The following is a 72089-nucleotide window of genomic DNA, read 5'->3' on the forward strand; positions in this document are numbered from 1 at the left end:
ATCAAGAGTCTTTCAACATAACAAGATGCACCATTTATAATTCTTGTATATTACTTTCAATTGTTTAAACACAATATTTCATCAAAAGATAACCAAGAACTAGTCATTATTTTAACATAAAATTATCATATATTAATTCCAACCATCAAAAGTTGTCAAGTTTCATCATGAGTTAAGGTGATATAAAGAGTTTTAGCTCATGATAATTATAAAAGATACACCAAAATGGAAGAATATAGCATTCATGTTTATTATTAAAGATAATCTAACCAAGAAACCAAGCTAGATAATTATGATGATGCTAAGACTTTTTCTTGATGTTGTATGAGGGTTCAAGAGCTTCTCTGTCTTTAACTCTATGGAATGTTGAAGTGAAAATGTAAGTGTTTTTGCTTCAAAATCGGGCACACCAAATGAGCAACATGCGTGGTCTTTATATAGGCTAATTGTGCACAAAGCATGACCCATGCTTGGAAGGAGCATGACCCATGCTGGTCCCCATGTAGTACACCACGTGTGTCATACCCCGCCTCGACGGAATCGCGAGAGTGCGACGAATCATGGATAATCACAGCTATTGATTAAAGCAAACATCACATTTATAGATCACCAAATAGTTTAATTATTTTACAAAATAAAAGGTTTGAAAGCATTTCAAAACATGACTTAATTATAGGATTTCCAAATCTATGACTCAAAATAATTTAAGTTATAGACAAAAATCCTCCAAAATAGGTGATCCGACATGCAATGCTTGGCAACCATAATACTTCTTACTTGTTTAGCGACCTGAAAAACATACTTGAAAACGTCAACATAATGTTGGTGAGATCACAAGTTTAATGACACAATATAAATCATTTGTTTCGAAAAGTTAAAACGTTGATGTTAAATAAGGAATTTAAAACGTGTAAAGTAAAAGTAATGTAATGCATAATCCTTCGTTAACTTGCAAGGAATACGAATTAATATATAACACATGAGCCTATAATCAAACCTAAATCTGTTATGTATGCCCGATAACCGTGCCATCACGGTATGAATTATAGAATATATGTTCCCATTAACACGTCGGTTAGAGCGACTAACCATGAGCGGGGGATCAATCCCGATAGTACTACCCACATATTCCTCAGCTAAACCCATAGTTGATGATTATAGAACGCATTGATCCGGAGATCTAAGGGCCTCGAGTTACTCATGATTATATAAAGATTATTTATTATGCATTAAAAGATTAAGTATGTTTCCACCCCAAAAATAGTAAAACAGTAAAGAGGGGTTGTGAAACTCACCTTAGTGTTGGTGAGTGGTGATGATAAGAATCTTGACGTTATCCGACCTAAGTATGTCCTATGACAAGTACGGGCTATTGTTAGGGTCGGCATGACATATTAGTTATGTCGGTTTATGCTATGTGTTCATCTAACAACCTAGACCTAGGCATAGTAGGACTCGTTGGTGATACGTTAAGTTTAATATATTATGTTTCGTAAATATATATTCATCTACTTATCTTATAAGTAATAGTAAACAAAATATATATTACACTATATCTTTATTTTAAAGGAAATTGTATTTGTATATATTCAAGTTAATAAATATATTACTTGTATAAACATATTTTAAGAAACTATAAGTATTTATTCAACCAAAAATACATATTATTGTAAAAATAATTTTAGATAAATCATCATACCTTGTACTTTTATGGACTTTAAGAAATTAATAAGTAAATAGCTACTAGATACTTATATATGTGTTATTATAAGTACAACTATGTCTACGTTGTTACACGAAACATCTAACTAGTTTAAAAGAATATATAATATTGAATATATTTATTCTTCTATATGATTAAAATAAGTTCATAAAAACTAAATTACTTTATTAAATAAACTTATATTTTGTAAAGTAACACTCAAGTGTCTCTTTTTAAATAATTTTCTTCATAGCTAGTTTTGATATAAAAAATGTATATATATATATATATATAATATCTTCAAGACACAAAAGTAATAAATTTATAATATTTTATTCTATTCAAGTAACTTATTAGTTTAAGTTTAACCACCATTTTATTTAGTGTGTTCAAAAATGATTCTTTGTTCAAACCCAACTCATTTTATGTGTTTTTAGTCCACTAAGTCTATGTTAAGTTTAGTTTTTGGCCATCATAAGTTCTATGTCTTATGTTTACTAGGTACATCTTACAAGATTTGTGAGTTATAAATGTACTTTAAGTGACAACATTTTAGATTCCATAGTTTTATGTTGTGTTCATATTTATTAAAATGCTAGTTAGACAAGTTTAGACACTTTGTTATATTATTAGTTTTGTTTTATTATTTTTACTTGGATGGACTAAACATAGCCTAAACTATATTTACAGTGTAAGGAGAGGGTTAGAATGGTGTTCATACCACTAGACAAGCTAGGTGAAGATTTCTAGTGAAGAAATAAAATAATCTTGAGCACTCTAAACAACTTCTAGCACTTGTAAGTCTTTCCTACTCCTTGGTTCTCCCTTGAACTTACACACCCTTCTTTGGACTTGATTATGCCATGGCGTTTGATTAGGAAGTCTTTATTTGTAGAAACTAGTGTATGTATGTTGGTGAAAAATCAAACAAAAAGGGTAATGGTTTGGTAATTGGTCGAGAGTAATGTAAGTGGAAAAAGAAAGAGTTGTAGGTTTGTGATGTTTGTTTGGTGTGATGTGTGTTACTTTTAACCCAAGATTTTATTTTATAGCCATTACCTTATACATATAGTATACATGTATCTAATGAGGGTGTGTGTGTTAAGAATGGGATAGAGAGATGCAAAGGAATTGGACAGTTGGGGTTGGGTGAGAACTAAAGTTAGAATGGGTTCCATCTTGCTTTCCATGTACAAGACTTTTCTCCTATTATTTTTGAGTAAGGATATTAGTAGTAAAGTCTCTTGGTCAAAGTTTTATTAAGTCTTTTGATTTATTGTATTTTCATATATAATGTGAGTGTGTGATATTTCACGGGTGGGATTTTGGGTAGTAAAAGGGAGTAAGTTTAATTGTTGCTTTCCATTTCTTGAAATATTCAACTCCCACTCTTGTTTAATAGTTAAATGGGGTATTACTTTTGGTCAATACTAAATAAGATTCTTTACTTTTATTACCATCTAATGAAATTTTTGAGGTTTGTAGTAGCATCTATCAGCTATGGCATGTATCACATGGGAAAATAACAAATTTTGTTTTGTTATTATTATGAAATTATGTTAACTAGTTTAGTTGCTACACTCCAAATTATAAACTAGCATTGTTTATCTAAATTTTGTGTTTACGCACGTATAGTTAAAGTAAAAAAATTTATTAAATGACTATTAAAATTTGAGTTTAGGCTCTCACTCTAATTTAGTTGTTGGACGGTTTGTTTACGTAAGTTTGTTTACCGAATTATAAGATACCATTGCGCTTTGGACACGATTCAAAGTCACTATTCATTTTATAAAGAATATATGATTATTATTTGTACTCCAAAATATAGTATCACCAACTTTCGTGTTGGACGAGAATTTGTACGTGTGACACGGTGATTCCTATAATCACCTAGTGTATGTAATAAACATGTTTGGAATTTATAACCTCTAGGTAGTGAATGATCATGCATGCGTGTTAAAATGCTTATGTAAAGATAATAACGATTATTTTTATTAATGAATTGTACGGATTTTGTCTTGAATTTTTGTCGGTTGTCACAACGTGCTCCTGTTGTACTCTTTGGGATATTGCTAGGCACGGGGCATGTCTGGGTTAGGCTTGGCATGTGCTGTTCCCTCATGCATTAAATGTGCATGCACTGATTTGTACTTTCTTGGCAGGCTTGATTGGCATGGGGCATGTCTGGGTGAGACATGTCCCCGTGTGTCTGCAAAAAGGGGGACAATGTACTTTTTTTGTCATCTTCTGAGGAGGCGTGGGACATGTCTGGCTTAGGATTGGCCCATGCTTAGCTGAATAAAGTTTTGTCTTCTTCTAAGCAAGCATGACGCATGTCTGAGTTATATTGGCCCATGCTTAGCTGATGTGTCTTCAGATGGATATGGGGCATGCCTGGATGAGGCACAACTCCATGCTTAGGGCCAGACTTTCATTTTTCTTGATTCTTTTTTTGTTTTTCATCATGTTGGGTTTCATAAGCTCATTTTTCCTATAAAAACAAATAAAGGCTTATTAGAACCGATTCTCAATAATATTATCACAAAAATAACATGAATCGGGTATAAAATGATGCAATAAAGATGTATAAATAATTATACAATAAATAGTAACTAACCGAACTGTTTTGGCTGGTAAAGTTGACCCAACCAACCCAATTGCTTTAGTACGTGTTTGTCAAAACCTTAGCGATTTTTCCTACAATTATATACTATAGATAAATATCCAAATGTTGGTGCCACAATTGAGTCTTTTACTTTCTAGAACCAAGTGTTTGATCATTTATAAAGTTAATTTCAGTGAATAAACCAAGTTGGTGGTTTGGCTTGATGGCTTGACCTCACTTTGTTAACTCTTGTGGTGCCTGAGTTCGACACCCCTTTGTATCAACTTCAATTTTTTCTAAGACCATGTGTAGTCATAAAGCTCATTATGCGTCACGTGGCGCCCAGTCAGTGTTATGGTTCTTTTACAAAAACAGGGTGTAGTCATAAAGCCCCACCCCCATGCATTATGCACCACGTGGCGCCCAGACACTATTAATTGTTTTTGTTTTTTTAAATAAAAATTCTTTTTTATAATTAGATATAAAATTAAAAAACTACATTTAAATTAAAAAATACATTAAACTCACAAATAAAAACTAAATTAAAATATAAAAAAATACATTAAATTAAAAAATACAACATAAATAATAATAAGACTACATGTGTTTTTCAAAACTTTTCGCTTGCCGAATTGCTTTTAGAGATTGGACTCTCGGGTCGTATTCGGATAACTCATTTGCTAAAACCTCGATGTCGTTGTCCAATTCATTCCTTTTAAGTACTTAGACGGTCCAAATTTACTTGAAGACGTTTAGCTCCAAGTTCTTGTATATCTTTGAGTCGAATGTTCATTTTTTTGAAATGGCTGGCATTCGAACCCGTTGCAGACGACGACCCGACCCCTTTCCCTTGCTTCTTCTACCCCCCGGTCGAGGCATCTCAGTAATATCTGCATAAGGATTCCCGGCTTCATTATCGCTTAGTTTGAAGTTTTGAGCGTCGGAACGGGACGTTTCTGGATCAACCGAAGACGATGTTTTAGACCTTTTTTAGGCGGACCACCTTCGGTGTTGGCCTCCATAACCGGGCTCCATTTTGGGTAAAACCTCAGGTATTGTTTCCAAATGCCAAAGTAATTGAAGGTCCCCGAGACCTTATGTTGATACTCTGCCAACGCCATTTCCATGATTTCCGCGTCAGAGACACCGCTACTCCACGTTTGGTGTTTATGTTGTTCCATTTCGAGACTAACGAATCTTTTTCTCGAAGCAAGTCCCCGTCAAGTTCGTGAAACAACTCTTTATTTTTGTTCCAAAATGCGCCCGATGCTTGATAGTTCGCTAAAAAATAAAAACATTACAAGTTCAATATTTGTTCTAAGAAATTTAAAAAATATATATTCATTTTTTAAAAACTTACCGCACAGGGGATCTTCCGATATATCACACCAAGCACGAGCACATAGTTCACACTCGTCGATACTCCACGATATAGTGTTCTTTTTAGCCTGAGCTTCGCCGGCAGGTTTCTTTATGTGTTTTCTCGGACGTCCACGTTGGCTCGAACCGTCGCGAGTCTCCAGGACGGGTTGTGGCTCCGGCACCGTCTCGTCGTCGGGTTGCGAACCCGAACCGGCCATCATGTTTGTTGGGCCGCCGGAACTTAGATATTGCGTGTACGCGGCCATTTGCGCTTCGAACGGGTACGGGGATTGAGGGACATGGAATGTTGGCATCGGGACGGTAGATGGGTTGGGTTGTGGATTATTCGGGTCGGGATTGTTCGCGTTGCCTAGTCGGGCGAATTGACCGAAACCGAGAACATTTTGGTTATACGGAAACATTTTGGTAGTAGTAGAATTGTGTAAAAAATATGTGATAGAGAAGTAGTAGAATAGTGTAAAAAAATGAGGTTTGGGTTTGTTTTTTTAGTATTATTTGTGTTAATATTTAAAATAGTTTTTCTTCTAATGGCTATACATCCAACCAACGAATATATTTTTTGAAAGGTGTGTCATGTCTCGCGTTATTATCAAAACGCTACAAAAAGAATTGGCCAAAATGGGTGGGGGGGGGGCTTTATACCACAAAACACCTGAAAAAAAGCCCCATTACAGGGTCTAATTCTTAGTGAGTTATCTTTAATAACTTTAGTTGTTATAATAATGTTTTTTTCTTTTTTTCCTTTTCCTTAATCAAGTCCATTGGCTACAAGGTTTTTTTAGTTATTCTTTGTATATGTTTTTTGATTGTGTGTTATCCTTTAAGTGGTGTTTAATTGTTAAATTAATGCTTCTTTCTCTTAATCGAGTCAGAGTCCTTTAACTATAAGTTTTTTTTAAGTTATTCTTTGTATGTGTTGTTCGATTATCTATTTATGTATATAAGTATGTTTTTATTTTGTTTAAAATATGATAATTATGTTTAGGCTTAGTTCCATATTTGTAATGAACCTGATTGATACCGAACGAATTCATGCCAACTCGCCAACTCAACGCCCGTATTTTTTCTAAATATGTTAGCTTGGCAAAATTAGTTTTTCGGTTACCACTGCAATGCCCATCTTTTATCGACCGAATAAACGTCGCTTTAAATATGTTATTTTTTGTAAAATGTTATACGAGTTTTAATACTATTTCGGGCGTCTATTAGTTTTATTTTTAGGACATAATGCATATACCGGCACGAACCTAATCGATGTCAATCAAATTCGTGTCACTTTGATTATACATTGTATGTGTCTGTATACTCTTTTGGGCGTTTAGAAACTTAATTTTTAGTTGGTCTTAATGTTATAAGGAACTTAACCGATACCAACTGAATATGTGTCCCGCCACTGCAACGCGGCGGGTTTATTACCTAGTTTCTATCAAAACCATGTACTCCGACAACACTACCACCAATGTTGCCGCCACCTACTTGACCAGGGTCTTCATCGCCACTGTGCTCACCGCTATAAAAACAATTATAACATGTGGACCCATTTTTAATATATATTTTCCCCTAAAACGACTTGTTTCAACCAAAGCAAATTGTAGTTTACATACGTTTTGACTAAACCAAAGTGATGATACCTCTTTTAAAATGACACATTTTGGCCCAACACCCAACCTGACCCCCTGTTTGTCAAGCTTAATTGTAACCCTCACGTATATTAGGATTTAGGAACGATTTTATACACAACAAATAGCAAACAAATGATATGAGCGAAAATCACTGTTCATTATCAGTGATTCTATACAAATCCTAAAGCAACAATTACAACCCTTTACTGCTGGCACAAGTGATTTACATATCCATGAAGCGCTATTGTACAACCTTAAAAATTTACAACTCATGAAGCACTATTGTACAGGCTTTCAAAGCATTAATTTGTAAAAGTACATTACCACTTACCAGTGAGATTTCACCAATATATGAAATTGATGTAATTTTATATCCAGTTGAAATGTATTCATTCGAAGATTTTACCCTTCAAATTTCACCCGATAATAACACGTGCTCAGGCGTGTTTTAGTCTTTAGACATTTCAAGGGTAAAAAGGTAGTTTCACGTTGACTGACCTGCAAACTTCATCCTGCAAGCTCACTTATTGGTGGTCGGTCCATCACGCTAGATGCAGCTATCGCGTTTCTTTGTAATTGAGGGTCAATATCAGGCAATTTAGGAATCTAAATTCACAAAAAAAAAAAAACAAATTGTTAAAAAATTGTTACTTTTTAGAATAAAAACATAACCTTAAACCTATACCTGTGCCAACACATCGATTGTCCGACGTAACAATCGCGCTAAATCTCCTTCGTCCATCGCACAATCCATCATCATTTCCCGCCACGTCAGACCAGATGCCCATGCTTCTACCATACCCGAAAATTGGCTATCTAAACAGCAAGGTATCTGTATTCATATGCATAAAAATTTAAAACCTCATAAATCGTTTTTCATATTATTTCTTTTAGTAATAATATAAGTTTGTATAATCATATGTTTTGGCCCGTTTAGGCTTGTAAACGACCAAAACAAACGTGAATTAGGCATTTTAACTTGCACAAACAGGGTTTTCTTTTCATGTTCATTCGTTAATAAAATGAATGTTTTTATGTTCGTTCGTTAGTAGTATAATGAACGACTCATGAATGTAAATGAACATAACCAATCAAACAACTATCATAAGTAAACATATAAGTCTTAAAGAACGAACTTAAACAAGCGTAAACTAACAAACATAAACAAATTTTATCAAACGAACGGTCACGAACATAAATGAACGAATGAAACGGTTTCACGTCCGTTCTACTTACTAAATGAACAAAAATCTTTGTTCATGTTCGTTCGTTTGTTAGATAAACGAACTTAAACAATCGTAAACTAGCAAACATAAAACAAACATAAATGAATTTCAATTAACGAATATTCATGAACATAAATGAACGAACAAGAACTGTGTTCACGTTCCTTCATTTAACTAAATGAACAAAAAGTTTTGTTCATGTTCATTAGTTTACTAAATGAACGAACTTCACGTTTGGTTCATTTACAATCCCAGGCCCATTAATTAACCCGATGAACTAACCTTTACGTCATGCTTTTCTTGAAGTTGCAAGAGTGATCTTCTGTGGTCATCTAGAAAATTAATAACTTCTAAAACAGTACTAGAAGGTTCATAAATATAACTGCAAGAAGAAATTTAAATGTTAAACAGTTAAAACCAATTAAACCACTAAACATTATAATAAGATAAATATATAACACACCTGTTATTTTTTGAAGGTCTAACTTTAATTCCTTCAGAAACAATACTTCCGCACACAGCAGCTAATTGTGGTGGTTGAAGATTAAATTATACTTTATTTCTAAGAACCATTGCAATCCAAAGCTCGTTTTCACCTCGAAGAGCCGCAGCGGTTTCACCGAGAGGAAATATTACATGTGTATTAATATCTAAAGCGCGTATTTCATGTATCACGTTGCTCACCTGTTGAAAGTATTTACCATTATTACTATAGTAATTACTATATATTAACTTCAAATGTCGGCATGAACAGTGTTTTTTAAAGTTTCATTTTCACCCCTTACACTATAATAATATACGCCTTTAGTTCATTTATTTATCATTCAATTTGATATTTCTCTAACATGAGTTAGTTAATTTTTTTAAAAACAGAGATTGTTTGGTATGATAAGCTATACGAGTGCCTCCATACCGTGACGAACTGAACTGATTCCGACCAAATATTTTCAATCGACGAATTTCGGTCAAGTTTAAAGCACGTGTCGATATCCTTTTGAGCATATCACGACTTTTTTTTTTGGGTTTTCGCTTTTGATTGCTATAGCGAGTGTTGGTACCGTAACGAACTGAACCAATACAGACCAGATTCCCACCGCATCGCACAGGGGAATTATATGAAGGTATTGCTATATATCAGATTACCTGCAGAAACTCCTTCCATCCAGATGGTTCAATCTGTTGTAAACGAGTTATTAAACGACTTGATCTTTTCCTCAGTGAATCTAGCAACCACCACAATTAGAGAAAATTATATCTCTTTTGCCTTCACAGCAAGTATCATGATATTTAAAAAATATAAACGAAACAAGAAACAATGATTTTTAGTTATTACCTCATTATCCTCAGGAAGACTACTTAAAACAGGCACGTTTAAACTCCAAGACCACGTCTCTAACGACCCTTCCATACACCAAATACCTCCAAGTTCAGATTGACTAAGCTTCTGCCACTGCATCTCCATTTTTTCAAGATGAACGGTCATGATTTCACGAGGCAAAGCATCACCGTTATTCAAAGCAACATTAGGAAATCCCGCTCGATAAACCGTCTTAATACACCTTTCTGTGAAAAGATACCATGTGTTATCTGAACCAAGAGCCACATAATAACACGGTTTTGTTGTAAGTTGACTTTCCAGGTCACCATCATCTCCCGCTATCATTTTAAGAGCAAAAGAATCATTCTCAACAACCTGTATGCAGCAAAGTAATATGATGTTTATAATTTACTTTTTAGTAATAAGTTTTAACGCATTGAAAACACATACCATATTTTTAAGTTTTGAACCATGCATGGAATCAACATCACCTAAATAAACAGCAGGGACCAAATGTTTAGTCCCGGCATTATCATGATACTGCAAACACAAAAATGGCAAATGCCCATTTTCCAATGTCTGCAGCAACGGTCTCAAAGAAGACATTCGTTCCATTTCCATCTTTCTACGCAACTCTGTTCGAACACGATTTTCTGCCTACAAAATATAAATATCATTGTGACATTGTTTACTATTATTATTAAAAAAAGGCACTTTTTTCTTATGATAATACATACTCTAAGTTCCTCCTGCAAATCTGCCATTTCTTTGTATGCTGATTTTGATAAAATAGTCTTGCTCTTCCTGTCAATAGCTTCATCACTAATTTCAGAAGTCAAATTCTGAATCTCGTTTTGTATGTTATTAAGTTCATCTTGAGCAGCAACCATAACATTACTCCCAACATAATTTCCAAAACTCTGTTCAACCAACTTTCTTGCTTCTTCTAGAGTCCGTCCTGTTCTAGAAACTTCTGTACTGTCTCCTTCATTTGGTATCTGGGTAACTTTTGCACCCTACCAAGACATATCATTAGTTATGCCATGTCACTACAGGCGGCAGGGCAAAGGGATCAGGTAAAAGGTCAAAACATGTTTGGGTTGAAACACGTCACTTTTTAATATGAACTGAAACGGAATGGAATCGGTCCATCGATTCTACCTGTACCCAATTAACCCGACCCAAGCAAACACTTTACCCAAAAACCGATTGTTAGGGTCGGGTATCAGTTATACCTTTAACACCAAAAACCCGAATAACCCAAACTGATTAACCTGAGACCCAATTAACCGAACTACACGGTCGAACATTTAGTCTTTTATCAAGAATTCGCAAATACACGTTAACTTTCCAAATAGTTTGATTATGTGATTGTCTTAAATTATATTAACTTTCCAAATAGCATGAGGGCTTGAATCTTTTAGAACACAAATGTAGTGTGTAAACCATTTTTTTTAAATTAACAAATATGTCCAAACGCGAACTACCCAACCCGATAACCAACAACCAGAACCCGACAAACCCGATTGTCATACGGAATTACGGATTGGTTGTCGGATACATTATTATGCATAAACACCAGAAAACCCCGACCCAGACTACCTGAAACCCAAATAACATACCCAATCAACTATTTAACACCCCTACAATGGGATGCGTCAGATTTTTTGTAAACTCTTTTTTAATAAACAAACAATGTGTTAACTATGATTAAAGAAACTATTATTAATTTATTATTATAAAAAAAATATTGATCGCTTAAAACAATTTATTAGATTTGTATGAACTGAAAATGCACTTTGAGCTACCTTCGACCCATTCGACCAGATCCATATTAGTTAACTTCTTTCTTTGACCCGTTTGAAATAAAACACAACCCAATATTAGACATAGGTTAATATATATTATATTAGAGGGATTAGAGTGTAACATTGAGTTATATATATATATATATATATAATTTGAAAGTCACACATTAAACAACCTCTCTAGCTAGCTCTTTTTCTGTTTATTTGTGTCCACTTTTGTTCGGCAAATAGGACACGATTTTAAAGTGCATATCATTGATCTTTTTGGGGAAAGTCTAAAAGTTATAGCTTTAAACTGATACTTTTTGATTAAGTATGTTTCCCAAGTCCAAATCTTACTTTTCATAGAAACACATGTTCCTGTCTTCACATGAAAATTTACACGTAACCATCTCCTTTCAGCTATATATATATATAATTGATTTCTTTTGAGAACCACTTTGAGTTTTAAGAACTCGAAAGAACTCAACGTAACAACTTTTTTTTTTGAGTTTTTTTTTTACACATGTGTAATACGTAAGTGTAAGTAATGTACACAAAATTACAGTATTTTTTTACACACCGAACCAACTTATTACACATGTGTAACTAACACTTAAACTTGTGTAATTATCAAAAATATGTATTCTCACTCCTGATTCATTTTTTAATCAAATTTAATCTCAGCCACATATTCTAACTCATTTAATTAAATGTGTGGTCCAAAATTGAGTTCTTAAGTTCTTACAACTCATCAAGTTCTCAAAATATCCCTCCCCTATATATATATATATATATATATCTTTGTAATATGTACCATATAATTACAATACACAATATACGATCTTTTACAAGATGATAGTATGCATATTACCGCAAGAAGATTGAGAACCATTCCATACGAAGCAGTAAACTGTGAAACAAGTGGTTGCAACCCAGCCATAAGAAGTTTACAACATTCTTCAGCACCTCCATAAGGAGTCTGAACAACAACCGCATGGCCCGTTTTATCAATCCCTCTTCGTCCTGCCCGGCCCGCCATTTGAAGCAGCTCATTGGTGGTTAACTGGATCCGTCCACTTTCACTCCGCTTACTGAGTGATGAAATCACAGCCGTTCGTGCAGGCATGTTGATCCCAGCAGCAAGTGTTTCGGTAGCAAAAACGACTTTAACAAGTCCTTGTTGAAACAATTCTTCTATAAAAGATTTCCAAAGAGGTAAACAACCTGCATGGTGAGCTGCAACACCTCTAAGTATCCCTTTCACAGCTGATTCTCTAACCGCATCGGGATATTTGAGTCGGAACCGTTTTAACGCAAGATCAACTTCACTTGTTTCGCACTCGTCTAAAAGTCTGTAGTCTTCTAGATACTGAACTGCCACGTCACACCCTTTTCGACTAAAGATAAACCAAACTGCAGGTAGCATATCCCTTGTTTCAAGGTGCCATATTGTATCTACAACTTGAGGAACCTAAAAGATATCATAAAGGAATTGAAGATTATGTTAAAAACTGTAAAAGAACAGAACATTTGTGTTTGTTTGTTTGACTTTAACTGAACAAACGGTCGAACACGAACAATTAAACAAAAGTGGTTTTCTTGTCCGTGTTCATTCGTTAAGAAATGAACGTGTTTGTGTTCGTGTTTGTTTATGTTAGTTTATTACCAATATAAACAAACAGTTCACGAATGTAAATGAATGAACATAGCTAAAAATAGATGAACGAACATAACTGATTTAAGACCAATTTAAAGTGAAAATGCACAACAATGCATTAAGCCAAAAAAGTTACTAAAAGTTAAAACTAGACTAAGTTGTAATGGACCTAAAATAAAATGAATAAATTAGCAAACATAGCTGAACGAACTTATACAAACACACACTAAATGAACGTAAACGAATTTAAATGGACAATTCACAAACATAAATGAAAAAACAAAAAATGTGTTCATGTCTGTTCCTTCAATTAAATCAACAAAAATTTGTTCATGTTAGTTCGATTTTTTAAATAAAGCAATATAAATGAACTTCTTGCCGAATGGTTCACTGAGATAAAATCAATTATAAGTAAATGGGAACAACAACGTGTTGGCCCTAAAAAAGTTGTTAAAAGTTGACTACATTGGAACGGGCCTAAAAACTTTACAAATATATTAATGAACATATAACGAACCTCCGGCGAATGTTGATATAAATATATCGATATTTATATATTAATGATTGTATTAAAAAATTTAAGGAACAAATCTAAACTAAACATGAATGAACGTAAACAAACAAACATAAACAATTTTAAATGAACGAACAAACGAGACATGTCACATGTGTACAGGTTTGTTTGTTTATTAAATAAACGAACCTCCAGCCAAATGGTTCATGTACGGTTTACTAAACATTTGATTCGTTTACAGGCCTAACTGTTGGTCAAATATTAAAATTTCAAATGGTTTGTACCTGTGAACGCCGAATGTTGCTTTTGTCATTCTTTGAAGACGGTGACGCATTAGCATCATAGTTTCTTGAGTTCCTTCTTCTAGGTCTTTCTTCCTCATATGACTTGGTTCCCAAGGAATTAAGTTGCAGATAATTGGCTGATAGCTTCCGGTTCATACCCGTTCCAGTTTCATTGAGAAGTGGAAGCAAAGCGGTTTTGGTAGAAAAGTGCCAATTCAAAGGAACCGGGCGTTTTGTTGATGTTACCAGCTCAGTTTTTCCATGAATCTAGAACACAAAAATTCAACATGATTTCAAATGTTGGATGCTATGGTGTATAAGGTAGGCCTGAAAATGAACCGAACAAACACAAAGGAAGCATGCTCATGTACGCTTGTTAGTGTTTGTTCCTTAAATAAATGAACATGCCCGTGTAGTTTATGTTTGTTCATTAACAATATAAACAAACAGTTCATGAATGTAAACGAACTCAAAAGAGTGAGCCTAGATGAACACACGTAATTGAGCGAACAACAATTAAGTTATATGTCGAGTTGTCGACATCATTCTGTTTGGCTAAAAAACTAATAACTAAACTAATTGTAATCAGTGATATTATACTTTCATAAACTAGACTAAATTTTAACGAGCCTTAAACTTGTCTAATGAATATATAAGTAAAAGAACTTAAACAAACATAAACCAACAAACATGACTGAATGAACAATGTGTGGGTTCATGCTCATTCGTTTAGTAAATAAACGAGCATAAACGAACTTCCCGCCAAACAGTTCACTGAACATTCGGTTCGTTTACAGACCTATAAAGTGGGACTATATTTTAACTGAATCTTGTAATTAGAATTGGGATGGGGTGCTCAATATGTACAGGAAACTGGAAAGACACTAGAAACCAGAAATCCTAGAGAATACCTATTTAGGGGTTAATACAACTTAACCCTAATAATAACTTTTAATAAATATAATTAACATTGTGAATAGAGAAATATACCTGATTAATCCAACCGGATAACTCATCTGGATTTGCTACTGTTGCTGACAAGCATATAAGTTGAACTTCTTTTGGACAATAAATAACCTACAAAAACGAGTAATTAGACACAGTTAAGAGTGTTATACAGCACTCAACGCGTCGAATATTATACAAACTTAAGTCAAGAAAAAGACGCACTATCTCTTCCCAAACTGTACCCCGAGATATATCACTAAGATAATGCACTTCATCCAACACAATCACATCAACGTTGAAAAGTCCACTTTCTGATGACATAATTCCAACACTGCATTCAAAAAGACGTTTAATGAATGTAATATGCATAGAAACATGAAGAACTTACACAGTACACAATAAACACCTCTGATACAACATGTTTCTAAGGATCTCAGTGGTCATAATTAGAACCGGTGCATCCTTGTTAATTGCAGAATCTCCAGTAAGAAGACCAACATTATCTTCCCCAAATGCATCACTGTAAAAACAAGAACCAAATGTTGTTGATTGTTGACTCATAATCAAATTCACATTAAGATTAAGTTATCTTAATTTCCAATATAATAATTACCAAAACTCGCGAAACTTCTGATTCGATAGTGCCTTTAAAGGAGTAGTGTAGAATATTATTTTCCCTCTAGCTACTGTAGCAACAGCTGCAGCTTCTGCAATCAAAGTTTTACCTGCACTCGTAGGTGCAGAAACTACAACTGAAGAACCTCTTAGAAAAGCTTGAATTGCTAACCTCTGCATAAAGTCAAAGTCAACATTAGCAGGTTTTGTACGAACAAATGTGAACCGTTTGATGGGAAGACCATTTACATTTGTTTAATAAATGAACGAAGGTTGCTTAACTTTATATTTAATTAATTAAGGTGATTAAAATCCTAAAAGGTGAAAATTGGACCTGAAACTTATCAATCCTGAAGTTATAAACCGAGGAAAGCTCATCAACATCCAGTCACCATACTCTCTGACATCATTCCGAATCCGCTGAATTCGTTGCCATTTAAACTCTTCAAACCGAGACTTGTTCTCCAAAACAACATTCTCATCATCATCATCAGTTTCTTCCACTGCGTACTCCTCTGCTGCTTCTTCGGTGTCTGAGACTGAGACTCGCTTCCTACTGAATAACGTGATTTCGGAAGCTTGTAATTGCATCGGAAATGGTGGTTGAGGTTTTGGAAGGATGCAAGAGAAAGGCAGGACGTTGTTACGAGACTGAGGTTTAAATGTTATAAAATAATAATGGCTAAAATTAGGGTTTTGAAATGAACAATAAGAAGATGAGGGAGGGTACTATGTTCATGGCGGGAGGGATGATGGATTGGGTTGTGGCGTATGCCACTTGTGTGGTGATGGTCATCCTACGACGTCGTTTTAGGATATTATTTAATGAAGTAACTTTATTGCTCGATTACCCTTTCATTTTAAGCTTTTCTTAAAGAGGATAAAAATTCAAAATGTTGAATTTGTGATTGTTGATTGATTATGTTTGCAACCATACATCTGCTCACTCACGTTTGTATTAAAGGCATATGTATATTAGAAAACCCACACGTGTCACTCACATCAAACACTATTCATTAATGTTTAAATTAAGTTAAAAGTTGTATAAGTCACTTATGCTTTTTGAGTTTACACACGTGTTCTCTCCTTTGTTTTGACGGAATCCTTAAGTCATCTTCCTGGCTTTTACTTTATCTCTTTTAGATTTTGTTCAAATACTCTAAAGAATGTTTTTTGACAAATTTTAAATGTTTTTTTATAAATAGATATTGATTTAATTATCGTATTATTTTAGGCTAAAACTATCTTATTCAACAAGATCTTTTAAAGGTAAATCGGGTCAAATCTTATTTCGGATAATTATTGTCCGATGTGTTGAAGACATCCTCAAAATTTAAGGTAAGCATTTCATATTACTAATATGCCACATGTATTGCCTACAACTTTACTAACTACTTAAACACTTCTCTCTTTTCCCCTACAGATTTCAAAATTGACATGAGAACTAGATTTTGTCAAATTGTGACTAATGCCCTAGTTTGAAATACTTCTATTCATATGTGAAAAATGTGATCTATTAGAGCCCAAAACATGATAGATGTTGTACTTGCAATTTTTAGGCTCAACTTATGTATATCCAACTACACAAAACATGTAAAATTGATAATGGCTACCACACACCGCAACCTACGGATATAAGTATTTGTTAAAGATAAAGTGCATGGATGATTTTGTGGTAAGACAAATCCAATAATTTCCTTTTCATTTGTTTAGTCCTTACACGGCGAGGGCCGGCGTAGGACTGCAAGGTCATTAGTGTGAGTTACATGATGGACATAGGCGATAAGAAGTAGAGACGTATAGATTGACAACGGTTAGATTATGAAGTATCTTGATTCTCAAAGATGAGTAGGCGAGCAATGCTTTTAAAAATAGTGAATCAGCCATCTAACTGGTTTAATGATAGGGTTGGTCAAATCATACTAGAAAACTGAACGATTTAAAAATTAATATGACAATGAAGCATACAAGTATATGAGAATTTAAACTAAACTATAGTTTTTGTTCTTTTTGATTATCCCAAATTATGGAATTGGTCAAATACCTAGAGGAGTTGGTCTTTGCTTTTGAGGTTATTTAACTAAAAAGCTTGGCAGTCGTTACTCGTTAGTGTAAAGGAATAAAAGCGTGACAAAAACCCAATTAAAGAGTAACGAATGAAAGTCATATTCACCCATTCCATAATAGGAAATACTAAGGACAAAGTTGTAGTTTACTCTAAAGAATTTAAAATAAAGTATAACATTGCTTTACTTTTGTATGGTTTTAAATATTTAATAAATAAATCATTAAATGGTATATGAATTGGTCCTTTAATTAATAATCCTGATCTGGAATAATTACGTGATTATCTATAAGACTTTGTAACTTTAAAATCGTCATTCATTTCACCATTATATATTTGTGTTCATGTTCTGGCCTATACATAGTGGTCTCTTGTATTTAATATGACAGACCTAAGTGGAACGAGTTATTCTATTCTCTCCTGTTGTTCACGTTATCAACAAAGAATTGCTTTTGGAGTAACTTTGTTTCTGTTTTCGTTCGCAATCCATCTTCTATTTATCATGCACTGTTCTTGGTTTGATACCCTCAAAACAAAATCCATATTGTATTTAATATAATTTTGGATATTTAGTATGGCTTTCAATAGTATATAATATGTTTGGTTTTCAACGAGTTGGACAACGGGCAAATATCATCTGGTACCATATTCGTCCCAAATCTTAAAATCTAATCACATACCCGGCACCGTCCCAAATATTTTGAGTTGTTTGTCACCTCTATCAGGCAGACAATTGAGCATTTCACTATACTCCGTTTTTAGGTATAAAATAATGACTCATACAAGGTAAATGTTACACAAACGTAATAAGAGACAAACATCAAAACAAAAACATGGTTCCTACCGTATTCTTTCTAATTTAAATACAATTATGATTATTTCTAAAACTGGATTATGAAGAACTAACAAGTAATTATCAAAGATAACTCGGCGGTCAAAGTCAAAATGAGCAAGAGACACCTCATCCAGTTGCCTGTCGTGGTTCCATGGATTGAAGCCTGGACAACAGAAGCTTCTCGAACTTCAATGCTTTTTGAGAACGACCATTTGAAACGGTAGTATGTTCAATAGATGGGCCCGACCCGGCCTGACTACTGACCCGTTTTCTGCCCATTTGCACCATTGAATCCGATGTACCCATGAAATAATATACCTGCCAAATATGATTGCAAAAATTATATTGTGGGACATCTGAGATAGTAATGTGATTATTATTACACGAAAGGAATAATGAATGTCACCTTATGCGTAAATGGGGTTATCTTGAACTCGAGTCCATTTACAATATGAAACTTTTCCATGGCCTTTGCCATTGCCGAGTCAACGTCATCACATGCATATTTACGCGTATTCCTAGAAACGAAAGAACAAAACTATATAAACCCACATTTATATTTCCAGTATCTAGGGTCATATACTAGTAGGGGAAAGTTAACGTACAATTAGCACGTTAATTTCATTTGTATTTGATCCAAACCCTATACTTGTAAATCCTAATAAAAATACTAATAACTATAAATAAAAGCATTAGACTATAAATAAAATGTTACAGAAAACGGCCTTTATGTTTATATGTACTCTATAGGTTTCATCCTTTATCTTCAAAAAGCATGCCGAACATCCTTTATGTAAACTTTTTGCAACAGATTTCGTCCTTTAAACTAACATTTGTTAGTTTTCATTGTTCGTACCAAATTGCTCTCACCTGCTATGACTTAGCGATGAAAGCTAATTGACATTAGTCTAAATGACAAAATCTGTAGCAAAAACTTCACATAAAGGATGTTCAGTGAATATTTCGAAGATAAAAGACAAAACCTGCAAGTACACCTACACGTAAAGGACGCTTTATGTAATTTTGTCAACTGCAAATGACAACCACATACCTCTTTAAGAAGATTCTGTGCTTCTTTTTCCTAGGATTAACCGAAAGGAGTTGGATGTTTAGATATGCTGAAAAACTTGGGTCCATCAAAGAAGCCGGTGGTTCAGACTTTTCATATCCAAAGTTTATTATTTGTATCGTTAATCGGGTTTGTCTATGCATTTCTGGGATAGATGACTGCAACAAAAACAATGTGTGTTAAACCAGACTATAAGGTAGAAGTAGCTTTTAAAACGGGCCAAACGGGTAGGGCTGTAAAGCAGCAAACCGTCCGGCTGGAGGTACGTTCGTTTAATAAATCCATGAACATGAACAAGGAATTCTGTTCGATTAATTAAATGAATGAACATGAACAGAGGTCATATTCGTTCAATTGTGTTCCTAAATGTTCGGTAACGTGTTCATGAATGTTCGTCGTTTACGTTCGTTTATGTTTGTTTGCATTCATTTATGAAATTAACAAACGGACACAGACAAACTCATTTCCTTAATGAATGAACACGCAAAAGAAATTTTATTCTGTGTGTGTTCGTGAACCATTTGTCCGGTATATTCTTCACGAACGAACACCAACAAGGTCTAGTTTGGTTTAATTACAGCCCTAAAAACAGGATTAATGAATAAAACCTCCTAAATTACGTATTTAAAAAAAATAGACTACTCACACAGTCGAACCGGAAGATCTTGGAGTCGTTAACAATAACGCTCGCGTTTGCGTTGTAAAGTTCGTCTACAAATCCATTCTTCCTTAAACTTTCATATGCATACAGCTCAAGAAGCTTGTTATTAACTTCATCCATGGTGATGGCTAGTAGCTGTGGAAGCATTAGACAAAGGTCAAACTGGAGAACAATAATATGCAACTGAAAACAATAACTAAGGAGAAATGATGGTGTCACCAATTTTGTCAGCTTGTCGATTAACTTGTCCAATGTGAAGACAGGAAACGACCAGGTGCCGAGAACAGCCCGGCATTCATCCTCATATTTTGCACTATCGATAGCACCATCAAGAAAACTATAAAGTAGATCTAAGAATCTGTGTATAAGATAATAAGACTGATCATTGAAGGTAAAACGGTAAATAGTATGGATGTAAACGACCAAATGTTAACTGAACTATTCGTTTAGTTAAACGGACGAACATGAACACATGTCGCGTTCGCTCATTATGTTCATGAACGTTCATTTACGTATTCACTTAAATTTTTAGGCCCATAACAATTTAGTCAATTTCATGATTTCCCTGGGGAATTTAGTCTAGCTTTAATAAATTTTTAGGCTCAACAAATTTATGCCCTTTTATGTTCACGTCTGTTCATTTAAAACTCGTTTGCGTCCGTTTGTTTATGTTTGTTAGTTTAAGTTTGTTCTTTTACGTTCATAAATAATATATTCGTTTAAACTTTTTAGGCTCGTTATAATTTACTAGTTGAATAACTTCTTAGGCCCGATACATTGCTATTTGCATTTATTTTAATTAGCTGAGTTATGTTCATTCATTTTCGTTCGTGAACCGTTCATTTATATTGTTAACAAACGAGCATAAACAAACATAAACATGTTCATTTTTTTAACAACCGAACACGAACAAGAAAACCCTGTTCGTTTAATTCTTCGTAATTGATCGTCTGTTAGGGTTAAACCAAAACGAACGAACACAAACACGTTCATGTTCTTGGCAAAGGAATACGAACAAGAAAACCATGTTCGTTTAATTGTTTGTGTTCGATCGTTTGTTCGGTTGAAGTTAAACGAACGAACAAGAACAAACTTTTTTCTTAATGAACGAACGCGAGCAAGAAAACCCTGTTCGTTTAATTGTCCGTGCTCAACCTTTGGTCCAGTTACAGTTAAACGAAATAACAATAACATGCCCCGTTCGCGTTCATTCATTCGGTTCGTTTTACAGGTAAGTAGACTTCAATAGAAATAGTTAAAACACCTAGCATATGAATCATTAGGTGTTGTATCATTTGAACCCCTCCATCTTTCAACCAGAGACTTTTCCTTTGCTTCCTCTAGCCTTGAGTATAATATCTGTATTTAAGAACAGAATTTAATAAAAATATATTAATAAACAAAAATAATTATACCAATATTTAACATAAAACACAATCTTTACTTGATGAAGTCTGAAGAAAACATAAAAGTCATCATTTCCATAAAAGACCCTAGACTTTCTCTTATTATCAACTTCTGCAGAAACATGCAGCATTACCGGCTTCGCTCTATCCAACAAATCTTCAACCGGATAAACATCATCACCAACCGCATACGCCACATCATCACTCTCACCATTATTATCATGATTGTCATCAGGAGATAGACCCTCTTCATCACCAGATTCACTTCCTGAATCATCACCATTTTCAAAAGCAAAACCATTCTCTTTAACACCACCATTAGCTAAATGTACACCTGTAATGATACGATTGGCTGACTTTGCAGCAGTTTGGTGTGAAGACCGAGGAGGAACACCGAGCATAGGTTCCACAAAAGTGGTCCAAATCTTTACAGCTTTAGTAATTTGTTCGGGTGAACTCGTTTGTGCAATTGCATATTTCATAACCTGATATAAATCTTCATGTATATCCAAATCAGAATATTTAAATTCTTGATGTGGAATATTGTTTTGTTTATTCCCAGGTCCGATTCCGATACATTGACGGATGTTATCTTCTACAGATTTTTCTTCACTCATTTCCTTAATTTCAGCCAACAAAGCTGCAATAACAATATAAAATCATGAATAATATACTATCTATAAAAAGGAAGGGGTACTTTGATATATCTCCCTATAAAACTTGTCTAAATATATATCCTTCTAAAATAATAAAAATACCATATATATATATGTACATATATATGTATATAGTCTTAAGAGAATCACTTGGAAATTGAAAAATTTTTATTACCATTTTGGTCCATTCACTTCCCTTCAAGCAATTATATATATATATATATATATATATATATATATATATATATATATATATATGTTTATTCTTTACAAAAAAAATGGACTTTGTGAGAAGTATTTTTTTTTGGAATGTGTACGTGTATAATGAATTGAAAAATATACGTACATACGTGTTTAAAATTGAAAATAAGTATTATACATATATTGTACAAATAAACAAAATTAACAAATTATATGGTTGGATAAGGAAATGATAATGTATGTATACAAATTAACAAATTATGTAAATGGAGAGGAAAATGATAATGTACATATATGTACAATTAAGAGAATGATAATGTACATATCTACACAACGAAATAAAATGATAATGTACATATATATACATAACGTAATGAAGAGGTAGGTCCCAGCAAAGCCATGTTGGACCCGCAAGACTCACCTTGAAAAGGGACGTCTGCGCAAAGACCAACTGGATCTGCAGGACCCACCATGCTCAGAGAGATGAAGACCTTACACGCAGTAAGCCAGCTGTTCCCGCAGGAAAGCCTCCCTTGGTAAAGTACCCTGCCTGTTCCCGCAGCTGCAGATACAAGCCAAGAAGGAGGGCTACCCGCACTAACAGTAAGGCTACATGCATTAGGCACTAACTCTTATACTTCAATAATGTCACCTGAAGAAGGAATGAGCAGGGCGGGAATATTCCCGCCCAAAAGAGCCAGTCCGTACGCTTCTAGAAGATCTTTTGTACTATACCTACCAAGGTATGGACAAATAGACAAGATCTGGCAAAAGCAACCCATGAACCAATCACAGGGTGACAGCTCACCGACAATAGTACGAGGAGCAGCACGCTCCAGTACAAAAGGTCACTATCAGCCGCTGCCTACCCACCAACTCCCATCGTGGCACGAACATAGCCCGTAGTTGGTGGAAAAGGAATATTATACAGCTGGCCGTACCTGCTTGGAAACCTACCTTCGGCTATAAATACTCCAACACCTTGGAACGGTATCATCATCTTATCTTCTCTAGCTATTTCTCTCTATATACACTTATATTCAGAGCGATCTAGTCTGATTCTCACGCCGGAGGGTGGTCACAAGGAGGAACCCCCCCCCCTTCTCAGTGACGAGCTCACGGTGTCTGTTTTGCAGGTGGAGAAGAATAACCATCTTTGCTGGACCTAACCCTCGTGGGAAACATCTACTTAACCCCCAGATTATCCTTAATCTGCCGGGGTCTTTTAGTGTTTCTTCATTGGCGTCATCCGTGCATTAAGCTAGAACTAATTCTTTTTCTCAGTTTTTTCAAACTTCTGGAAAGATGGTTAAGGTTACTCCGACGCCAAGGCTACCGAGTGACCAAGAAACTCCGGTAACCACAACCCCAGCTACTGGGGGAAACACCGGTGAATACACTATTTTTACGAACACTACCCCGGTTACCCAAGCCGGGGCAAGTGCAGTAAACAATCCTGCTCTGGGATTCATTGATACCCAGTTTGAGAAACAACAGACGAGGCTTCCCCGCCAAACACTAGAACAAATTAAAGCTTGGGAGGAAGCACGTCAGAAAGAATTCCAAGCCGAGTTGGATGAACGTTTACGTTCACTCCAGCAGGCCAATGCCGAATTCGGAAGCATTCGACAACAGATCAACATGAACAATGATTGCGAGTATGTGGACGATGAAGATTGGGAAGAATCTGACAGTGAGGCAAACCCTCGTCATAAGGCGAAAGGGAAGCGTAAAGAAGACTTCCACTCGAAGAGAAATTTCGAGGAAACCTTCAAACCAAAGAACACGGGGGGGAACCCACGTGACTTCTCCAAAACTTTCAGACCAACTGTTGCGAATGCGGGAACGTCCAAATTCGCAAGGGACATTGCGGAAGCAATCGCTCCAAAGAGTGCCAAACAGATGTCCAACATAGGCATTTACGATGGCATATCTGACCCGGACGATCACCTGAATAGATTTATAGCGGGGGCAACCGTCAGTAATTGGACGGAACCCACGTAGTGTTACATGTTTCAAATGACGCTCGTCGGGGCAGCCAGAGCGTGATTGGGCAGACTTCCAGCACAAGTTCAGCCAGCACTTCAGTCAACAAAGAAAATATACTGAAGAACAGTGGACGATCCTCAACTGCGTCCGAGAGGAAGATGAACCTTTGCTAGACTTCATCACTCGCTTAAACTCAAAGAAGCTAAGTCTAGGCACCATTAGCGAAGATCTTGTTCGCGCCGCTTTCATCCAGGGCGCTGAGTACCCAGAGCTCATCCGCACGTTGACGGGTAAAGATGGCATGCCATCCACGTGGGATGCCATCATGACGGCAGCTAAACGCTTCACGGAGACGGAAAAGCAACTGGGTAGAAATCTTCCTCAGAACACAAACCTCTACACGCAGAGAACAAGAGAAAATAACGTCCGTACCGCCCAACAAAATAAGAAGAGGAAGCTTGGTATTTGGCAGTCAAGGATAAACTTCGACACCTCATCCGGCTCTCGCCCTCTCTTAGGCGGAAGGGACAACACGCACCCGTCGAACCGGAATCCCAGATGGACGCCACTCACCAAAAGCGTCACAGAGATATTTGCCACCGAGAAACTCCCATGGCCAAAGGCTCCAATAATCCGACAGCGTCATAACGCTGATCAGAGCAAATCCTGTGACTTCCACGGGACCAAAGGCCACACCACGGAGGAGTGCACATCTTTGAAGGATATCGTCGAAACATTCATCAAAGATGGGAAACTCACACACCTCGTATCGTCAATCAAGAACGGAGGGAGGAATGACAATCGGTACAAAGGCAATGGACGAAAGCCCGTCGACATCAGCATTCACATGGTTCATGGCAACGTCAGAGGAAGAAAACGACGAACAAAAGAGCCAAGTGCGTGGAAGGAAGCTGAAGTGCGCTTCCCGCGTGTGCCAGGAGGGCCCAACAAAGAAGGCCCCATAGTCATCAAAAGCCAGCTGGGGCACTACATCACCTCCCGCACTCTTGCTGATAACGGCGCTTCGTCAACGGTCATGTACAGGCAGTTCTTCGACAAGCTAGACGACGAAGACAAAGAACGCCTAGAAACGGTTTACGCCTCGATGGAAGGGTTCGATGGCAGCACAAACACCCCCTTGGGTATCCTATCTTTCCCCGTCAATCTCACGGACGGGAAGTACTCCCGCACAGAAGACGTGGACTTCGTCGTAATGAGGAAGCCACACCACACATACGACATTCTCTTCGGGAGAGATGGGATGGCAAGATTTAATGCCGTGGTGTCTTCGGTCCATGGCATGATGGGATGGCCAACAGCTGAGGGTGTCGCGATGATCACGGGTATTCCCCAGGTATGCATCGCATCTGTCTCATCTAAACCCAAACCAAAGATGGCTAAACCAACCATTACCGAGCCGGAAGAATGGGCTTTTAATGGCAAGCACCCTGACCAGGCCGTTAACATTGGCCCAACGATCACTAATCCCACGCGCACCTTACTCAAACGCTTATTGCAAAAAAATGCTGACATCTTCGCGTGGACACCAGCTGACATGACTGGTGTACCCCGAAGTAAGGCGGAGCATAAGCTCAAGTGTGACCCGGCTTTTACGCCGGTCATACAAAAGCGTCGCGTAATGGGTGCGGAACAGGCTAACGCGTGTAGAACCCAAGTCAAGGAACTCCTTGACGCAGGCATCGTACGCGTTAGTAAATATCAAACATGGGTTGCAAATCCCGTCATGGTACCGAAATCCAACAAACAATGGCGCATGTGCATAGATTTTAAAGACCTAAACAAAGCATGCCCCAAGGATTGTTACCCGTTACCCGAAATTGACCTTAAGGTAGATTCGTTAGCACCGTTTCGCCTTAAATGCTTCCTTGATGCGTATAAGGGATACCATCAAATCCACATGGCCGTTGACGATCAGAAAAAAACCGCATTTCGGACGCCCGATGGCACATTTTGTTACTAAATGATGCCATTCGGACTTAAGAATGCTGGGTCCACGTACCAACGCCTGATGGACAAAGAGTTCCATGCCCAAATCGGGAGGAACTTAGAAGTTTACATGGATGACTTGGTCATCAAAAGCCTTGAGCCAGAGGCGATGTTGACAGACATCGAAGAAACTTTCAACACGCTCAGAAAAATAAACATGAAGCTCAACCCGAGCAAGTGTTCCTTTGGGATGGAAGAAGGGAAGTTCTTAGGAGTCATCGTTACCAAAGATGGCTTCAGAGCGAACCCTGAAAAGGTCGAAGCCATTATGAAAATGGAATCACCTACTACCATCAAACAGGCTCAGACACTGAATGGACGACTAGTCGCATTTAACCGCTTTTTGGCAAACCATGCGGATAGGTCGTTCCCATTCGTGTCAACATTGAGAAATTGCTTGAAGAAAACGCACTTCCGCTGGACACCAGAAGCGGAAGCAGCTTTTCAAGAGATTCGGTCACGCTTGATCGAACTCCCAACGCTCACAGCACCAGAAATGTGGGAGGAATTAATTCTCTACCTCTCCGCCACAGACAGAGCAACCGGGGCAGTCTTACTGGTAGAACAAAAAGGCATCCAGATGCCCATCTACTATGTAAGCCGCGTCTTAACGGACGTAGAAACCCGATACTCTACCCTGGAAAAATTAGTCTTAGCTCTTGTACAGGATTCACGCAGGCTAAGACGATATTTCCAAGGTCACCCAATCACCATTCTCACCAACTTCAAACTTGCAAACGTTCTAGGCAAACCCGAGTTGTCGGGACGCCTAGCCAAATGGGCAATTGAGTTGGGGGAATACGCGATAAAGTACAAGCCAAGACCAGCCATAAAAGGCCAGGTCTTGGCCGACTTTATTGCGGAAGTCCCAGCATAGCGGGAAAAAGAGTGCCAGGAAGAGGCTCAACCCTCTCCAGCACAAGACATTAACGATGTCTGGCGACTCTATACTGATGGAGCAGCCAACAACGAAGGTTCAGGCGCAGGGTTGAAACTAATTAAACCCGGCAGGCCAAGAATACACTTACGCTATTCGGCTTGATTTCCCAAGTACGAACAATGAAGCGGAGTACGAAGCATTCTTGGCCGGATTAAGAATTGCGCGAAAGATGGGAGTGAAAAACTTGGAAGCCCACGTGGACTCCATGCTAGTAGCCAACCAGATAAACGGGACGTACACGGCCGTGAATGACATAATGGCCCTGTACCTTGCGCAAGCCAAAACCCTTATGCGCGATTTTAACGATTGCAAAGTGGTGCACATCAAGCGAAGCGAAAACAAATCTGCGGATGCGTTAAGCAAGCTTGCATCAGTAGCCTTCACCCACTTGTGAAAGGACATCCGCGTTGAACTTCTTGGAGCACCATCAGTCCCGCACAAGGAAATTTGTGTCATCCAAACCGGCACGGAAACATGGATGACACCAATCATAAATTACCTTGCAGCGGGTATACTACCAGAGTCGAAGACACAGGCAAGAAAGATACGCTGTAAATCACTGAACTATCAACTTGTTGATGACATACTTTACAGGCGTAACTTTCTTGGCCCACTCCTCAGATGCGTTGATGACCAAGATGCCGACTACCTCCTAAGGGAAGTACACGAAGGCATCTGTGGAGTACACGCAGGTCCACGCGCAGTTGTAGCTAAGCTACACAACGCGGGATACTTTTGGCCGGGGATGCACACGGATGCGCTGGCATACATCAGAAAATGTAGGTCATGCCAGCTTTACGCACCCAACACGCATCGCCCGAAGAACGAACTTGTTCCAGTCACTTCTTCATGGCCATTCCAGAAATGGGCCATCGATGTGACAGGCCCATTTCCCACAGCAGCAGGGAACGTTCAGTTCCTAGTGGTAGCCATCGAATACTTCACCAAGTGGATAGAAGCAAAACCCTTAGCCCAAACAACCGCAAAACATATCAAAAAATTTATTTGGGAATTTATTATTTGTCGTTTTGGACTTCCACAGAATTTGGTGAGCGATAACGGCACCAACTTTGCTGACCAAAAGCTACAAAAGTGGCTGAAAGAGCTTCAAATCACCCACACCTTTACCTCAGTGGCACACCCGCAGGGTAATGGTGAGGTGGAAAGAGCAAACAAGAGCATCGTCGACGGCATAAAGAAAAGACTCTTGGAGCATAGATCCGGCTGGGTGGACGAAGTTCCACATGTCCTTTGGGCAAACAGAACGCTGAAAAAAGCAAGCAAGGGCGAGACTCCGTTCAGCCTCACCTATGGCACTGAAGCCATGGTTCCAGTCGAGATTGGTCTACCCTCACCAAGAGTCATAACTCAACCAGAAGACAATGATGCGAAAAGACGGTTAGACCTTATGCTAACCGAAGAGCGTAGAGACCTAGCCGCAGCGCGTGAAGAGAACTACAAGCGACAAATGCAAAAGTACTACAACACGCGGGTGAAACTCTGCAACATCAATGTCGGAGACTACATACTGCGTAACAACGAGGCTTCGAACCAAGAGCGCCCAGGAAAGCTGGCCCCGGTCTGGGAAGGGCCATACATTATTAAAGAAGTTTTGGGAAAGGGCGCATACCGGCTCGAAAGGCTCGATGGCACCCCCATCCCAAGAACATGGAATGGAGCTCAATTACGCAGATGTTACATGTAGATCAATTCCAAACTTGTAAAGAAAAGGACTAAAGCCACTTCTAATGGAAATGATTCTCCTTATCACATTGTGTTGATAGCCTTACCTTTATACTTATGAACTGACCACACTGATGCCGGTATTCACCGCATAAATAAGTGAGGGAGGAAGTAAGTCGTTGCGTGTGGAAAGCGGCACAACCCGCATAAACACAAAAACAATAAATATTTCTAAGGGGAAGATGAGGAAAACCTTCACGCAGGTCAGATATAGATAAAGTTTGGTCATCCTACCAAGTGAAAGTGACGGTCCTACCCGCACAATCATGATAGAGGAAACAGAACATTAACCTATTATCTAACACGCGTCGAAAGGTTAACTTATTTAAAACACTTAAAAAATTGCTAAGTTAAACTAAAATATGCATGAGCAAATCATATAATGTTTACAAGGCAAGGCGTTAACAAAACATTTATATTCACAATAAAAGATGTTCAAACATTACAAAATGGCTAGATATCTACCCGCCTACAAAAAATACAAATCTATCCTAACGGTGGGAAGGAATCTCAAGATTCAAGCTTCGGGACCACTTCCTCCAAACCCACTTGAACCCGCACCATCAGTCGGCTGCGGCGGTTCGAGGAAAGCTTTGAGAACAACTAGCCCGTCATCAGCAGCAGCAACTTCATTCACCTTCTCCACAACCGGATGCGGGAAGGCAGCATACTGGTTCACAGCTTGGTCATAGGCAGCTTCAGTATCAACATCGTGTAAAGGAAAATTGGAAGGCGGGATGCCTTTCTCTGCAAATCCTAGACCAAGCAAGAAGCCAGCCTTCTCCCTATCCTCATGAGAAGCGTTGAGGGCGGCGCTCATGGCATCATCATAGGATGTGTTCGCGAATATCCGATGCACAATCTACAATAAAAAAATATATATAAAAAACTTTTCTAAGTATAAAGAAAAGCGCAAAGCAAAGAAATTATGGAGCTATGCGTACCTGCGGCAACGCTTCTCGTAGAAGCCAATCCTTATTGGATAGAGCTTCTTGAAGGGTAGCTTGAGCTTGATCGCGGGCGCGTTCAGCTTCATTCTTGTTGAGGTTGGCAAGCAACACGTCCTTGGCAGTAGCCTCTTCAACGCCTTTAAGCTTGCGCTCAGTGCGATCAAGCACAGCCCTTTGATCCAAGAGCTCCTGTAGCTTCTTGGCATCCTCTAAAGCCAAAGCCTCATGAGCCTGCTGAAACTTCTCCAGTTTGGCTTTAAGCTCTTCATTCTCAGCGCGCAGAGGCTCAGCAACGGCTTCAGCTTTGGTGGCCCTTTCGGTCGCATTACGTGCAGTTTCCTTGGCTAACCTACGCTGTTCGTTAACAGCTTGAGTAGCCTTGGAACGGGCCTCATGCCTGGCTTGGATCTCGGCCTCAAGGTCCTTGAAGGCCTTTTCTTTTTCAGCAGCGGTGGCGGCAAGCTTCTTGTTCTCCTCCCGCAGCGATCGCACCTGAGCCACCTCCAGGCTACGCGCAGTCTTTAACTTGTCGTTTTCACGAAAAAGTAACTCGACACGCGGCTGCATCCGGGCGAGAAGAATTCTGCAGTGCACTGCTTGGACAACCTGCCCTCCTGGTAGCTAGCCATAGCCTCCCCCAGTGCACTGCTTGGAGCGGCATGGCGCGCCCAGTCAACGCAGTCTGCAGCCGTCCTGAGAGTCGTGCCTCGGCGGATATTCCACCTTGGCGCATAGACCTCATTGGAATCTGAAACTGCAACAAAAAACAGTTAAGAAAAAATGAATCAGGAGAAATAACAGGCCAAAGTAACCCCACGCACCTGTAGGGTCGATAACAGGCCGATAGCCGCTAAACCCATCACCTGAACCTAAAGGATATCCATCCAAGAGGTCAAGGAGATGGGAAGGAGGCAAAGGTTGGACTCCCTCATCAACAGAGGTAAGTCTAGAGGTTCCAACTCTAAACATACCTGAAGAACTGGCCCCAACAGAGGTAGTCGCTGACGCCGAATGCGACAATGCAGAAGCCATTGAGGTAGACACCATCGGAGATGAACTCATTTGAGATGAACTCATAATCGTGGTAGCAGCCGCAGATGAGCTCGCGGAAAATGTCACCGCCGGTCCGGTGAAGGATGTAGTAAAGATGGCACTGACGGCCGGCGGAGATGACGTCATAACTGGAACAGTTGCTTCAACAATATGAGCAACTGAACCAGCACCAGAAACAGGCGCAGCCGCCTGGGTCATCGCCTCGGATAGGTTGACCAAACCTATCGTCGTGGGTCCTGAACCGCTTCCTCCCGCACCGCTCTCGAAAGCGGATAAGTCCACTCCTGCATGAAGAAAAACAAAAGATATTAAAAACAAAGGCGGAAGGAAATGCGGAAAAGGTACACAAAAAATATACTTACTGGCTTTCTTGATCCTGAAAGACCGGACAGGCGGAGATAGACCCGATGAAACTGGCCTCTTCGCGCCAGTCACCTTCGCAACGCTTGGTGGCTCGGAAGTAACAGCCGTTGTCTCAACCTCTGAGACAATGGTCTCATCACCACCACCAAGATTCCCCGCCGCCTCCTCACTTTCAGTCTCGGAATCAGACTGATTCCCCGGGTCGACGACGGAAGCAACCTTCGCCTTGCCCTTCACTCCAGCAGCCTTCTTCTTCCTCACAAAGAAAGGCCCATCTGCGGATCTCTCATCAGAAGATGACAAAATCAGAGGAATTCCAGCAGAAGTTTGAGCATGGAGAGGACGAGGATTAAAGAACTCCATACCTGGCCGAGTGGCGCTTAAAATTTCGTGGCCCGGCGGGTAGACCTCTACGAATCTATCCGCCGTCTGCTCCAAAATAGGCAACTCGTTCTCATCGAGATCACGAGTACCCAACCGTGCGGGACCACCAGTCTCCCGCGGATGCAAGAGCGACTGTAAGTCGTTCTCCTCTGAAAAAAAAAACAACAATGTTAGAAGAAAAACCCTAAAACAACACAAAAGACGGAGCATACCGTAAGAGATATAGTTCAAACCGTATTCAAGGACGATGGGTATTTGTGGCGTCCCAGACCCGGCATCCTTCCACACGCGGCTCATCCCAAGCATCACCATCCCAGACTTCGCGAAGCGATAAACCGGAGTCTGAATCTAGGAGATCTTGGTGAACCATTCCGTCTCCTGGTAATTGGAGGCGTGAAGGTTAGGAAGTGCCCTCCCGTTCTTGAACGTCATCGCGATGGGGACGACGCGAGCGGAGATGTAGAAAAACTCCCGCTTCCAAGAACGAAGGCTACGCTCAGTAGCGCAGATCTTCAACCCCTTGATCCGAGTAACAAGGGTATACCAACCCTGGATGCACCTCCAGGTGTAGAAGGTCATCAGACGGTCGACACGGGGCTCGATGTCCAAAATACGGCACACCCATTCGAAATGGCGAACTTTAGCAATCGCCATTAGGTGCACCTCCGTCAAATGCACACCGTGTCTCTCCAAAACACGATATACGAACTTCGTTAATGGGAATCTTAGATTCCCATATATGAAGAACGAGGCGTAAACCCGTATCTTGCCCTTAGGGGCATCGTACACCGTCTGGTTGGGCTCCGGAAACTCTGGCTCATACGGCTCCAGCATGAACTTCTTGACGATGTAATGGTATACATCGACAGAAATAGTACACTGGCACTCGCCAGCAGTACTCTTATCGTCCTTATCGGAGGTAGACGTCGGGTTCTCGAGGTAAACGTCAGACTCCTCGACGTTAACCTCAGGATCATGAGTAGAAGAAGACATTTTTTAAAATGTTAAAGAAAGCGGTTTCAGGAGAATGCTCGCCGGAAAAGATGAGTATTCGCCGAAAATCGCTTAAAAGGAAAAGAAGAGTGAAGTGAAGGTATGGGATGAGATACACCCTCTCCCCCCTTATATACTCATCGCAATGAATGCGATGAATTTAATGCGGAGGAGAGAGAGAGCGCAGGTGCAATGAAACGGCGACACGTGTGGGTAAAGCAAGCTGGCAACAGGTGTCGGAATGGCGCGTGACATGAAACTCGCGCCCACGCGCCTGAAAAAGCGTCCTGATTGACCACATGCTGTCACGTCGTCATAACTTCCTGCACGTCCTGAAACCGTCAGAAGACGCCAACGTCCCTTCAACCGTTTGGACTGTCCTTATCCTTTCACCAACTCTCCGAATTCCAAAAAGATTCAAAAGTAAGAGGGAATATACCCCCCTTACCTTGGAAAACAAGAAACCGTAAGACAAGTGCGGGTACAGTGTCAAGGCGAAACCCTTCACATACTTAGCACCTGCAGGGAATTGAAACCAAGAAGGATCTTATGGGCCATGCTTGCGGAAAGAGAAATAGCACCCCCGCATAGCTGGAACGTTGAGAACTAGATTGTTTGAAGCTTCAAGGTGGAATTGGTTGTTTAACATAACTGATCACTATGTCAAACTACCAAAACCTCGTGGAGAATCTACACAAGTGAAACTCAACGCTCCCGACTTGCGAGGAGGTTACACACCTACCCGCATCATACCCAAAGATCAGGCAGAAAAGTCGGGAATTTCTGCAAGTGACATTAGGAAAACTGCGGGAAGAATCCCCACGGAAAACCTTAAAAAACGAAAAACCCTTTTCAAAACCTCTTGCTTAAAGTCCAAAAGTTCCCCTCATTAACAATTCATGAGAAGAACAATGGACTGGGGGGACTTGAAGAGGTAGGTCCCAGCAAAGCCATGTTGGACCCGCAAGACTCACCTTGAAGAGGGACGTCTGCGCAAAGACCAACTGGATCCGCAGGACCCACCATGCTCAGAGAGATGAAGACCTTACACGCAGTAAGCCAGCTGTTCCCGCAGGAAAGCCTCCCTTGGTAAAGTACCCTGCCAGTTCCCGGAGCTGCAGATACAAGCCAAGAAGGAGGGCTACCCGCACTAACAGTAAGGCTACACGCATAAGGCACTAACTCTTATACTTCAGTAATGTCACCTGAAGAAGGAATGAGCAGGGCGGGAATATTCCCGCCCAAAAGAGCCAGTCCGTACGCTTCTAGAAGATCTTTTGTACTATACCTACCAAGGTATGGACAAATAGACAAGATCTGGCAAAAGCAACCCATGAACCAATCACAGGGTGACAGCTCACCGACAATAGTACGAGGAGCAGCACGCTCCAGTACAAAAGGTCACTATCAGCCGCTACCTACCCACCAACTCCCATCGTGGCAAGAACATAGCCCGTAGTTGGTGGAAAAGGAATATTATACAGCTGGCCGTACCTGCTTGGAAGCCTACCTTCGGCTATAAATACTCCAACACCTTGGAACGGTATCATCATCTTATCTTCTCTAGCTATTTCTCTCTATATACACTTATATTCAGAGCGATCTAGTCTGATTCTCACGCCAGAGGGTGGTCACAAGGAGGAACCCCCCCCCCCCCCCTTCTCAGTGACGAGCTCACGGTGCCTGTTTTGCAGGTGGAGAAGAATAACCATCTTTGCTGGACCTAACCCTCGTGGGAAACATCTACTTAACCCCCAGATTATCCTTAATCTGCCGGGGTCTTTTAATGTTTCTTCACGTAACCTATGCAGTTAATGCGGTTATATACATATATGTAAATGGAAAGGAAAATGATAATGTGCATATATGTACAATTTTTATATACATGTATAAAAATGTAAACATATATAATATCAATAGTAATATCAAAAGTCAAAACTCAAAAATGTCAGTATTTGTCACATGATCTAATCGTAAGCCATGAAATCTTCTTCCGAGTCCACATCAATCAAGGCATCCAAAATATCGGTTAAATATCAGTCATATCGCCGATAATGTAGGTACCCATATTCTGATCGATACGTGAACCGATATTTTGCTTGGGGACAGATAACCGATATATCACAGATATCCCGATAACCGATATATCGCAGGTATTATTAGCATAGTATGTAACTGGAGATTAAATGATAATGTGCATACATGTACAAACTAAAAAAACTCGAAATTTCCATTTTTTGACCAAAAAAATGCTTGAAGGGAAATAAGTGGTCCAATATAGGGCTGTGCAACGGGATGGAACCGTCAGAACCGGTACCGAAAATAACTGAAAAATAAAACCCGAACCAGACCCTATCATAGTAAACCGGGTCGGTTCCAAAACCACTAAAATCAGTTCTCACTAATCGTTTTTGAGGCAGAACCGGTTCTGTCGGTTATGTTATCAAATGGGGATGTGCAAACTTTGCAAATTGCCCCAATCAAAAACTAAAATTAAATCAAACCAACAAAAAGTAGCGACATTTCAACTTCAAAGTTCAAACCATCCAAATTAAAAGTAGCAACAATTAAAGGTTTCAATCCATAATTTTTTGGTAAAAATCAGAATATTAATATGAAACATGACTTCTCATTTGTTAACTTATTATATCTTCTTGCTTGTGAAAAATGTTACGATCGATAAATACCTGTTCATTATTGAAGAAGTTAGAAACAAAAAAAGAAAATAAATACATGTTCATTATCGAAGCAACTAAGCCAAGAAAGGAAGACTAGCGATCGATCAGTCTTTGTTAACAGTTGCAAGAGAAGATTAGGGTTTAATAAGGTTGCAAGAGAACATTAGGGGATTTGTTTAAAGTTGCCGATCGCGTCTGTTGGTTTTTGGCTTGTGAATCAGAAAGGTGGTATATGCAAAGCCATTAAACAATAGGAAAGTTATTTTGAATTTTAATGTTCGGTTCTTCGGTTTCACATCTTGAGCCTTTGGTTTTACCGGGAACCATTTAAAACAAAAACCGAGAACCGGAACCGGAAGATAACACACTTTGGCGGTTCTGATACACCGGTTCAGTTCCGGTTCTCGCGGTTCCGAACCGTTTCTGGCCCGCCCCTATCCATAATGGTCCTCAAGGGTTCTCACACAATTCCAGTCCTACAAACACACACACACACACACACACACATACATACATACATACATACATACATACACACACATATACATTTTAACATAATTCATAAAAGCAAATCAAAATATGACCATTTTAACCATACCTTTTCTAGAACTTTTGAAGTACCATTTAACCCATTTTCATTGCATCTTTTATACTGCTTTTTTTGTTTTTGTTCTATTCTTTTTTTTATATGACTGTTTTCCATTTGACTCAATTTTCGCCAAACCAAACCGGAATCAGAAACGCAGTAAAAAGATCAGTAATAAATCACTGTAAAAAATGAAGTAAAAGACGAAAAAACAGTAAAAAGTGGAGTAAAAAAATGTAACCGTTACAAAAGTCATTTTTTAATCGAGCAAATTGGAAAAGCAATAATAAACTTTGTTGTAAAGAAAGAAAAAGAAATGGTAAAAATGAAAATTGAAGTTTTAAAAAAACATTAAGAGTTATAATATTTTTAATATTTTAGAGAGATATATAAGATATTTATAATTTGGTTTTATTATATTTGATATTTTGCTAGTTTTGCAGGGATATATATATATATATAGAAAAGGGTTCAAATAAAAAGTAGTTTTCTAGGAATGGTAAGAACCAATAGAATTTTGACATTTGGCATTAAAAACTACGGTGAAAGAATAATTCTAGGAAACTATGTCGGTTATAATGATGAAAGAGTAATTCTAAGAAACTATGACGGTTTTTGGTAATTTTAAATTTCAACCATTGATTGATATGATCCAATGGCTATGATTTATTCTTAGTCTTCCTAGGAAACTACTTGTTTTTAGGTTAACCCTCCCCTATATATATATATATATATATATATATATATATATATAATATTTATCAAGTTTTGTAGTGATATATATGAAATTATCCATAAATGAATGTTGAATGAAGTGTTAGTTCACCTTTAGCACTCAAGCTCTTTGAATCTTGTTGTTTGAAATAAAAGCTGCGATGATCAAGTGATTTGTGGTAGTTTTTAGCATAAATTTCAGCCCAAACTTTCTTATTATCAGCACGACACCGAAGCCACTCTTCTTGTTTCTGCTTCAAACGGGTTAATATTACTGGTAAAGCAAGGGATGCATTTTTTCTTAAAACATCCATCACATCATGCCCATGATCACCGTACAAGCGTCCAATGCTTTTCAAATTAATAGCTGCATTACACAAAAATAATCAGCCAAGAATTATTCGTGTCGTCTTCAGGTCAACCCATTTTATATTCGTTTACAAATATGACTAATACCTAATGACTTAGTAGCAATTTAAACAACTAATTACTCATTCATATGAAGCATTTTTTGTAATTTGTGTTATTTTAATTGTTTGTGCATTTCTCTTGTTCCAAAACAAACTTGTGTACTTAAATAAGCGAATGAGGATAATTGGAGAATGAGCGGTTACAACAAACAAAATAGCAACCCGCTTTTTAACGGGTCGTGTTCGGGTTGACCCGTTTATGTTCATTTATGAATATGAGTAATACCTAGTGACTTAGTAACATTTAAAACGGTTAATTGCTCTAAGTCATATGAATCATTTTTGTAGTTTTGCGTATTTCCCTCTCATTCCCGATCAACAAATTTGTGCAATTAGAATAAGTATCATCATCATCATCATCGTACTCAGTATATCCCACCAATAGCAAAGCTATAGTAGGGTCTGAGGAGGGTAAGATGTAGACAGCCTTACCTCTACCCCATAGGGATAGAGAGGCTGCTTCCGGTGAGACCCTTGGCTCGATAGTAGTTTTGCATCAAGCCTTGGACATAAGACACATAACACTCAACCATCGGGACACCGACCGATTGGTGCATGTACCCTTGTCTTTCGCCTATCAACGCCACCACATGATGCCTGATTAACCTTCCGCCACTTTTAACGTTATTTTCACGATATTGGTAAAATAACGTCAAAATTAGTGCAATTTCGCTTTTGCCCACCTGAGGGTTCACACATATATACATTATATGCGTGCACCGCTGTGCAGTTAGAACTAAAAAAATAAAACTTTTGGAAGTGAAGAGTATATAAAATGGTTCAGAAGGGAAAACAAATTCACTTTTAGAAGTTGAGTTATATGAAAATTTAATATCACAAACTTTGTGAACATATTTGACATGCTAAATATTCAGAATTGTTTTGAGATTTTTGGAGGGGGGGGGAGTAACAAAATTTTGCAACGTGCACATGTTATTAATCAGCTTCTCACCTGTGAAGTCTTCAATATTAACTGCATTGTCGGTCTTGCCCGAGTTATCATTAATCCTGTCCAATAATTCTTCGACATGTTTGGCTGTTACGTTTACAGATTCTACTAACATGTCCAGTTCAAATCTGAAATATACAAACCAAAACCAATTAATGAAAGTTTTATGGCAAAATAAGATAAATACACACTTAATGATGTTATAATTCAAAGAAATTTCTAACCTGTCATCTTCACACCGAAACAAGCTTTCTTCATATTGATTCTTACGCATGTGTTTGAAAGAATAATCCTCACTGCCAGATGTAACCGACACCCAATGATCATTCAACACCTCATAACCGATCTTTGTTCTTTGACTAGCTGAAGGAATTGGGTACTGTATCAAGCAAAAAATAATAGATCATAACCAAACTAGCTGAAGAAACACCAATTTTTAAAAAATAAATAATATGAAAACCTAACATTCTTTATGTAAAATTTCATACATCTTTTGGCAGAAGTCTGTAACTTGGAGTGCAACATTCACAGTCAGAAAGATCAAGTTCTTGAATCGATTTTGCAAGATATTTTTCCTTGCTGGAAATTGAAGATGGTTTAGATCCCGATTCTGCCAAAAGTCAAAGTAAAAGTCAATCTACAGTGATAAATAACAAATTTAGCAATGAGGGGCGTTCATGTGAATCAGAATTGAGATATAGTGATATACAAAAACACATGTATAGTTCAGTCACTCGTCGAGAAAAGGCTATATGCGTAAATACATTATTAGATAAAGATCTTAGAGTTAAATACGGTTTCAATCCATGGTTTGACCCAAAAGACTAAAATGAACAAAAATGCCCCAAAAAAACTATTGGAATAGTTTGTTATTTGGGTCAAACCACAGGGACTAAAACCATATTTAACTCAAGATCTTATTAACTAATAGAGGAAAATAAGTTACTAGTAGCAAGTAAATAAGAACTTTTATTAATAATTACTTGTCATTTCGCTGCGGTCTATGAATTCATTGACTTCTTCCACAAGATCCACATATGCTCCAAGCAAATTATTTACCTAACAAGTTAAAAAAAATGCTTCAAATTCACCAAATCGTTCAAAATACCATCAAATATAAGCACACAAGTTACTCTGAATGAATAAAAGTAACAAAGAGACGTAGGCCTGTAAACGAATCGAATGTTCAGTGAACCGTTTGGCAGAAAGTTCGTCTGCATGTGTTTATTTAATAAACGAGCGAACATCAGCAAATTTTTTGTTCATTTAGTTAAATGGATGAACATGAACACATGACTCATTCGTTCATTGACGGCCGTTTACATTAATTTATGTTCAGTAGTTATGTTTTAAGTTCATTCGTTTACGTTCATTTACATTTTTAGGGCCCAATACAATCTAGTCTAGTTTTATGAAATTGATATATCACCCATTGCAATTTAGTATAGTTTTAGTCTACTTTTAGTTGGTGTTCCCTCAATTATTTTTGTTCATATATGTTCAACCATGTTCATTCGTGAACGCTCGTTTATACTATTAACAAACGAACACGCTCATTTTCTTAACAAACGAACACAAACAAACAAGAAAAACAGGTTCGTTTATATGTCCGTGTTCGCTCGTTTGTTCGGCTAAAGTTAAACAAACGAACACGAACATTCCCAGTTCTTGTTCGTTTACAAGCCTAATTAGCACATGCTAAAAAGGCAATTAATTGTTTAAATTGTGCCAAAAGCAACACACGTCCACACTAAACATAATTAAAGATATATAACGTAAAATATTTACCAGTGACTGCAGTTGTGGTCGAGTAATAGTTTCTGTGCAATACTGTTCAATACACTTCAGAAACGCCTGATAATCTTCTGAGTTACTCAATCTTTCCTTTACTTTCTCACGAAGCCGAAGCATTTGACCATGCAAATCTACCCAACATTAAAAAAAAGTTTGATAATGACAGGAAATAACATAAAGTTTAATTATTTTTTTTCTGAAGTAGAAGATAAATACCTTGATGAAACAGTTCAGCTACAGTGTCCTCAAGAGTACAATCTTTGTCATCAGGATTATGTTCTTTGAGTTCTGTGTCTTCTGATGTGTCGGTTTCTTTATCAGCCCCAACGCATCTTTTTTCATGAACTGGATCAGTCCTGTCAATATTGACTTTGCTTTCAACATAAGTTTTAACTGCCTTTTTAGACTGAAGAGGTCTCGGTGTGACAGCTGGCGAGCTCCTGTTGTCATGTACAGAGTTATTGTTGCTACCAGAGTGACCAGAATGATTAGATCCTGCTGCAGAAGAATCGGGAAAAAAGTTTGTGAACTCGTTAAGCAGATCCTGTTGATCATTAAGAAGTGCAGCAACCTGAAAAGGATAGCGGTATAATGTACCAATTAAAAAACTACAAAAAAGAGTTGTTAAAAAGTTAAATATAATACCTCTTGGTGGACTTCCTTGATGGGTTTATTTTCTTTTTTAAACTTATTCAAAGTATCAAGAAAATATTTGTATACATGGTCTTGGCCTTGAAATCTCATCTGCAAGCAAAAACTCTTGTAAGATGAAAAGTTTCAAATGGAAACTAAGGTTTACCCTCTCGAACCACGTTTTTCCTTAAATAGTTAAAGCGAAGGGGGTTTAATAGGCTTGTAAACGAATCGAACGAACACGAACAATTAAATAAACAGGTTTTCTTATTTGTGTTCGTTTGTTAAGAAAATAACTCGTTCGTGTTCGTTTATGTTCGTTCATTCACAGTATAAACGAACAATTCACGAACATATACGAACGAACATTATTGGCCTAAAAAATTACTAAAACAACACTAAATTGTAACAGGTCTAACATTTTAATATATTTAACAGATGTAATCGAACGAACTTAAACAAAAGTAAACTAACAAACATAAATGAACTTAAACAAACAAACATAAACGAACGTTCATGAACATAAATGAACTTAAAACAAACAAACATAAGCGAACGTTCATGAACATAAATGAACAAAGGAGACACGTGTCCTGTGTCCATGTTCCTTTGTTATCTAAATAAACGAACTTCCAGTCAAACGGTTCATTAATAGTTCGGAACGCTTGGTTCGTTTTACATGTCTAGAGTTTAAACTAGTAGCTTGATGGTACCATTTCCAATAATGCTATTATTACCTTTATTTTGTTTACAAATACAATCGCTTCTTCTAAATCCAATGGCTTCTTAACATTATGTTGTGCATTCTCGCGTGGGAGAGTGATCTCAAATCCCTTTGGAAGAAAGGGATTAAAACCCAAAATTAGCTCCCGATTCCCATCAAACAATTCTTTCACTCTTTCTACGACACCTGTGGTGTCAAGTCTAAGAAAACATATAATAATTGTAATCAAGAACGCGTTTCCACATAATGAAAACATGAAAACTGAAAGAAGCAACACCTTAGCCAAACCTTTGCGCCTTGAAATCATTCATGACTTTAAGAAACTCATCATATTTTTCCTTTTTGTCTTGAAATGCATCTTTAACTTTCTGAAGATATGTAATGACATCATTCGTTGTCAACTTCTGTGAGCTGCCTTTTGCATTCATTGGGGATTCCCTATGCCTAGAGCTTCATTGCAGAAGATGAATTGAACAAATCAACATTTAAAGAAATATTATCCAACAAGTCTTGAGTAGGGCTTTCCTTTTTATCCGCAACCCGAAACCTTACCCTTAAAACTATTAACCCGTGCTGAAAGTGCCCATACTCATGAAACCCCCCGAATCTAACAAACCTGAACCAGGCCCGTACCAATTCGAGTCGAGTACTGAATACTTTTTAATTAGATTCGGGTAAACCCGAATAACCTGTTTGACCTAGTTGTCCATAATAAATATTATTATATCGCCAATTACAATATCTACAGTAACATATTCTACTCTGATTCCACTATTCCCACCCCATTGAATCAATTACTATTCCAAAAAGTTTAATTCCACCAATTACTCAAGAGATATGGCTATTTATTCAATCAATCGATCAAGCGTGAAGATTAAGATGTTTATGCTTGATTTTTATTTTTATTTTAATTATTATTGGAATATTTTTATTTTCACTTGTGCTAAGGATTGTGTATTTTGGATTATGTGGTTTGTTTTGTTATTCATTTATGTAAGTTAAAATTTTAAGATGATACTTTTGCTTGAATTTTAGCATATACATATTTTAGTTTTCTAGGTCAAATACTCGAAACCCGATTAACCCGAACTCATAAAACCCAAACCCGAAGAACCCGGGGGAATTAGGGTCGGGTATTAGTACTAGAAATAAACTTCTCAAACCCGAGAAACCCGAAAGTACAACCCAAATAGCACCCCTAGTCTTGAATGGCAATGCATCTCAAAGACTCAAACAGACATCATTAACATTCATTAATCTGCAGAGGGGATTAGATCATAAAGCTACTTAACGAAAATGCCCTAATTCAAAGCCTTGCAGCTACAAAATCAAATTTAACCTAAATTCAGAAGATTTTTAATTTAAATTTGATTATTGACAAGGATCTATACTTCTCTTGTATGTTATAACTTATAACCCTAATTGAACAAACCAAAACATTTAAAGAAAAATAATCCCATAAGTCATTAACATTCATCAATCTGCAAAGGCGGTTAGAATGCTAGATCATCAAGCCACTTAAGCCCTACTTCAAAAACAAACCACTACAAAAATTAATTTAACCAAAATTCATATAGTTAACAAAATTCAAATATTGAAAAGGATCTATACTTTTTTTACAAGTCATAACCCTTCCGAACAACAGTGCATCTACATCCAACAAACACCAAATCTCCCTAAACAACTTCACATAAGTCCACCTGATAAACATCTTAATCACACACATTTTCCAAACAAATACTTACTTTTCAGAAACAAACGGTTGGTTAGAGGACTGCTATAAGCATCATCAAGTAACTTAACAAAAGAATGCCCTAATTCTAAGACTCAAATTGAACCTATATTCAGATTATTAATTTAAATTGATATGATTAACTAAAGTTTTGTTATAAGTCATAACCCTAACCGAGCAACCGTACATCTACATCCAACATACACCAAATCTCCCTAAACATAAATCACATACATACATATATTCATTCATCAACAACAATATCCACCTGATAAACATCATAATCACACTCAATACTTACGGTTCAGAAACAAATGTCCGTTTAATCTGAGGACTGCTGTACGCATCATCATCATCTCTAGACCGCTTCATACCTTCAAATCAACAAAATTAACCTCTAATTAACAATGAAAACCTAAAATAGCTGCAATTAACAACACGTGTAAACAGATCACCGTCAACCATGCCGTCAGCAATTGAGCGTAAACATCAACAGAAGTAGCAGCTAACAATGCAACAGCAGCAAATCGAATACACAGAATTATTATTATATTATACTCGGCATCAAACTGTAACTGATTTCGCACAGCAGAAGAAAGAAGCGTATAATCTGTGTTTCAATGTATTGATTTACTTACTTACAGAGGAGATATAGATACAGGAGTTTCTGTACGTATAGGTGTATAATAATATTATTATTGTTATTGTTATTATATGTGTGTGTGTATAAATACACACAGTGTGTGTGTAACAAAGAAGAAAGAAAGAGGGGAGAGCAAATAAATGGATAGTGACGGTAATTTGACGACGGCTTTTTATTTTATGTTTAATGAACCGGATGACCGCCAACCGGTGTGACCGGTAACTTTTATACGCTTGCTAGGACAAAAGTTGTACTCCTGTCTTGTGAGTTTTCCAAGGGTTGGGTTATAAGTTAAGTTATAACTTATATGTTTACACTTTCCGGTGTTTTAACATTTAAGCTTTTATTTTACATCCAAAATCATATAACCACTTCATTAAAGTGGGAATGGTATTTATGCTAAACTACTACTCATTTGTTAATGACCATTCTACCCTACCCTTTTTATTATGTTCGTTTACACTTTATTTTTATTTTGATCCACATTGATGATAAGCAAGCGAACTAAAACATCATCTCCTTTTAGCTCTCTTGACAGTAGATAATTGAACAATCAAATTTGTATGTTTTAATCAGATAATTGAACTTGATTAGATTATCAAACCAGGTATATATTAGTATGAATTCTAACTCAGATCCATTTGTCGAACCAGGTATAATCACAACTATCTCCATCTATTTATCCCATTATATTATCGCGTTAGGGTGTATTATTGTAGCACTTTATTAAATCAATATATAAAAATAAAAATGGGCATATATGAAGCTTTAAAATCATAGAAAAATAAAGGTAAAATGACATAATAAAGAATCCAACACAATAATTGGTTATCGTACAATAAGTACGCGAGTTAATACACCGTTGATCTCAAAAAAACACGCGATGGCAAAATTGAAATATCTTTCAGTTCAGTTTTCGACCTGATTAACCGCCTCATTCATATTTGTGGCAAATTGTAAATCAATTCACTTCTATGAATCGTTAACCAAAATCAGACTCAACTCCAAAATGCCATGTCGATCAAGTTTAAAAATAAATTCAACCGGTATGTTCATATGATGAAATCAATTATCATGATGATTATTTGATGATTTCGATATTATATTAAGCAATTTCAGTGTCCAATATCATGTTATAAAAAGATTAATTTTATATATGATACTGTGAACGTTTAAAGTTTTTGTTCTGAAATTCATAAAATTCTGTTATGAACTTCGTAGACTTTTGATAGAACTTTTTAGCCTTTTTCTTGTGAACTTTTTTTGTTCTGAACTTCTTAGATTTTTGTTCTGGATTTATTAGCTTTTTTTTATTTTATTTTTTTTGTTATGAACTCCCTAAACTTTTGTTCTAAATGTTTTAAGTTTTGTTTTTGAGCGTTTCAGTTTTGTTCATAACGTTTAAACATAATATTTTGAACCCTAATCATAGCTCAACTGAGTGTATTATTCTACAATTTTCATAATCAACTAATGATTCTAAAACCCCTTACACATCAATTTGATTGATTAAATCATCAGTTTTGGATCAATTTGAAGATCAAGCGCCTAACTTCTTTTGTTGATATCTACTTCAACAACGTGTTGAAATGAGTAAAACTAATGGCTCAAATTAGTATGATTATGTGAAATTGAAAAACAACTACAATTGTTTGTTTAATTAAAAAATTGATCGATTGTGTTTTGAGGTCTTATTTGCATGTAACAAACATTTTTAGGGTTAGCTAACTCAATTTGGTTTGATATCGACCTGCAAATTAGTTTGATATGGGTCAACGGTTGAATTACATTGATATGGATAGATGCTCGATGAATCAGTTGATGAATTAGATCGTAAAATTAAATTTAGGTTATTTTCGATTATGCCAACGCGTGAAATTGAAATCGACGTTTTAAAAGCTCGTGTACTTAATGTACGACAACTGATTATTGTATAATAACCCACCCCAAAACGACATTTATTAAGTTGTGTCAATAAATTGAGTATGCTTGATATATTAACTACTCTATAAGTATATATAAGATACTTTTAGTTTTGTATGTAAGTTATGATAATTTACAGGTTTGTAGGTGTACGTATGAAACTGCCCCCTTATTGTTATTAGATTTCTATATTTATTTTTGTTTCTATTTTATAGTTTCTATGTACAATTTCTATATTTTGTTAACGTTTTGGATACATGTTTGTTTTTATTTATATTTTGGTATAAACCTTATAAAAAAATGGAGTCTATCAAGTCACTGTATTTACAAAAGAAATATATAAATTAAAAATTATTAAAACAAAAGTCACATCAAACGATGTAATTATCAAATTTATTGATATGGTCTTAACTCTTTTCCCATCATGATATTAAATGGTCCTTGCATATTAAAATGCATAGAGAGGTTTAAAATATACACGAATTTAAAATAATATGTTCTACATGTGTGTGTGATTTCTCTGTGATTTATCTTAATAAATTTAATGAGAAACAAACCAAATGGGTTTAATCTCTCCACAATATGGGCCTAGCTTTTTCGTACAATTTTGCATCACAATGGGCTTTAAACTGGTACGGGCTTTCCAGCACACACCCACCAGATTGGGACCATTGGGTCCATGGTATCTTGATCAATACAAGATCTTCTTAGTAACAATCTCAAACCAACAATAAAAGTTCACAAAATACCCGGTTCCGGTCTCAATCCAGAACCGGTTTCTATCCATGCCTGACCCACGCGTACGACATAGTATAGGATTTTCCCCGGAGCCGTACATGGAACTGGAAACGACTAGATCTGTCGGAGCTGGAACCGGAAATACCCGGTCAAAACCTGACCATATCCTACCCTACCCGAAACCCAAAAAAACCTTGGTCAAATACCTGACAATACCCGGAGGCCGGAACCGGTTCCGACCCGACCCGACCCGATTTTAATTTTTGTTGACCATATATGGAACCGGTTCCTACCCGGTTCCTGAAAATACCTGACTTGTGCACCTCTCACCAACAACAACTAGCTTTATATTGTCACTAGACGTCTGTACAGGTTGTCTAATTTCATGTGATAACTAACATTAACAAGTTTATTATCGTTATATATCAATTAAGAAATCTTTATATTAGTTCATAACATCAATGATCTAAGAGTGAAACATATATATTAGAGTGTTATATGGTCCAAACATCATTATAACTATAGAGCTTAATTTAATTTTGGTGTGACTGAGAAATCATACTCAAATCACACAATGTCTGAATTTTTAGCATTATTGTAAAGCTCTTATATTTTTCGTCTGAATTCTTCAATATATTAAGGGATTAAGGGTGTTATACTACTTATTTTGTTTTATGACCAAATTTGACTCTAATTTGCTCATATTTAAAGAAATTGTTAAATGTAAACATATTATGTTACCTGCCTATGATCATTATATTTGTTATTTTTGCATTTCTTTTATATTTTTTATTGTTCTTTAATTTAACATAGGATTATTTTTAAATTATTCATGTTCTTTCTTAGTTACATAACTTCTACTTTTGTACATATTCGGATATCCTGGCTAACTATTTTACGCATCTAAGTTTATATGTAAAAGATGAATGATTGTACGATAATAAAATTTGTAACAGCCAACACGTATTAACAAATGCTTTAATTATGATAAATTAAGCAATTAACAACTATCATGTTTGTGAAAATGCTTGAGCTCCATTTGATATTCTATATTTCATGAGATTGAACTTCTAAATATATGCTAAAAAAAAGGGAAAAACTCGCGCAAAATTTTTATTTTCAAAAATAAATATTGACTTTTTTATTATAAATACCTATACGAGATTATTCCACATAAACGCACATGCCAGGAATATTGTGACACCTCTTGCATTGATATTAAATGCATGAAGAATATTCTCCTCGTTAAAAAAACAATTAGTCACTTATAATTTATTATGATTATATGACTAGTTTGATCGTCCTAATCCTGTGTTACGGGTGTTTATTTAAAGTTTTGTTTTTAATCGTTTTGATATTTTATGAAGATTTCTTTTAATTTTAACGTAGTTTTGTTTTAATTTAATACATATATATTAGTTTGTTATTATATTTTGTAACGTTTGGGTTTTATTAGTTGAGATGTTTAGGTTTTTTAGATTTTTAACGAACAAACATAAACGAACATGAGCATGTTGATTTTTTAAATGTATAAAACGAATATTTGTCTAATGAAAAAAGAGGCGATGATATAGTTGACGATGGTGGGTGGTAACGGAAGTTAATCGACGATGGAGATGATAGACCAGCAACGAAGAACATGTAAAGCAGATAATTAAATTACGGTTTGATAATGAAAGTGTTTGTCAATAAATGAGAACTTATAACCCATTTGAGTGCTATTAGAGTTTGGTAAGACACATAACCCGTGGAAATTATTCTTTGATAATTAAGGAGTTATTTCATAAATAAATGAGATGTTATAACCCGTTTAAAGGTTATTCGGGTTTGGTGAGACCCATGACCCGTGAAAATTATTTTTTTGCTTATGAAATAGTTTTACAAATAAATGAGATGTTATAACCCATTTAAAGACTATCTGGGTTTGGTGAGACCCATACCCGCAAATTTGGGTCAAATGAATGAGAAGACTCCATTTATAAATCAAGTAATCTGATGGCTTTATAGAATGTGGGGAACAACCTGAGAGTGACACCTAGGATTTTGTGGTAGCAATTATATAGATAGTTAGACTATTATCAGTAGTAGTAGTTTTTGAATGGTAATTAGTCACTTTTTTATCAGTTATTTGAATCACTGTCAGACAACTGAGTTATCTGATTATCTTCATTTTACTCTAAGAAGAAAACTCATAATATCTGAGAAAACTAACTACCTTTGGCTTAACTTGAAACTCATATTAATCGCTTAATTAACAATGCCTTTTCTCTATTGTTTTAATTGAGAGAACTAAAAAAAAACTAATCACTTTATTATCATTATGATTATTTTTCTTTTGAATTCAAAAATCCATTCACCAAAATACAATATCACTTTAGGCTATAATTTAACAAGTACTATGTTGCGCGAACAACTTGAGTTGCTCTAGCTTAAACTTTGAACTTAATGCCTTGTATACCCTTCAGTCGAGTACGAGTTCAAGATAGTCTGCTAATTGTCATGGTAAAAAGATAAAAAAATGATTGGTTAACGATGTATATGAGGGTGGCCACGTAGATCATGTCACTAGTCACCCGAGGGTGAGGGTGCAGTGTTCTAATGATCTCACGCGAACCATATCAACATCACTAGTGAGCCAGAGTAGTTTATACCCTTCAACCTAATTATATGAAGCTTGTTAATTTTCATACAAATTTTAATTGAAACTTGTAACAAAAACAAATGTTACGCGGTTAAAATTTTAATATTTGGTAAAAGTAATATTTTCTAGAAAAAAGTTCTAGACCAATGAAAGATAAATGAAATAAGCATTCTCCGTCCTATATCCTTATCTTTATAATTACATTGCAAAACACTATATTTATCTTTAATGTTCAATTAAATAATATTATTTTATACCTTTATCATTACAATTTTCCGTCTCCTTTACTCACAACCAATTCAACAAATATTAAAAAATAATTATGGACAAACAAAGTTTCCCTAAATTTACAAAAAATCACTACATTTTCTTTCTTTATCCTATAATTTACACTCACAACCACTCAAAATCCCACCTTATAATTTACAAACTCTTCTCATATAAATATACATTATAGGTTGGAAATGCTTTAAGTCAAAAGTTAGAAATGCCATCAAGATTATACGAATTGGTAATGGTTTGAAAGTCATTTAAGACCAATTCTGCCAGCCGGCCAACTTTAGCATTTAGCTGTTTTTTCAATTATTTTTATTTTATATTACATAGTTATTTTTTTTTTAATCTGAAAATTGTGTTATAAATCACCGAAAACCAAGTCAAATGGCGAAATCTTTGTCATCACGAGTTCACGACGCACTGAGTTTGTATTCCATCACTGAAGAAACACTAATGGACCCCGGGCAGATTACAGATAATCTGGGGGTTAAATAGATGTTTCCCACGAGGGTTAGGTCCGGCAAGATGGTTATTCTTCTGATGACCTGCAAAACAGACACCGTGAGCTCGTCACTGAGAAGGGGGGGGGTACCTCCTTGTGACCACCCTCCGGCGTGAGAATCAGACTAGATTGCTCTGAATATAAGTGTATATATTGAGAGATTGCTAGAGAAGATAAGATGATGAGATATAAGATGTTGTGTCTATACCATTCCAAGGTGTTGGAGTATTTATAGCCGAAGGTAGGTTTCCAAGCAGGTACAGCCGGCTGAATAGTATTCCTGTTCTACCAACTCTGGGCTACGCACGTGCCATGCTGATGGTTGGTGGGTAGGCAGCGGCTGATAGTGACCAGGCCGGCTGTGTACTATTCCTTTTCCACCAACTGCAAGCTATGGACGTGCCCCGACAGGGGTTGGTGAGTAGGCAGCGGCTGATAGTGACTTTAAGTACTAGAGCGTGCTGCCCGCCGTACTGTTGTCAGTGAGCTGTCGCAGCTTTGGTCAGATCTTTTGTCCATACTTTGGCAGGTACAGTACAAAAGATCCTCCAGTATCGTACGGACTGGCTCATTTGGGCGGGAGTATTCCCGGCTTTGGGCGGGAGTGTTCCCGGCTTGCTCATTCCCTCTTCAGGTGACATTACTGAATTATTTGAGAGTTAGTGCCTTGTGCGTGTAGCCTTGCTGCGCGGGTAGCCTTCCCTGATGGCTAGTATCCGTAGCTACGGGAACAGGCGGAGTACGTCACCATTGGGAGGCTTTTCCTGCGGGAACAGCTTGCGTACTGCGCGTAAGGACGTCGTGTCTCTGAGCATGGTTGGTCCTGCGGATCCAGTTGGTCTTTGCGCAGACGTCCCTTAGGAGTCTTGCGAGTTCAACTGCGCAGACGTCTCTTCGAGGTGAGTCTTGCGGGTCGAACTGCGCAGACGTCCCTGTTTAAGGTGAGTCTTGCGGGTCCAACCGCGCAGACGTCCCTGTTCAAGGTGAGTCTTGCGGGTCCAACTGGGCTCTGCTGGGACCTACCTCTTCAAGTCCCCCCAGTCCAATGTTCTTCTCATGAATTGTTAATAAGTGAGGTGAACTTTTGGACTTAAGCAAGGGGTTTTGAAAAGGGTTTAGTTTTAAGGTTTTCCATGGGGATTCTTCCCGCGGAAGTCCTAATGTCACGCAGAAATTCCCGACTTTTCTGCTTGATCTTTGGGTATGATGCGGGTAGGTGTGTAACCTCCTCGCACGTCGGTAGCGTTGAGTTTCATTTGTGTAGATTCTCCACGGGGTTTTGGTAGTTTTAAACATAGTGATCAATTATGTTAAACAACCAATTCCATCTTGGAGCTTCCAACAATCTAGTTCTCAACGTTCCCGCTATGCGGGGATGTTATATCCCTTTCCGCAAGCATGGCCCAGAAGATCCTTCTTGGTTTCAATTCCCTGCGGAGTGCTAGGTATGTGAAAGGTTTCGCCTTGACACTGTACCCGCACTCGTCTTATAGTTACTTTACTTCCAAGGTATTCCTGGCTTCAATTCCCTGCGGGTGCTAAGTATGTGAAGGGTTTTGCCTTGACACTGTACCCGCACCCGTCTTATAGTTACCTGGTTGCCGAGGTATTCTTGGCTTCAATTCCCTGCAGGTGCTAGGTATGTGAAGGGTTTTGCCTTAACACTGTACCCGCACCTGTCTTATAGTTACTTGGTTGTCAAGGTAAGGGGTATAGTCCCGCTTACTTTTGAATCTTTTTGAATCTTTTTGAAATTCGAAGAGTTGGTGAAAGGATAAAAACAGTCCAAACTGTTGAAACGTCGTCCGACGGTTTCTTCTGACATTTTCAGGACGTGCAGGAAGTTATGGCGACGTGACAGTATATGGTCATTCCAGAAGCTTTTTCAGGTGCGTGGGCGCTAGTTTTCGGGCGCGTGGGTGCGAAGTTTACGGCGCACGTCCTGTCAACAGCTGTTGCCAGCTTGCTTTTCCACGTGTCATAGTTTCATTGCACCTGCGTTTTCCTCTCTCTTCCACATTAAATTCATCGCATTCATTGCGATGAGTATATAATGGGAGGAGAGGATGCATCTCAACTCACAGTTTCACTTCTCTTCTTCTAAACGATTTCCGGCGAATACTCTAACTTTTCTGTCGAGCATTCTCCTGAAATCGTTCTTTACATCCAAAACATGTCTTCTACTCGTGATCCTGAGGTTACTATCGAGGAGTCCGATGTATACCTCGAGAATCCTTCGTCCACGTCGGACAAGGATGACAAGAGTACTGCTGGTGAGTGCCAGTGTGCTCTTTCCGTCGACGCTTATCAGTACATGGTCAGGAAGTTCATGCTCGAGCCTTTCGAGCCTGAGTTTCCTGGGCCTCATCAGACGGTGTACGATGCCCCCAAAGGCAAGATAGGGGTATATGCTGCGTTCTTCGTCTATGGGAATCTCAGGTTCCCATTGACGAAGTTTGTATACCGTGTTTTGGAAAGACACGGTGTGCACCTGACGGAGGTACATCCAATGGCGATCGCCAAGATCCGTCATTTTGAATGGGTGTGCCTCATTCTTGGTGTGGAGCCCCACGTCGACCGCCTGATGACCTTCTACTCCTGGAGGTGCATCCAAGGCTGGTACACCTTGGTCACCCGGATTAAGGGTTTGAAGATCTGTGCTACCTAGCGCAGTCTTCGGTCTTGGAAGCGGGAGTTCTTCTACATCTCTGCCCGCGTCGTCCCTATTGCGATGACATTCAAGAACGGGAGAGCACTCCCCAGCCTTCACGCCTCCAACTACCAGGAGGCGGAATGGTTTGCCAAGATCTCCCGGATCCAGACACCGGTTTACCGCTTCGCGGAGTCTGGGATGGTGATGCTCGGTATGAGCCGGGTGTGGAAAGATGCTGGGGCAGAGGCGCCACAGATTCCCATCGTCCTCGAATACGGTTTGAACTCTATCCCTTACGGTATGCTCCGTCTTCTTTGTTGATTTAGGGTTTTTTTTCTAACTGTTTCTCTTTTTATTTCAGAGGGGAATGACTTACAATCGCTCCTGCATCCGCGGGAGGCTGGTGGTCCCGCTCGGCTGGGTACTCGTGCTCTTGATGAGAACGAGTTGCCCATCCTTGAGCAGACGGCGGATCGGTTTGTGGAGGCCTACCAGCCAGGCCACGAGATACTGAGCGCCACGCGGCCAGGTAAAAGATTATTTAACCCTCGCCCTCTCAATGCTCAAACCTCTGCTGGAATTCCTCTAATTTTGTCTTCTGATGAGGAATCCGCAGATGGTCCTTTCTTCGTGAGGAAGAAGAAGGCGGCTGGCGCGAAGGGGAAGGCGAAGGTTGCCTCCACCGCCGATCAGGGGAACCGGTCTGACTCAGCGACCGAGAGCGAGGAGGCGGCGGGGAACCCTGTGGTGGTGAGACCACTGTTGCGGAGGTTGAGACAGCTGTCACCTCCGGGCAGCCCAGTACAACGACGGTGACCGGCGCGAAGAGGCCGGCTCCATCGGGTTCGTCCCCGCCTGTTCGCACCTTCAAGCTCAAGAGGACTCGTAAGTATAAACTTCATTTGCTTTAACTGTATATCTTTCCGCCATTATACTTATATATCTTGTCTTCATGCAGGCGCGGATGCTACCGCATTCCAGAGTAGAGCGGGAGGGAGCGTCTCTGGACCCATGACGGTAGGTTTGGTCAACCTACCCGAGGCGATGACCCAGGCGGCTGCGCCTGTGTGCAGCATTGGTTCAGTTGCTCATCTCGTTGAGGCAACTGTTCCAATTGTAACATCATCTCCGCCGGCTGTCAGTGCCATTTTCACGAAATCCTTTACTGAGCCGGCGGTGGTGTTTTCTGCGGATTCTCCCGCAGCGGCGGCCACGGTTGTGAGTTCACCTCCAGTGAGTTCACCACCGATGGTCTCTACCGCGGCGGCTTCAACCGTGCCTCCGGCACCGGCGACTACCTCGTCCCCGGCCGGTTCAGCAGGTATGTTTGGGGTTGGGGCGTCTAGCCAATCTCTGCCTCCTTCCCATCAGCCTGACCTCTTGGATGGATATCCGTTAGGTTCAGGTGATGGGTTTGGTGGCTATCGGCCTGTTGTCGACCCTACAGGTGCGTAGGGTTATTTTGTCCTCTTTTTTTTATCATCTTTTCCTAACTGTTTTTTGTTTTTACAGTGTCGGATTCCAATGAAGTGTATGTTCCACGTTGGAACATCCGCCGAGGAACAACCCTTCGGACGGCTGTGGACTGCGTCGAGTGGGTGCTCCACGCCGCCCCAAGTGGGGCGCTGGGGGAAGCTATGTCAAGCTACCAGGAGGGTAGGCTGACAAACGAGCTCCGGATTCTCCTTGCCCGGATGCAGTCGCGCGTCGAGTTGCTTTGTCGTGAAAACGACAAGTTAAAGGCGGCTCGTATCCAAGAAGTAGCTCAGGCACGGGCTATCCGGGAGGAGAACAGGAGACTCTCCGCCGTTGCTGCGGAGAAGGAGAAGGCCTTCAAGGCCCTCGAGGTTGAAGTTCAGGCCCGTCTCGAAGCCCGTTCCAAGGCTACCCAAGCTGTTAATGAACAGCTTCGGTTGGCTAAGGAAACTGCACGGAACGCAACTGAGAGGGCCACCAAGGCTGAAGCTGTTGCTGAGCCTCTACGCACTGAGAATGATGAGCTCAAAGCCAAATTAGAGAGGCTTCAGCAGGCTCATGATGCTTTGGCTATGGAAGACGCCAAGAAGCTCCAAGAGATCTTGGATCAGAGGGGTATGCTTGACCATACTGAGCGTAAGCTGAAGGGCGTTGAAGAGGCTGCTGCTAAGGAGGTGTTGCTTGCCAACCTTAACAAAAATGAAGCCGAACGCGCCCGTAACCAAGCTCAAGCTGCCCTCCAAGAAGCTCTGATTACCAAGGAGTGGCTTCTACGAGAAGCGTTGTCGCAGGTATGTGTATCTTCATAATGTCTTTACGCTTTTCTTTATACTTAGAAAAGGTTTTGATACTTGTATTTTTGTTTTGTAGGTTGTGCATCGGGTCTTCACGGACACATCATATGACGATGCTATGAGCGCAGCCTTCAACGCTTCTCATGAGGATGGGGAAAAGGCTCGCTTCCTGCTTGATCTAGGGTTTGTTGAACAAGGCATCCCGCCTTCCAACTTCCCTCTTTACGATGTAGATAATGAAGCTGCTTATGACCAAGCAGTGAACCAGTATGCTGCCTTCCCGCATCCAGTGGTGGAGAAGGTGAACGAAGTTGCTGCCGCTGATGATGGGCTAACTATCCTCAAGACTTTCCTTGAACCGCCACAGCCAACTGATGGTGCGGGTACAAGTGGGTTTGAAGGGAGTGGTCCTGAAGTTTGAACCTTGAGATCCCTTCCCACCGTTAGGATAGATTTATATTTCTGTAGGCGGGTAGATACCCGGCCATTCTTTTAATGTTTGAATTTTTTATGAAATATAAATGTTTGTGCGGGTAGGACCGCCACTTTCACTGGATGACTTGCTTCATAACCGTTATATGACTTGCTCATGCATATTATAGGTTAATTTGGCAATTGTTTTGCCGCATAAACAATATATGATTCGCTCGTGCATACTTTAGTTTAACTTAGCAATTTTCCAAGTGTTTTGAATAAGTTAACCGTTCGACGCGCGGTAGTCAATAGGTTAGTGTTCAGTTTCCTCTATTATGATTGTGCGGGTAGGACCGTCACTTTCATTTAGTGGGATGACCAATCTTCACCTATGACTGACCTGCGTGAAGGTTTGCCGTTTTTTGTGTTTATGCGGGTTTTGCCGCCGTCCACACGCAACGACGTCTCCACTTATTTATGCGGTGAATACCGGCATCAGTGTTGAATAAGTTAACCGTTCGACGCGCGGTTGTCAATAGGTTAGTGTTTAGTTTCCTCTTATCATGATTGTGCGGGTAGGACCGTCACTTTCATTTAGTGGGATGACCAAACTTTACCTATAACTGACATGCGTGAAGGTTTGCCGTTTTTTGTGTTTATGCGGGTTTTGCCGCCGTCCACACGCAACGACGTCTCCACTTATTTATGCGGTGAATACCGGCATATCAGTGTTGAATAAGTTAACCGTTCGACGCGCGGTTGTCAATAGGTTAGTGTTCAGTTTCCTCTATCATGATTGTGCGGGTAGGACCGTCACTTTCATTTAGTGGGATGACCAAACTTTACCTATAACTGACCTGCGTGAAGGTTTGCCGTTTTTTGTGTTTATGCGGGTTTTGCCGCCGTCCACATGCAACGACTTCCTTTCACACTTATTTATGCGGTGAATACCGGCATATCAGTGTGGAAAGTTCATAAGTATAAATGTAAGACCATCAGCGTCAATGTGATAAGGAGAATCATTTCCATTAGAAGTGGCTCTGGGCCTTTTCTTTACAAGTGTGGAATTGATCTACATGCAACCTGTGTAATTGAGCTCCCTTCCATGTTCTTGGGATGGGAGTGTCATCGAGCCTTTCGAGCCGATATGCACTTGGTTCGGAATCTCGTTGTCTACGCAGTATGTAGTCTCCAACATTGAAGCTGCAGTTTCATTCGTGTTTTTCCCAACTGGGGTTCAACACGCATTAGCCTGCTCAGCGTTCATTACGCCACGAGGTGCGTGAGCGTCCCATCTCTGACAAATGCTTCGACGATGTCCTTCAAGTCTAAGCATTGTGGCCTCTTGTCCTGTGGAAGTCACAGAATTTGCTTTGATCAGCGTTTGGACGCTGTCGGATAATTGGAGCCTCTGGCCATGGAAGCCTCTCAGTGGTGAATATCTAGGTGACGCTTTTGGTGAGTGGCGTCCATCTGGAGTTCCGGTTCGACGACTGCATGTTGTCCTTTCCGCCTAACCGAGGGTGCGAGCCGGATGAGGTGTCAAAGTTTACCCTTGACTGCCAAATACCTAGCTTCCTCTTTTTGTTTAGTCGGGCGGTAAGGACGTTGTTTTCTCTTGTTTTCTGGGTGTAGAGGTTTGTGCTTTGGGGAAGATCTCTACCCAGTTGCTTTTCCGTTTCCGCGAAGCGTTTAGCTGCTGTCATGATGGCATCCCATGTGGATGGCATGCCGTCTTTACCCGTTAAGGTGCGGATGAGCTCTGGATCTTTCGCGCCCTGGATGAAAGCAGCGCGAACAAGATCTTCGCTAATAGCGCCCAGACTCAGCTTCTTTGAGTTGAAGCGAGTGATGAAGTCTAGCAAAGATTCATCTTCCTCTCGGATGCAGTTGAGGATCGTCCATTGCTCTTCAGTGTACTTTCTTTGTTGACTGAAGTGTTGGCTGAACTTCTGTTGGAAGTCTGCCCAATCGTAGATGTGGTGGACCGGTAGACGGTCAAACCACGCTCTAGCCGCTCCAACCAGCGTCATCTGGAACATATAACACCACGTGGGTTCCGTCCAGTTGCTGACGGTTGCCCCCGCTATGAATCTGTTCAAATGATCGTCTGGGTCAGATATACCATCATAAGTGCCGATGTTGGACATCTGTTTGGCACTTCTCGGGGCGATTGCTTCCGCAATGTCCCTTGCAAACTTGGATGTTCCCGCATTTGCAACAGTTGGTCTAAAGGCTTTGGAGAAGTCACGTGGGTTTCTACCAGCGTTCCTTGGTTTGAAGGTTTCTCCGAAATTCCTTCTCGGTTGGACGTCCGTTTCTTTACGCTTCCCTTTTGCCCTATGGCGAGGGTTTGCGTCGGTGTCGGATTCCTCCCGATCATCGTCTGAGTACTCGCACTCACTGCTCATGTTGAGCTGTTGATTGCTTCCGAATTCGTCAGCCTGTCGGAGTGAACGCAAGCGTTCATCCAATTCAGCTTGGAATTCTCTGTGACGTGCTTCCGCCCACGCTTTAACTTGCTCAAGTGTTTGGCGGGGGAGCCTCGTCTGTTGTCTTTCCACCTGGGTATCAATGAATCCCAGGGGATGATTGTTTACTGCACTTGCCCCGGCTTGGGTAACCGGGGTAGTGTTCATAAAATTTACTGCACTTGCCCCGGCTTGGGTAACCGGGGTAGTGTTCGTAAATATTTTGTACTCGCCGGTGTTCCCCCCAGTGGCTGGGGTTGTGGTTACCGGGGTTTCTTGGTCACTCGTTGGCCTTGGCAACGGAGTAACCTTAACCATCTTTCCAGAAGTTTGAAAAAACTGAAAAAGAATTAAGTTCTAGCTTTTATGCACGGATGACGCCAATGAAGAAACACTAATGGACCCCGGGCAGATTACGGATAATCTGGGGGTTAAATAGATGTTTCCCACGAGGGTTAGGTCCGGCAAGATGGTTATTCTTATGATGACCTGCAAAACAGACATCGTGAGCTCGTCACTGAGAAGGGGGGGTACCTCCTTGTGACCACCCTCCGGCGTGAGAATCAGACTAGATTGCTCTGAATATAAGTGTATATATTGAGAGATTGCTAGAGAAGATAAGATGATGAGATATAAGATGTTGTGTCCATACCATTCCAAGGTGTTGGAGTATTTATAGCCGAAGGTAGGTTTCCAAGCAGGTACAGCCGGCTGAATAGTATTCCTGTTCTACCAACTGTGGGCTACGCACGTGCCATGCTGATGGTTGGTGGGTAGGCAGCGGCTGATAGTGACCAGGCCGGCTGTGTACTATTCCTTTTCCACCAACTGCAGGCTATGGACGTGCCCCGACAGGGGTTGGTGAGTAGGCAGCGGCTGATAGTGACTTTAAGTACTAGAGCGTGCTGCCCGTCGTACTGTTGTCAGTGAGCTGTCGCAGCTTTGGTCAGATCTTTTGTCCATACCTTGGCAGGTACAGTACAAAAGATCCTCCAGTATCATACGGACTGGCTCATTTGGGCGGGAGTATTCCCGGCTTTGGGCGGGAGTGTTCCCGGCTTGCTCATTCCCTCTTCAGGTGACATTACTGAATTATTTGAGAGTTAGTGCCTTGTGCGTGTAGCCTTGCTGCGCGGGTAGCCTTCCCTGATGGCTAGTATCCGTAGCTGCGGGAACAGGCGGAGTACGTCACCATTGGGAGGCTTTTCCTGCGGGGACAACTTGCGTACTGCGCGTAAGGACGTCGCGTCTCTGAGCATGGTTGGTCATGCGGATCCAGTTGGTCTTTGCGCAGACGTCCCTTAGGAGTCTTGCGAGTTCAATTGCGCAGACGTCTCTTCGAGGTGAGTCTTGCGGGTCGAACTGCGCAGACGTCCCTGTTTAAGGTGAGTCTTGCGGGTCCAACCGCGCAGACGTCCCTGTTCAAGGTGAGTCTTGCGGGTCCAACTGGGCTCTGCTGGGACCTACCTCTTCAATCACGAAACATTTTAAATTATTTTGCAAATATGAATTTCAAAAAATAACGTATTGAAAAGTTTGAAAAGAAAATTAAATTTTAATAACTCAAACTCTAATCAACCGATAATAATTCAGACTATGAATTTGACAATCTCAATGTCATAAAAATCATAAATTTACAAACAACTTAAATTTCATTTTCATTTGATTTTTGTTTGTATGTTTTCTCATTTAGTACCACGATTGTCCGCGAGAACTCCTAAAAATTTGGGGTTAGGAATGAGTAAAAAAGCAGGCACATAAAGTTGTAATCATCAGCAAAGTTGAGTAAAAAATAAATGTAAATCAATGAAGATTATGCTATTGAGTTTGCCCGGAATAAATTTGTTATCTGCCAATATGTCATAATTTGAATTATTAGAATCCAAATTTTCAAGTTTTAACTTTCATGTAATTCTTATTAATGCCTGAAAACTAACCTATTTAATAATACATGAACAATTGAACTCTTTCTTTTACATAAAACATCAACGTCTTCTTGCTTTTATCATGTTACGAAATTCAAACACGTCTGCATACCTCAATAAGTTTGAATTTGGTAAAACAGTTGATTTTAGCGTGTTTCTTATAAACTGATCAAATACAAAACTAAACCAACAAAATTGTTAAAATTTACCCAAATTACCTACAACTGTTTAGTAAAACACAATTTTCAGTTTTAGGAAACTCGGTTAAGCCAAGACTAAGAAACCTAAAGTTCGAACCGATAAGCACTCATCTTCTTATAATTCAATTTGAAATCTAAACCGATTCAAATTTGGTTTTGATTATGTAAATTTGGATTTCGGTTTAATAAAAAGGTAATAATAAATCTAACCTAGAAACCTGAAAAATATGTACACCACAAGTTGATTTGGGTTTAATTTGTATATGTGTGCGTCAAATTGAAGACGGAAACTGCTTTTCGATTTAGGGTTTTTGGAATCTAGAGCATAACGTACTAACATCCTTAATCTTACATTCCTTGTTGATCTAAGCTTACTCCAATCTAAAGAAGACGGCGCTGCTCAGGTGAGTAAATAATCTGGAATGCCCACCAGGAAATGTTTCAATCAAGTTTGCCATTATATTTCTTTAAATAGTTGTTATCTTGGATGCGAGTAATTGAATTGAGTATGTTTCTTACATTATTCATGTGCTATCTGGATGTCTTACGCCCGTGAAGTTAAAGGAACCTTAGACTATTTAACATGTTGGGCTTTATTCTTCTGCTGCTTATATCCTGGGTACTTCAATCACCTTTTTTATCATTTGAAAAAAAACACACACACCTAATGTTACATTTTTACTTATTGTTATTACATTGTTACTTCTTTAATTTCTCATTGTTTAATACATGTGTAACCCCTAATTTATGCAAGTTTAATTTCACATGTAGATTGGAACTTCCTAATGCCTTTATAATATGCAGTTTTCAGGAACTCGAAACATTTAGTGGTTGGGTGATAGTAACCGGATTCGAGATCGGCGGTCTCCCAAGATATGACCCTTTGAGCGGGTTAGACTCCAAAGAAATAAGATAAAGAATTAGACATTTGTCTTCATAATTTTCTACTTCTTAATAACAGAATTCAAATGCCTTTTATAGGCAACAAACCAAAACAAAAGAAACTACCCACTATCCTATTAAGTCGAACCATTACCTATAAACCGAATTATAACTTAAATACTTAATGCAAACTAAATAAACAAAACACTAGATAATATGTTGCATGAGAACATGGGTTGAGGACATGCATGAATTATGGCCTACGTGGGTGACTTGGTGAGGAAGGAGCACTCGGATCGTATCATTGGGGTCGTAGCTTCAACCTCTTTTAGTTGTAGCCATTGGAAAGAAAGTGCAAGAAGCGGATGATCAGTCATATTTATTCAAAATCCTAACAATAATTGGGTTGCCAGAGGCTGAATGCTTGCACATATATTTCGGTTAAGGTATTTAGTTTATTAAAGCTATGAACAAATATTATGATTGTCTACAAGTAATAACTGACTAAATGAGGACATCATAGTAGTAAGCTATGAACAAATATGATCTCTTATTTAGTTAATGCATAATAATGGATGAATGTTATACTTAAAAGACTTTTGTTTGACATGTTTGAGCGGGTAAATTATAGGGTTGCAGATGTTCATGTCAATTTATATTACTTCACACAACAATTTGAATATTTACATGGATTTGCTCAACCGGTAGGTAAAGCACCAGAACCAACCCACTTCTATGCAGTTCGTATAATGATCCAGATGTAATTTGAAATGTGTAGGTTAGGTCAGTTTAACGTACACTTATATGTGTTTGTTGTAGTTTGCTAATAAGTAATAACTGACTAAATGAGGACATCGTAGTAGTAATAGAACAGTAAGAAACAAATATAAAAGAAATAGATTAATATGATTATTTATATTTATATTTATATTTGACTTGAATATTTGAAAGATTAAATAAAATGTTTTAGGTTAATAGTGAAATCTTTATGACAACGTGCAAGAAAGTGTACGTTTGTTGGGACCTCTTTTGCTAGAATGAAGTTTTGAAACTGTTATACAAATCTAACTTTTTTTGCAGAGAAAGCGAGAAAATGCAAGTGGCTTGCTCATGACAACGCTGCCGTATTTAGTGTGTGTTGGATAAAGGTAGTAAAATTCAAGGATGTGCGTTGCATTATAACCCACTGACCCTTATGAAATCTAAGAAGTAAGTTTTTTTTTTTTATGAAGTTTATATTTTGGTGATTTGATTTTTGCTATTTTCCAACCCGTTACGAGGCTGGGTAATAGATTATTATTTTTATTTTTTTCCACTTTATACAGTATATATTTTGGTTTACTTGCATATGAACTTTTTAAGGAATGTCACCACAGCTGAAAATACTCGAGGTAAGAATTTCATAATTTGTATTCAGTTGCCACTTGCATGTATCTCAAGTACATAAATATTGTAGGCATGCTAATAAGAAGTGATGGCATTCATATTGGAGATTATGCAAAAGATTACAAAAGATGATATGGAATTGGGTCAATTACATGGATAAAGAGATGAAAAGTGTTATTTCATAGAAGGAGAGAGAGATCCAACATGAAAAGTCAGATTAAAGAGTTGAAGCAACGGTTAGACGCCAAATCTAAGATAAGCAAGATCTCTGTTTGTGCTTCAAATTTTAGTATTTTGTGTGATTGGAACAATAGTGTAGGCTCATAAATTTTAAGTCAAATTGCTTTTATTTTTGTTAATGTCAAAAATTCTCAAATTGATGTTTTTAGTTGCTTGGCTTTCAAAACTTCTATACATGTTGCACTAAAACTATGTGTAAACGTGTTGATGCGCCTCAACACTACAAACATGTATAAGCGTCTTGATGCGCGGCAACGCGCGCGGGTCGAATTACTAGTTTCATGTAAAAACACGGTTTTATAAAAGTAAAACTTTGTTGGATAAAATCTATATCATCATTATCATGTGTATGTAGACTTCAAAAATTATAAATATTAAGGACAAGTAATAAATAAAAAGAAAATTGGAAAGAAAAGAATGACGACAGGAATAAGAAAGTTCCCTAAAAAGATTCTGGTTCAAGTGGACCACTTCTCTGGCATCGCCTTTACTTAATTTTTTATTTTTTATGTTTAATATCATTTTAAATTATACACATGGTGGTGTATAATTGGTTATATAATTATATATGTGTAAACAACTCAGTAAGGTTCAAAACCGTGTCGTTTATATACATGACAAACCAATATTTATTATCTAATGCATCACCACTCTGGTGAAGGTTTACTCTCAAGAGTTTCCTTGCTGAGGTGGTTAAAGGTTTAAGTCTCGGAAATGGAAAATTTGTCAAAAGTCTAATTTTATTCTAGGCTTTCATTTCGTCCAGACTTTCAGGGCTTATTATGTAGACGGAGGGTGTTTTCTTGTAAGATCTTGAATAGTTTATAAGCGGTTTGACTTGTTTGCATGTCTAGCAACATAATTGAGGGAATGGTACTCTCTTGTAAATAATTGAATTCACAGTAAATCAATTGGTAAAATTATTGCTAATTTTATATTAGTTGATGTAACATTACATTTTTATTATTATTCAGCTTTTTAAAAACATTCAACCTTTTAAAATTAAATGCAATCATTAATAAATAATCAAATACCTACAAGGTGTCACTATTAATGTAGTATCGTGTTGAAAACAACCACATTCTTCCGAACATGATTTGGAAGAATACAAATTGAATAATTTTGACCAATATGTTGTATAATTGTATATATTATTATAAACAATATAGAAAACCAGAAAATGACCTTTATGTTTAATAGTTGTTAAGTTTCTTTTGCTGAGTTATTGATTTCCTACAGAACAAGAAAGCAACATAAACATACTAACATTTTTTTCACTTTATCTTTTCACCTTAGGTCATGGGGTATACTCTAACCTTTACAAAAGTTAAAATGACATGACACATTAAAGATGAATTAAACCACTCCCCACTTGTGTTAAGTGTGTTAAAAATGCCCATGAATTATGCTTTTAACGGGTTAAAAGGAACAATATGCATTTACTATGTATTAATTACTAATTGATATGTTATTTTAGTTATGTATTATTAGGAGAGGAATGGAGTTAAATGGGTTAAACTATTTCCTTTGATGACATGGAGTGAAAGAGAAAAAATGAGTGATGTGGAGCTTATGTGAAGTTAAGATGGGTTAAAGTATACCTCATGACCAATATATAGATACATAGTTTTATTGTTCTGGCTATGACATTATTATTACATTAATAATTAAACTTAAGAAGCGGCAATTTCTTGTACTTACTCAATAAATTTACCAAAAAAATTAATAAATTTAGCGTATAACTTGAACCTAAATTCTTTTTTTTATTTATTACTTCTTCTCACATATCACTTGAATAAACAAAACTCACCTACACAATGTTGAACATAAACGCTCAACCTTTTGATATAAAAATCGGAAAATTAAACATATGCACACTTAAAACTTGTTTCGATTAAGGAAACGAAGAAGTCGATCAAGGAGTATGCTTTACCACTGGTGACTCATTCGACTATTTGGTACAATCATATTCCGAGAAAGATCAACATATATGCTTGGAGGGTTTTATTGGATCGTCTTTCTACTCGTTCCAACCTTCTCGATAAAAATATTAATGTCCCTGCGGTTTTGTGCCCGAGTGCAATCTATGGTCTGAGTCGAGTAATCACATCTTTGGTAATTCCATTTCGATTATTGGGAAGCAAAATTACTGCTTGGTTGGGTATTGCGTTGCAGTTGGGTCAGAACCCTTCCTCTCATATGGCATGGCTTGGCTCGGCTCATTTGGCGTCATCTAAAAAGATCTAGTGGGGTAAGTTATGTTTATCACTTGGTAGATTACTTGGAGGATGAGAAATGAGATTGTCTTCTAAACGAGGAAATCAACGAACGACTTTTCAATGATATTGTTCGTCTTTTTTTTATAGTCAATATAGTAAATGTTGTGTTACTTGGACAGAGTGAATGATAAAGCCCCTGATGTACCTGTAAAGGTGTTTCTTGATCGATGTTGTTTGGTCGGTGTCACACCCCGACCAAAACGACGGAACATGTTGGGGCACGACTGTGATTGCTCAGTGCACACATCACTATTAAAGTGACAATATTTAAACAACTCATTCATTTCATTTAACATCAAATAACAACACAATTTTTTCATACAAGTAAAGCAAAGTACAATGAATATAAATTGTTCATTAACTAATAACCTAAGCGGTCCAAAATAAGATAACGTCTTCAAATCTTCAATCAATCAATTAACAAACATGTAGCATTGCGTAAAATATATTTTGTCAACATGTATGTTGGTGAGCAATTCCACGATATTATATATATAATACGAGGCAAAAATCCACAACTTATATGTGAAACCATAAATAAAAGCACAATTGAGGTATAACATAGACTTTGTGGTTTGAGGATCTAAGTCTTAAATCATTTTTGTTTGAGTAAGTATGCAAGCTAACCTGAGAGTATAAAAGATAAAACGAGAATGAAATTACTCACTTGGAAAACGTGACGTTGATGAAGAAAAACATAGAATAAATCCTCAAGTAAGCGAGCCCGACAGTTCGGTTAATGTGGGTGTCTTAGATTGAAAGACCTTGAGTTAATATTGAGTCTTTGAGGATGAAATATAGATGGTATAATAGTTCATAAAAACAAGGCTTGTATTTTCGGGATTTTAAGTTTATTTTATAAAATACAGTTAAATAAAGTAAGGATTAAATGAAATGAGATTTACATGAAACCTTGTATTTGATTACATAGGGGAGTTGGTTTAGTACAAGTGTACATGATCCCACTAATGTAAACATCAACATCCGACTTTTAATGGTTTGTTCAGTTTAGTCAGTTTGGGACTTGATAAAGTACCAAATCCAAATCTAATTTACCAAAATACTCCCTCCGTCCAATTAAAAGTGTCAATATTTCATATTTTGTTTATCCCATTACAAATGTCCACTTTCAAAAGTTATTAGTCAATTTCCAAGTTTACTCTTAAACACACACAACTAGCATTAGACCCAATTTCCAATGGCATTATTGTCATTTGGTAAGCAAAAAGAGTAACCATTCAATTTACCTTAAACTTTGTGTTTTTCAAACCATGACACTTAAAGAAGGACAGAGGGAGTATTAAAATACATGAATTATGTCAATAAAATCAGTAACTTAGACAAGTTTGAGAATTTTTATTAACTAAAGTCCCAAACTCGGGTTAAGCGAGTGTTTGGTGTAAATCGACCCGATCTTGGTATAATATCAAGTTTGGTCCTAAGACACCATAAACTTAAGAATTATAAATAATACAAAATGAAACATAAGTTAAGAAGTTATGCTTATTTTTGGTGGTTTGATCGATGACTATCTCGTTAAAATGAGAAGTTCGTTTTATTCGGTTTTTATCTGAAACTTGGTTCAAGCCAAGATTTGTTCAAACACTTCCACAGTTCTAAGTAATACAAAGTAAAATATAAGTTGAACTTTTGGTGATTTTGAACGCTGACTAACTCGTTAAGACGAGTGTTCGATTTTACTCGGTTTTGATCCAAAACTTGGTTCAAGTCAATATTTGTTCTAACACTTTCATATCAACCACATAAGAACTAAAATACAATGAAAAACTCATGTCTAAAGTGTTTCATGCAATTTGGTTACTCAAACGTTATTAAAGTGCTTAAACGAGTGTTCGGTTTTAGTTCGGTCCTCGACTCGGTATGAGACTGAGGATGACTACCACATTTTCAAAGCTATAGAACTAAAATAAAGTAAAATTTCCATATCCAAACTCAATTAGAAGGTTAAACAAGTAAACTTTCCCGAAAACGACCAAACGGGCCTAAAATGCATAATTATGTGTTTGAATGTCCAAAAACCTTTAATAAAGATGGAAATGGTTTTCCCGAGAATAAATAAATTAGAGCAACTGAAAATATCAAAAAAAAAAAAAAAAAATTACTCTAAAAGGATTGAATGCAAAATTTGGTTCTATTTTGGTCATGTTGGTGCATGATGTCAGTAGTTCAGTATCTTGTGTTTTGTTTGTGTCTGTAATCGTTTAGTCTTGTTTGTTTCGTGTCGAATACTGTTGAGTTTGTATGTTCACTGATTTGTTTGAGCGAACTTAGGGAGTAGCAAAGTTAGACAACTTCGCCTAGTATGTCAGGCGAAGTTGTCGAGGTATATATAAACCTCAACTTCGGGTTTTAAAAAAGAGAAGGGTTTTTGCTGAACGTGTTTTTGGTGATCTTGTGCATCACATGTTGGCAATAGTAATACATCAATTTTTCAAGTATTATCTCGTGTGTTTACCTACTTATTTAACATATTGCTTATCTTACACTTGTATCGTATTACGTGGGGATTCCGCACCCTCGTGTTACGAGATACTCCTGTGTAGATCCGGCTGGGAACCTACAATTGGTATCAGAGCATTTTGCTCGTGACTGTGAGGTTCGGGATTATCACACGGGTGTTAAGATCGTTCCGTTTGACCATTCGCGGAACGAGTTTACGTTGAAATACCTCGTTTTTGTCTCTTGCCCATCTTCCCTCAACAAATATACCTCGTAATCACCCTCACGTCTCTCGCAATCAACTTAACTGAAACTTGCAAAACTTGTCGTTCGTCAAGCGAAGTTGCCGTAACAATACGTAGGGTTTTAGCGAAGTTATAGGGTTTAAGAGAAGATATAGTCCAAGCAAAGTTATGGTCTAAGCGAAGATATAGTCCAAGCGAAGTTATAGTCCAAGCGAAGTTATAGTCCAAGCGAAGCTATAGTCCAAACGAAGTTATAGTCCAGCGAAGTTATAGTCCAGCGAAGTTGTACTAACTTTGCTATAGCTGTTTCACAGAACCTTGTTTTTGATTCTTGAATCTCTATTCTTTCAACAATGACTTCTTTAAACATCACAGAACTGGTAAAGATGGAGGTTGAAGCCGGTTCAGCAACTAAAGCTCCGAACTACTGAAGCGTACTGATTTCGTTGCATGGAAAGATCGTTTTGAACAGTATGTGAAGTATCAAAACGCTAAGATGTGGGTTTGCATTCAAGACGGTTACATTCCAACAACGTCCATGTTTGAAGGTCGTGAACAGATTAAGAAGTACAGTAAGATGGAGGATGATGAAAAGAAAATGTATGAGGCAGAGAGTAAAGCGCATGCAGCTATAACAATGGCACTTCCACAAGAGATTCTACATACTTTCAAAAAGTACAAAACTGCTAGAGAACTATGGGAAGCTTTAGAGAACAGATATGAAGGTAATGTTGGGATACGTACCTCCAAGACAAAGCTGCTAAAAACCCAATTCTCCGTATTCAAGTATCTGAAGAACGAATCACTTGATGATATTATCACACGATATTATCATTTGATGACCGAACTAAATAATTACTCCATTGAATACAAGGAAGAAGAGATAGTAGAGAAGCTTCTTGATGCTCTCCCACCAAAATGGGAGATGTACACTGTTCTGATGAGAGAAGATAAGGACTTTGACAAGATTGATCTGGAAACGGTGGTAAATAAGTTACGAAATTTTGAACTTAACATGGTTCGAAAGGAGACACCAATTGATCAGGTTCAGGATCCGGGAATGTATGGTGCGAAAGTCACTTCAGGCTCAAGTTCAAAATCAGAATCCACCGCCTACTACTCAAAGGGGGAATCAAACTCAACTCCAGATGGTCATGTGATTCTCAATATGGATGGTGACGTATGTTTCGTAGCAGGAGGTAGTAATTCTTCAAAACCTCAAACCACAACTGGAAATTTCTCATCAAATGTTCCAAGCTATAACTACTCACAGATGCCCATGAGTGTTAAATCAGCTGAACAGCAGTTTGCTCTCTATGCATCCTTCATTGCATCTTATGAGAACTACATCAAAGGTAAAATAGTCGACCCTGCAACTTTAGATGAAGACTATGATCAGATCGATGCTGATGATTTGGAAGAGATGGACCTGCAGTGGCAGATGGCTATGATAGTAAGAAGGGTAAAGAGATTCATGAAGAAAACGAGTAGAAGGTTCGTTGGAGAAAGACCAGGGTTTGATAAATCAAAGGTTCGGTGTTATAACTGTCAACAAAACGGTCACTTTGCTAAGGAATGTACAAATGAGAGAGTCGAACGAAGTCAGAACAGACCTGCTCAACAGAATGGTGGTGGTAGTGAAAATAGGGCCATGGTATCTCAACAGAACGGTGGATACAACTGGAATATACAAGTTGAGGAGGTGTTCGAACAGGAAAATCTGGTAAGCATTGAAACTGGGGGAAGTGAAAGAGAGACGGGGGAAGATCAAGCATACATGGCAGAGTGAATGATCAGCTCTCTGAGGTAAGTTCTGAACTTCATTGTGAAAAATGTGAAAACCTGTCTGATCAATTGAAGACCTTAACTGATCAGTTTGTTAGTTTGGACACTAAATTTAAAAACTTAAAAGAAGAACATCACTATTCTAAAACTAAAGAAAACAGTTACTCGGTAAAAATAAAAGCTAGTGAAAAGGATATTAGAAGTCTTAAAGCCACTCTAGCTGAAAAAATACAAGTAATTGATCTTAGTTATGAAGTTTTAGGTAAAAGTGGTGGAACTGAATAGAAAAATTGAACAATTTAGAAATTCTTCTAATATGTTAGATCACATAATCAGTGTTCAACGTTCCCCGGTTAACAAAGGAGGAATTGGATTCTCTGAAGTTCCACCACCATACAACAATAACTATACTTATAATCCTAGTAATCAGCAATCTGCAAATGTTGAAATTGGTCAGACAGTTCCAATCAAAGTTTCTGCTAAAGAAACTGAAGTTAATGAGAGCGAAACAAGTAAAACAAGTTCAAATGTCACTTGTTCTGTCTCCAGTTCTATCTCGTCAAATTCAGACAAGTCGTCCGAATCGGGGGAGATAGAAGAAAAGGTTGTGTTACTGAAACGAGGGGAGGAATATAAGCCTGATGAAAAGAAATCTTCCCTAAATCTGTTCGTCCCACCATATGTTAGACAAACGGATAATAACACAACCTCAACATCTGCAACAACTTCTGAGACGAAAGTTCAAAACAGCCAGACTAGATCGAACAGAAGTTGTTTTAGATGCAACCGGAAAGGACATCTTGTCGCTGACTGTCCTCTGAAACAGAGAAAAGCTAGAAATATGAGGCCTACTAAAACTGAGTATAAGACGAGTACTAACAATGATGCTGGTAAAAACACTAACATACCAAATTACAATCATTGGTCTAAACCAAGATTTCAAAGAAATCAGTCTCGTTTTTTCCCAGTAAATTACCAAAACAATAATTATAGTCCAATTAACTCACGAAGGTTTGGATGGCCTCATAGCCAGTCATCTAGAAATTTCTCCTACATAACTAATAGAAACTTTCCTCAAACTGACTTTGGGCAACCAAGGTACTGGATGCCGGATAACAGATTTAATCGACCCAAGACCAGTAGGTCTTGGGTCCCCAGATTTTAATCTATTTTCTTTAATTGTGCAGGAACAGTCAAACAGGGCTGTAAACAATATGTGGGTTGTTGACAGTGGCTGTTCCCGGCACATGACTGGTAACAAGAAATTGTTACGTGACTGGAAGTCTGTTCAAGGAGGAAGAGTAACTTTCGCTGAAGAAAGTGGGGGAATAATTAGTGGTATTGGGACTGTGACAAATGGGAGAATAAAGTTGGAAAAGGTGAATTTTGTAGAATAGTTGAAGCATAACTTGTTGAGTGTTTCTCAGATCTGTGATAAAGAATACACTGTTTATTTCACTAAAGATGAGGCACTTGTGCTTTATCTTGGTTTCAAGATACCAGAGACATGGGTTGTAATGAGAGCTCCAAGAGAGAGAAACACGTATGTGATGGATATGAGATCAACCGAGATGACAACAGAAGAATCATGCCTTCTGTCAAAAGCAACTGAATCTGAGTCAGAACTGTGGCACCAAAGAATGGGTCATATACATCTTCGTAAGATGAACTACATAGTCAAGAATGGGTTGGTGCTAGGGGTTCCTTTGAAGAACTTCAATTTTGAAGACCAATGTGTATCATGCAAGAAAGGAAAACAGCACAAGAAGCCTCATCACTCCAAGAAAGTTAACTCAATTGTCAGCACCTTGGACCTACTTCACATAGATCTCTTTGGTCCTGTGAATGTAAAGACTCTAGGAGGAACTTCATATTGTCTGGTGGTAACCGACGATTACTCTCGATACTCTTGGGTCTATTTTCTGAAGGCAAAAGATGAGACAGTTCAGTTGGTAATTAACTTGATTACCAAGGTTGAGAATATTGTTGGAAGAAAGGTTAAGTACATCAGGAGTGATAATGGTACAGAGTTAAGAACTATCAGATGGAGATGTTCTGCTTACAGAAAGCGATAGAGCATCAGTACAACGCCCCATATACTCCGCAACAAAATGGATTAGCTGAGAGGAAGAATAGAACGCTAATCGAAGGCGCCAGGACCATGCTGGAAGATGCTAAACTTCCTGTGGTGTTCTGGGCTGAGGTTGTTACTACAGCCTGTTATATCCTTAATCGTGTTTTAACTGTTAAAAGATTAAATAAAACATGTTATGAACTTATGCATGGTAGAAAGCCAAACTTGAAGGGTCTCGAACCTTTCAGGTCCCCATGTTCGATATTAAAGACTAACTCTAAATTTGGTGAGAAAGCCAATGAAGGTATCTTAGTCGACTATGTTGTTGGGATACCCAACAGAAGAGTCTTTAATCTATCGAACAACAAGGTTGAGGTGGTCTGTAACACTGACATTACTAGTTACAAATAACCAAAGCCTAGCATGGGACCAGCAGAGGCTTTCGATTATGATAAGCTTTTCAAATCTTTTAATGTGCCCTACTTGGATTTTGCAGACATTGATGAGCCTCGTAGATACTGTATGACGACGAGGAGACCATTGTGAAACGTCCACAATAAGATGAAAATCAACCAACCTCGTCCAATGCGGTTGAATCTCCTGCTGTCTCGAATGATGATGAGTTCTATAATCCATTTCACACTCAACCTCAGACTCACACTGATGAACTTTCTTCAAATCTTGAGAATAATATGGAAGTTGGTCCTATTCAGACTGCTAGAGTTCACAAGAATCATCCTTTGGAGAATGTGATCGGTAATCCTTCTGACGGTGTTCGTACAAGAAGAAGTTTGGATGAACACACATGCGTTTACGCAATCAT

At 38.2% G+C, this 72089-nt stretch overlaps 1 protein-coding gene, 1 long non-coding RNA gene and 1 pseudogene across 10 annotated transcripts; 1 reads left to right on the forward strand and 2 right to left on the reverse strand.

Annotated features, from left to right (window-relative positions):
• Positions 1-6841: 6841 nt before the first annotated feature.
• Positions 6842-18272, reverse strand: LOC143556721 (DExH-box ATP-dependent RNA helicase DExH15 chloroplastic-like; annotated as a pseudogene). Its single transcript, XR_013139426.1, has 15 exons — positions 18255-18272; positions 15999-16393; positions 15663-15838; positions 15456-15569; positions 15272-15380; positions 15092-15178; positions 14102-14368; positions 12518-13117; positions 10594-10872; positions 10307-10513; positions 9682-10231; positions 9002-9222; positions 8821-8920; positions 7998-8144; positions 6842-7918 (listed from the first exon to the last, which is right to left on the reverse strand). The product of XR_013139426.1 is annotated as a DExH-box ATP-dependent RNA helicase DExH15 chloroplastic-like (transcript).
• Positions 18273-18429: 157 nt separating this feature from the next.
• On the reverse strand, positions 18430-44156 carry LOC143556718 (paired amphipathic helix protein Sin3-like 4). 7 transcript variants are annotated; one of them, XM_077045975.1, is made up of 19 exons: positions 43722-44156; positions 43561-43633; positions 41816-41977; positions 41541-41727; positions 40816-40914; positions 40387-40741; positions 40165-40301; positions 39360-39435; positions 38865-38986; positions 38601-38755; positions 38380-38504; positions 37070-37324; positions 21739-22340; positions 21559-21653; positions 20514-20652; positions 20280-20429; positions 19616-19791; positions 18971-19082; positions 18430-18882 (listed from the first exon to the last, which is right to left on the reverse strand). In XM_077045975.1, exons 2-19 carry the CDS (start codon positions 43629-43631, stop codon positions 18691-18693), a joined length of 3210 nt encoding a protein of 1069 aa, XP_076902090.1. In that variant the 5' UTR covers positions 43632-43633; positions 43722-44156; the 3' UTR covers positions 18430-18690. The 7 variants fall into 7 exon arrangements, with proteins under 7 accessions (XP_076902090.1, XP_076902089.1, XP_076902088.1 ...); XM_077045974.1 differs by having other exon boundaries at positions 43715-44156; XM_077045973.1 differs by having other exon boundaries at positions 43700-44156.
• A 16953-nt stretch (positions 44157-61109) lies between these two features.
• LOC143556713 (uncharacterized) lies at positions 61110-62691 on the forward strand. 2 transcript variants are annotated; one of them, XR_013139424.1, is made up of 3 exons: positions 61110-62006; positions 62123-62188; positions 62254-62691. It is a non-coding gene; the product is annotated as an uncharacterized LOC143556713 (long non-coding RNA). The 2 variants fall into 2 exon arrangements; XR_013139423.1 differs by having other exon boundaries at positions 62290-62691.
• Positions 62692-72089: the final 9398 nt, after the last annotated feature.

This window comes from Bidens hawaiensis, unplaced genomic scaffold (assembly GCF_021521415.1).
Source record: "Bidens hawaiensis isolate Kalapana, Puna unplaced genomic scaffold, B.hawaiensis_p1.1 tig00018670_1, whole genome shotgun sequence".
Classification (NCBI taxonomy): domain Eukaryota; kingdom Viridiplantae; phylum Streptophyta; class Magnoliopsida; order Asterales; family Asteraceae; genus Bidens; species Bidens hawaiensis.

Coding starts and splice junctions, on each gene's coding strand:
- LOC143556718 (XM_077045973.1), bottom strand. CDS start 43,724: ATGGTTGACGGTGATCTGTTTACAC. Junction 38,505..38,600: donor TTTCGGTGTGAAGATGACAG/GTTAGAAATTTC, acceptor TGTATATTTCAG/ATTTGAACTGGACATGTTAG. Junction 19,792..20,279: donor AGATCTTCCGGTTCGACTGT/GTGAGTAGTCTA, acceptor TTTTTGTTGCAG/TCATCTATCCCAGAAATGCA.